General features: G+C 43.7%; 1 protein-coding gene across 1 annotated transcript; it reads left to right on the top strand.

Moving 5' to 3' along the window:
- The first annotated feature begins 307 nt into the window (after positions 1-307).
- On the top strand, positions 308-50,101 carry tmem45b (transmembrane protein 45B). The gene is made up of 6 exons (XM_043676945.2): positions 308-458; positions 19,469-19,664; positions 36,220-36,432; positions 41,906-42,090; positions 48,364-48,509; positions 49,075-50,101. The coding sequence occupies exons 2-6, from the start codon at positions 19,490-19,492 to the stop codon at positions 49,181-49,183; spliced, it is 828 nt and encodes a 275-aa protein (XP_043532880.1). The 5' UTR covers positions 308-458; positions 19,469-19,489; the 3' UTR covers positions 49,184-50,101.
- The last annotated feature ends 6,273 nt before the right edge of the window (positions 50,102-56,374 follow it).

The following is a 56,374-nucleotide window of genomic DNA, read 5'->3' on the forward strand; positions in this document are numbered from 1 at the left end:
TAATGGGCCGAATGGTCTCTCCTTCTCTGCTTCAATGATTCTATAAATGAATAATTTACAGGAGGCACTGAGAAGAATTTCCTGACAGAGTGTTGTTAAAGTATTTCATGGGTCCTGGATACAATTGTGGAGGAATTCTTTTGTTGATTGTTTTTGAAGAACCAGTTTGATATGATGAAGGAAGCCATTATGGATGTGTGAGTGTGCATGTACTGGGTGGAGTTCCACTGTCAGACAAATGTTTTGTCATGCCAGCCTGGTCCAAGTGGTGGCAGTCTTCTATCAGGCTAGCTTCAGGGAGTGGCAATGTAACACACAGCTCCTTCCTGGGAAGCAGGTGTACCCTGCACCTGTTATTGTGAAACTCAGGAAGATCTGGAGACGTGTGAGCAAGTTAACAGGTCAAAAGAAACGAGGATTTCATTTCACAGCACTTCAATAAACTCTATCAAACATTGGTAAGTTTGCATATGTGTGTGGACTGTGTGTGTCTGCTCTGTTTGTCTATCAGTAGCTGCCCAGGTTCTGACACGAAAATGTGAGCCAGAGGTTATTGAACTGGACAGAACAAGGAACTAAAAGTATTCAAGGTTCAGATTCTGTACTAAGTTCATCAACTCCATCAGTGTTTTGATTTATAAAGGAATCAATAATTAATTTTGAAGTCATTTAGAAACTTCTGAAATGGAAGCGCGTTTTTAGAATGGAACAAGTTCAAATCTTTTGAGTTTTGGCAGTGGGACAACAACACAGCAAAGAGCCTGCAGTAGGGAGGGTGGCGTGTGTGAGTACGCACACATTTTTACATCATTATAATTGAAGATAAAGTAAAATGCATTAAAAGTGACTAATTATATGATGAAGATAACTTTAATTAACAAATTTTAAAAATAGCTCTTGCAACTAGTTTATGTAGTACGACTGAGACAGACCATTTTGGGGTGGGGGATGTTTCAAACTTCAGTCTGTGCCGTTTCCATACAGTGAGGTAATAGGAGGAGCCTTGCTGGTGAGGAAAGGCTGATGAGAGGTCAATCCCAAGAGCTCAGTGCATGGCAGAGTAAGTCATAACAAAGGATCCACTCAGGTTCTTAAGTGTCTTTTCAGATTAAGTTTGAGAAAGGTGTGAAAAATCTGAAACTGGGATCTTAAATTAAATATCTAATAGAGGTATGAGGGCAACATTTACTGAGGATGATTAAGAAACTAGGTGAATACATAGTTAAGCAATGGCTAACATTTAAAGAAATAACTCAATGTTTCAAGAAAGTATCTTGGGGATTAAAAACTTCTCTGAGAAGGTGGTCCAGCCGTGGCCAAGTAGCAGGGTGGTATTAAATTAACAGAGTGTTACCATGTTGTTAAAAGATTAGTAAACACAAGAACTGAAAGGGTTTTTAAAATCAGAAAAGTGCAAAAGAAGTTGCTGAAGAGGGGGTAAGTAAAATGCGAGGAAAATAACCAAAACAAAAGAATAGATTTGAAGAGCTTCTCCAAGAATGCAAAAAGGGAAAGACTAGCTAAAATAACTGGGCACTTCATAGGCTGAGACAGAAGAAATTACAATCACAAAAGAGTTACAGCATGTTAGGAGGCCATATCGTGCCTGAAACAGATGGGGAACGGTAGCGAGAGCATTAAATAAATCTTTAGTTTGGAATAGTTGGGACCAATTCTAATAAGAGTGAGGGATCTAATGTAATCACTGTTATTGAAGTGAAAATAATGGAAAATGAACAAATTCTTTGTTTTGGCCAACCATCATCCTAATGTTTTTGTTTTAAATAGGCAGCTGCAGAGAAAGTGCAAAAGTGGATCTCTAAGTCTTGTTCTTCTAGAATTCCCAAAATTTTGCAATGTTTCCATGGATTAAAAGGCAGTAAACCTAACCCTGCAGTTCAGGGAAGGAGCAGTTATGGACCAGTTAGCCTGACCTCAGTTGGAGGGAAAATGCTAGGATTTGTCGTTTAGGAATTTGTAACAGGTAATTTGGAAAATCAAAATATGGTAGTCAACATAGTCAAATGAAAGGGAAATCATATTGATGAATCTCATATTGTTTGTTGAATGTGTGACCAGCAGACTTAGAAAAGGATTGGCCGACAGATGTAGCATATTTAAATTGTCAGAAAGGAAATCAGGTTCCATACAACAGTTTGCTCAACAAGATTAGGGCTCATGCATGAGAAACAATATATTAGTATGGCTTAAGGATTGGTCAACGGACTGAAAACCGAGAGTAGGAATAACCAGGACCTTTTTGCAACAACTGTGCCACAAGAATTAATATTGGGGCTTTGGCAATTTACAATCAGCATCAATAACTTCACGGAAGGAACTTAGAGTGATCGTTTTCTAGCCCTGCTGATGATTTCATTGAAATATCCAGTTCTTAGCAACTTGACAATGTAAAATAGAATGTAATCATCATTTATTGTCACTTGTATTATTTTACAAAGAAAAAGTGACAAGTGCTTCAGGTGGGAGGTAAAAGGGGTGGAGGAGTTGCAGTACTGGTCAGTGAGAATATCACAGCTGTGCTGAAGGAGGGCGCTATGGAAGCCTCAAGCAGTGAGGCAATATGGACAGAGCTCAGAAATAGGAAGGGTGCGGTAACAATGTTGGGACTGTACTACAGGCCTCCCAACAGTGAACATGAGATAGAGGTTCAAATAGGTAGACAGAACATAAACATTACAGTGCAGTACAGGCCTTCAACGTTGCACTGACCTGTGGAACCAATCTGAAGCCCATCTATCCTACACTATTCGATTCCATTCATACGTTTATCCAATAACCATTTAAATGCTCTTAAAGTTGACGAGTCTACTACTGTTGCAAGCAGTGCGTTCCACACCCCTACAGATTATGGAAAGATTAGGAGCAACAGGGTGTTGGTGATGGGGAATTTTAATTTTCCCAACATTGAATGGGATTTACTTTGTGTTAGAGGTCTAGATGGAGCAGAATTTGTAAAGAGCATCCAGGAGAGTTTTCTAGAGCAGTATGTAAATAGTCCAACTTGGGAAGGGGGTGAAGTTTCAGTCAAGGATTACTTTGGGAAAAGTGATCACAATTCCATAAGTTTTAGAATACTCATGGACAAAGACGAGAGTGGTTCTAAAGGAAGAGTGCTAAACTGGGGAAAGCTAACTATAGCAAAATTCAGCAGGAGCTGGGGAATGTGGATTGGGAGCAGCTGTTTGAGGGCAAATCCACATTTGATATATGGGAGGCTTTTAGAGGTTGATTAGAGAGCAGGACAGACATGTCCCTGTGAAAATGAGGTATGGAAATAGCAAGATTAGGGAACCATGGATGACAGATGAAATTGTGAGACTAGCTAAGAGAAAGAAGGAAGCATACAAAAAGTCTAGGCAACTGAAAACAGACAAAGCTTTGGAAGAATATCGGAAAGTAGGACCAATCTGAAACGAGGAATTAAGAGGGCTAAAAGGGGTCATGAAATATCTTTAGCAAACAGGGATAAGGAAAATCCCAAAGCCTTTTATTCTTATATAAGGAGCAAGAGGGTAACTAGAGAAAGGGTTGGCCCACTCAAGGACAAAGGAGGGAAGTTATGCGTAGAGTCAGAAAAAATGGGTGAGATTATACTTGAGTACTTTGCATTGGTATTCACTGAGGAGAAAGACATGATGGATGTTGAAGTTAGGAATAGATGTTTGATTACTCTAGGTCAAGTCAGCATAAGAAGGGAGGAAGTGTTGAGTATTCTAAAATGCATTAAGGTGGCTAAGTCCCCAGGTCCAGATGGGATCTATCCCAGGTTTCTGAGGGAAGTGAGAGAGGAAATATTGTCACCTTAACAGATATCTTGGCAGCATCCTTGAACACAGGTGAGGTTGCAGAGGACTGGAGAATGACTAATGTTGTCCCTTGTTTAAGAAGGGTAGCGGGGATAATCCTGGTAATTACAGCCTAGTGAGCCTGATGGCAGTGGTAGGGAGGCTGCTGGAGAAGATACTGAGGGATGGGATTTATTCCTATTTGGAAGAAAATCGGTTTATCAATGATAGGCAGCATGCTTTTGTGCAGGAAAGGTCATGTCTTACTGACTTAATAGAATTCTTTGAGGAAGTAACAAAGTTGATTGATGAGAGAAGGGCTGTAGATGTCATATACATATACTTCAGTAAAGCATTTGATAAGGTTCCCCATGGTAGGCTGATGGAGAAAGTGAAATTGCATAAAGTCCAGGGTGTACCAGATAGATGGACAGAGAACTGGCTGATCAACAGTAGTAGTGGAAAGGAGTTTTTCAAAATGGAGAACTCTGACCAGTGGTGTTCCACAGGGATCCGCGTTGGACCACTGTTGCTTGTGATATACATAAATGATTTGGAGGAATAATTTGGTGGTTCATTAACCAGTTTGCAGATGACACTAAGATTGGTGGAGTAGCAGATAGTGAAGGGAACTCTCAGAGAGTGCAACAGAATATAGATAGATTGGAGAGTTGGGCAGAGAAATGGTAGATGAAGTTCAATCCGGACAAATGTGAGGTGATGTATTTTGGAAGATCCAGTTCAAGAGCCAACTATACAGTAAATGGAAAAGCCCTGAGGAGTATTGATGTACAGATAGATCAGGTCCATTGTTCCCTGAAGGTGGCAACGCAGGGTGGTGGAGTGGTCAAGAAGGCATACGGTACGATTTCCATCATTGGACAGGGTGTTGAGTATAAGAGTTGGCAGGTCATGTTACAGTTGTATCGGACTTTAGTTAGGCCCCATTTGGAATACTGTGTACAGTTTTGGTTACCACATTACCGAAAGGATGTGGATGCTTTGGAGAGGGTGCAGAGGAGGTTCACCAAGATTTTGCCTGACATGGAGGGTACTAGCTATGAAGAGGGGTTGAGTAGATTAGGACTATTTTCATTAGAAAGACAAAGGTTGAGGGGGGACCTGATTGAGGTTTACAAAATCATGAGAGGTATAGATAGGGTGGATAGCAAGAAGCTTTTTCCCAGAGTAGGGGACTCAATTACTAGGATCACGCGTTCAAAGTGAGAGGGGAAAAATTTAACGGAGATATGCGTGGAAAGTTCTTTATGCAGAAGGTGGTGGTGCCTCGAATGTGTTGCCAGTGGAGGTGGTAGAGGCGGGCACGATAGCATCATTTAAGATGTATCTAGACAGACACATGAATGGACAAGGGGCAGAGGGATACAGATCCTTCGAAAATAGGTGACAGGTTTAGATAGAGGATCTGGATCGGCGCAGGCTTAGAGGCCAAAGTGCCTGTTCCTGTGCTGTAACTTTCTTTGTTCTTTGTTTAATTTGCCATACCCATGGTGCCTATATTAATAACAGAAGGCGAAGATAAAAAAAACTTATGAAGAATAAAGACAAAGTCGATCTTAATTCAATTCCCGGCTCTTGGATTTGGGAAACTCAGTACCACTGCAACACCTCTATGCCAGACTGCTGGAATATTGGGCCGGAAATCGCCACCAAAGCAGGCCATCCACACCACGCTGCTGGAATCCCAGGCCACAAGTCTCTGCAGAAGTTGGCCCAAAGGCCAAACTTGTTGCCCATCCCGGGAAAGAAGGCACTGCAAAAGCCACTCAAAGGAATTCCCAGGCTACTGGATGCTGGGTCAAAACCACGCAATGCCGAAGCCCCCAACAGGCTCTGCTGATGTAGCAGCCGATACTGGGTCCCCATGCTCAACCCTCTGCCAGCAGCCTCCTCCACACTAATTCCAGAGTTCCTCTCTGGACTCACTGACTCTCTCACTATCGTCCTCGAGGTCACAGACTCCAGACTCACCAGCTGCCTTGGTGCTGTCTGTCAGAGTCCTCCTGCAGGCTCACCAGCTGTCTCCATGCTCCACACTGCAAAGAAGACACCTTCATTCCGCTTTCTGCCAAAGAGAGATAAAAAAAGAAAAGGAAAGACAACAAAAAAGCAGATTGAGTAGATTAGCCCTGGGCACAGGAACCTGGATGTTGCCTCCTCCTTCACTACCATCTTAGAAAGGACCTGGGTCTAGGTCTGAGAAAATAGTTCCCTTGGCTGGGACCCAAAAACGTGAAGTCAGGGTCTCGGAGTAGGGCGTCAGCCATTGAAAGGAATGATCTCAGGGAATCAAAAGATATATCATCCAGTCAGGAACAACAAGTTGAAGATCAAGATTAATCATGATTGTATTGGATAGTAGACCAGACTGAATGGGCCAAATGGTCCAATACTGCTCCTACTTCTTGTGTTTTAGTATTTGGTGAGCCCCAATATCTGAAGTCCCAGTGAGAGTTTTCACTGGATAATAAATATGAAAATATGTCTGTTACTATTATACTTGCTGGAAATTGTATTATAATTTTAACAAATTTGGAATAGCACATCAGGTGTTCCACAAAGCTGGAGCCCATTACCTGACATTCTTAAATAAACAATAAACACATGAACGTAGGAAGAAACTGTATCCACTGAAGTGGACTCCACCCAATCAACATGATCAAAGTTTACACAGGAAGGATAAATATGTGGAAAGGACTTTAAATCAACAGAGAAGGAGGAGATTAGACAAAGCAATAGTTAAACCTAACAACCTAAAGATAAGATTTAAAACAGTGATTGAGATAGTATCCACATTCAGAGCAATGTATAGAAAGTGATAACAAACAAAGCTGTTAAAAACAAAATAGAAATGATGAAATTGAGGGAGCATATGGTTACAGCTGAGTTAGATGGAGAACCAACTCATTTCTCTTTCTCTTTGTTCATTGATTTGCCTATTGTGAGTTGTGTGGTATGTGGAACATCCTTTCCAGTCCTATTCAGGTCCCTCCCAACAACTCTTTCTCTATTACATTGATGACATTATCAGTGCTCTTTCCTCGTTCATTCTTTAGAAAAAAAAATATCAATTTCCTTTCTAATTTCCACCCTGGCTTCACCTTCATCTGGTCCATCTCTAATTCTTCTCTTCCCTTCCTGGACATCTCAGGGGTGACATGGTGGCTCAGTGGTTAGCACTGCTGCCTCACAGTACCAGGGACCCAGGTTCAATTCCAACATTGGGTAACTGCGTGTAGTTTGCATATTCTCCCCGTGACTGCGTGGGTTTCCTCCCACAGTCCAAAGTTGTGCAGGTTAGGTGAATTGGCCATGCTAAATTGCCCATAGTGTTCAGGGATATGTAGGTGAGGGGTAAATGTAGGGAAATGGGTCTGGGTGGGTTACTGTTTAGAGGATCGGTGTGGACTTTTTGGGCCAAATGGCTAGTTTCCACCCTGTAGGGATTCTACAATCTCTGTTTTCATTTCTGGAGAGAGGTTCATCACCTGATACAAACTCACCAACTCCCACAGTTACCATGTCTATACATCTTTACACCCTGCTTCGTGAATGGGCTCTATTCCATACTCCCAGCTCCTCCATCTCCATTGTACCTGTTCTGATGATACCACCTTCCACAGGAGAGACCTCAGAAATGTCCACCTTTTTCCTCAACCAAGGTGCAGTGGAGGCATTCAAAAAGGAGCTGAGGAGAGTACAGGTCCAACATGTACTGTTTAGAGATATATTTAGGAGCAACAGGTTCACAGAATCCTGGATGTCGAGAACAATTCAGAACTGGATGAGGAAGAAGAGAAGGGCTTTTAGTGAGTCTAAAGGGAGAAATTCAGCTGCAGCCCATGGAGGCAAACAAGAAGTGCAGGAGGGAACTTGAGAAAGCAATGAGAAGAGCAAAAAGGGGGCATGAGAAAAGACCTGCAAATAGGATCAGGGAGAATCATAAGATATTCAATAAATACATTAAAGGGAAGAGGTTAACCAGGGAAAAGGTAGGGCCCACTGGGGACCATGGAGGCAACCTATGTGTGAAGCTGCATGATATTAGAAAAGTATCAAATGAATATTTCTCATCAGTCTTCTCATTGGAAGAGGAGAATGTAGGTACAGAATTCAGGAAAAGAGATTGTGAGGACTTGCACAGTTTGAAATAGGAAATGGGGAGGTATTACAGGCTCTGCCAGACTTAGAAATGGTCAAATCCCTTGGCTTGGATGAAATGCATCCCAAGCTGCCGTGGGAGGTGAGACAGGGGCTCTGACACAATTTTTTAATTCCCCTCCTGTCATGGGGGAAGTGCCAAAGGACTGGAGGACAGCTGATGTGATTCAGTTTTTTAAGAGAAGTGGTAGAGATTGTTACGAACCAGGCTAGACCCCCTCAAAGCTTTTCAAGAAGGTAGCCCAGGCCCTAACTTTTCTAGTTGTCTTAAGAAAGGGTAAAGTGGATATTCCAGGAATGATGCAGCTGGCCCAACCACTCGGCTTTAAACAAAACAGATTTTATTTACAGACTACTGAATTAAACACGAACAAAAGGGAGCCAATTTTAGAATAACATAACCTATCTGAAAAGTTAATTGACTCTAGCACAACTTAATGATGCTGTTCCAAATACTTGCAACATCCCCATAAACACTCCGTTGGCAAATGAGGGTAAAATCAGACACAGGTTCTTACAGGAGAGATGTCAGAGAGAGAGAAGTACCATTAAGCTGTTTCTTTGGGTCCAGCACCATCTCTGGGCTCCCAACTAAAACCTGACTGGCAGCTACCGACAGACTGCTTCCTAAAACCAAACCAAACAAAACCAAACCCTGACCTAGGACTCCCCTTTTTTCAAGTATTTTCAGACATATCCGAACCTCAGCCTTTATGACCCCTCTGAATAAAAGAAAAAAACACAGAATAACCTTGTTAAAGGAGCATCGTCATCACAACATGAACAGAAAATTACAGACTGATGAGTCTCATGTCAATGATAGGGAAACTATTGGAGAAAATTCTGAAGGAGCAAATTAATACCCATTCAGAAGCACATGGGTTAATTAGGGCTATTCAGCATGGCTTTGTCAGAGGGAGATCATGCCTAACAAATTTGTTAGAATATTTTGAAAATGTTATCAAGTGTGTGGATGAGGGAAGTTCAGTTTATGTAGTTATATGGATTTTAGCAAAGCTTTCGACAAGGTGCCACATGGACACTGATTGAGAAGGTTAAAGCACATGGAATTGAGGGAAACATGGCAAGATGGATCCGAAACTGGCTAAGTACTAGGACACAAAGGTTAGTGGTAGAAGGCTGTGCAAGTGACTGGAGGTTGATGTCTAACAGTGTACCACAAGGGTCAGTACTGGGACCCTTATTGTTTGTTATATACATAATGATATAGATAAAAATGTGGGGGATAATGTTCAGCAAAATTGCAGATGACACCAAGGTTGGTAGAGTGGCTAATAGTGAAGAAGATGGTTGTAGGTTACAGGAAGATATAGATGGGTTGGACAAATGGGCAGACCAGTTGCAGTTGGTATTTAAAACTGATAAATGCAAAGTGATGTATTTTGGAAGAAGAAACAAGATGGGGGAATATTTAATCAATAGCAGGACACTGGGTAGCTTAGAGGAACAGAGGGATTTTGAGGTAATTAGTCACAGATCGCTGAAGTCAGCAGAGCACAAGAATAGGATAGTTAAGAAGGCATATGGGACATTCGCATTCATCAGTCATGGCATAGAATAAATGAGCAAGAAGGTAATGTTGGAGTTGTACAGAACTTTGATTAGGCCATAGCTGGAGAACTGTGTGCAGTTTTGGTCACTTCACCACAGGAAGGTGATAGCACTGTAGGAGGAACAGAAGAGGTTCACCAGGATGGTACCTGGGATGGAGAAAGTGAGTTATAAGGAGAGACTAAATAGGCTTGAATTGTTTTCTTTAGAGCAGAGAAGGCTGAGGAGGACATGGGTGAGGGGTAAGTCCAGGGTGGATAGAGAGCAAGAGTTCCCCTTAGTTGAGGGATCAATCATAAAAGCGTATAGGTTTAGGGTAAGGGGCAGAAGATTCAGGGGGTGTTTGGGAAATATCTTTTTCACTCAGCGGGTGATGGGAATCTGGAATGCACTGCCTAGGAAGGTAGTGGAGGTCAGAAACCTTACAATATTTAAAAAATGTTTGGATGAGTACTTGAAGTATCATGATTCGGAGATGCCGGTGTTGGACTGGGGTGTACAAAGTTAAAAATCACACTACACCAGGTTATAGTCCAACAGGTTTAATTGGAAGCACACTAGCTTTCGGAGCGACGCTCCTTCATCAGGCGATTTTGGAGCGTAGCTCCAAAAGCTAGTGTGCTTCCAATTAAACCTGTTGGGCTATAACCTGGTGTTGTGTGATTTTTAACCTTGAAGTATCATAACATCCAAGGATATGGGACAAGTGTAGGAAATTGGGAGTAGCACGCCTTTAGTGGCCGAGGCCATTCTGTTATAACGTGACAGTTGTGTTCCTCTGCAACCTTGTGCTTATAGAAAATCGCACTATGGAAAACCTCTGTGGAAACTCGCTCTGTAGAAGATCGCTAATAGAAACTCGCTGTACCCATACAGTACAAAGTTTGCGTTATCCAACTAATATCCACAATTCGTCAGTCGCCACATCGTGCTGACAAAATGCAAGTTATAGCAGACTTAATGGGCTGAAGGGCCTTTTCTGCCCTGGATGAATCTATGAATCCGTGAGGATTCCCCACCATTATGATTGACAGGGCCATCAGCCATGTCTGACCCATCTCCTGCCCTTCAACACTGAGCCCTTCTCTTCAAGCGATAGGTCCCCCTGGTCCTCACTTTCCACCCCACCAAGCATTCAAAGGATCATAAGCCACCATTTCTGTTACCTCCAGCAGGGTACCACCACTAGACACACAGACCCAGGTGGCACAGTGGCTCAGTGGTTAGCACTGCAGCCTCACAGCACCGGGACCCGGGTTCAATTCCAACCTCAGGCGACTGTCTGTGTGCAGTTTGCACATTCTCCCTGTGTCTCACAATTTGCCCCATGGGTTTCCTCTGATGCTCTGGTTTCGTGTGCAGGTCAAGTGAATTGGCCATGCTAAATTGCCCATAGTATTAGGTGCATTAGTTAGAGGGAAATGGGTCTGGGTGGGTTACTCTTTGGAAGGTCAATGTGGACTTGTTGAGCTAAATGGCCTGTTTCCACACTGCAGGGAAATGAATCTAGATCCTGTCCCATCTTGACAACATTCCATAAGGACCATTCCCTCCAGGACAGTCGAGTTCATTTGTCCTCAATCCCAATATCTCCTCATACCCCATGCAGTTACAGAAGATATTATTTACTTCCCATTTACTGCCTCCCTCTTTACCATCCAAGGCCTCAGATGCACCTTTCAAGTCAAGCAGTCTTTCTATTCTACCGTATTTGCTGCTATCAATGTGGTTTTCTCTACACCGGGCAGACAAAATGCAGACTGAGTTACTGCTTTGTAGAACACCCACACTCTGTATATAAAAGTGACCCTGAGCTTCCTGTTGCCTGCTACTTCAACATACCACCATCATGTTCCCACGCCAACATTTCTGTCTCAGGAAGGAAATACTTTTAAGTATATATAAACCACGGTAGTGGCATGGTGGCCCAGTGGTTAGCACTGTTGCTTTGCAACACCAAGAACCTGGGTTTGATTCCAGCCTTGGGCGATTGTCTGCATAGAATTTGCACATTCTCCCTGCGTCTGTGTGGGTTTCCTCTGTAAGCTCTGGTTTCCTCCCACAATCCAAAAAATGTGCAGGTTAGGTGGATTAGCCATGCTAAATTGCCCATAGTGCTCAGGGATATGTAGGTTAGGTGCATGAGTCGGGGTAAATGTAGAGGAATAGGTTTGGGTGGGATACTCTTCAGAGGTTAGGTTCAACTTGTTGGGCCAGAGGGCCTGTTTCCACACAGAAAGAATTCTAATTCTGAAACACAGAACTAGTTTATTGTAAATAAAATCTACTTAAGTAAAGTTGTAAAGATTATTAATAAAAATTTTAAACTGGAAATATGTATAATGACCCTTCTTGAAACCTAATATATAACCTCAAGTCTGGGGAATTAATAGAAAATTCTGCAAAAGTGTTACCTTAAGAATGCTTTGATAATTACCAGGTAAATTAAAAAAAAACAACCGATTATCACAAATGCTGCTGTATAGGCAACGTTTCTTTACACACAAGGTGGTGGTTCTGGGTCTCTTTTGGGATCAGTTAAAGCTGCTCATTTTGCATTTCTGTAGGAACCCACCTTTTATGGTGATGAGGTCTTCCAGTGGGTTTCACCTGTCAAACCTTGGGGCTTTTCACTGAAAGACTAAGGTAAAAGGCTACTCCTTTGAAGGGAAGTTAACTCAGACTTTGACAGTGTTCAACAATTAAATAGCTTCATTACACCCACCATAGGTGACATCTATGGAGACATATCATAGACTCTGTGACTCCTGTCAAACAGCTTGTCTTCTTTGCAAATGCAACATTTTCTTTGTTTCAGCCTGTCTCCTTTGCTTTGTGAAGTTTTAATTCCAAAAAAATCCATAACATATTGATACACTCAGTCAATGAAATCTTTAATTAATATATCAGACATTCTCATAATACTAGGAAACATCACCCTCTGGGTAAAATCATTTTTCTTCATATTTCCTCAAAACCTTCTGCCCCTTATCTTGAACATATGACCCCTGGTCATTGATCCCTCCATCAAGGGGAATATTTTTCTTTCTGCCTACACTGTCTATGCCCCTCATAATTCTATACATCTCAACTGCATTCCCTCTCAATCTCCCCTACTCTAAGGAAAACAATCACAGTTTGTCCAATCTCTCTTCATAAGTGATAATCTCTAACCCAGGCAACATCCTGGTACATCTCTTCTGCACCCTCTCCAGTGCTATCAATACTGTTCTATAAAGTGCACAATACTCTAGCTATGACTTAACCAACATTTATATAGTTCCAGTATAATCTCCATGTCCTTAAACTCTATGCCTCAACTAATATACCATATGCCTTTTTAACCATTTTTTCCATCTGTCCTGATACCTTAAAGGACTGGTGTACATGCACACCAAGGTCCCTCTGATCCTTCCCAGAGTCCTATCATTCATCATGTATTCCTTTGCCTTGTTTGTCCTGCCCAAGTGCATCACCTCACATTTATCAAGAAGGAATTCCACTTGCCACTGATCAGTCCATCTGACTAGCCTATAAATATCCTCCTGTAATCTAAGACTATCCTCACCACTATTTACAACCCCACCAATTTTTGTATCATCTGGGAACTTACTGATCAGCCCTTCAACATTCTTGTTTCAGATGACAAACAACAAGGGCCCCGACACTGATTCCTGTGGGACCTCACTGCACACAGACCTCCAGTCAGAAAAACATCCCTCAACCATCACCCTCTGCTTCCTGTCACTCAGCCATTTGTGGATGCAATTTGCCTAATTTCCTTGGACATCATGGGCTCTTACCTTACCTTAACAAAAGCCTTGCTGAAGTCCAAGTAGACTACATCTAAAGCATTACCCTCATTGACACACCTGGTCACCTCTTCGAAAAATTCAATCAAGTTGGTCAGATATGAGTTCCCTTCAACAAAACTATACTGACTACTCTTAATTAATCACTGTGTTTCCAAATGCAGATTAAATCTGCCCCTCAGAATTGCTTCCAATAGTTCACCTACCACCGAGGTTAGGCTAAATGGGCCTGTTGTTTCCTGGTTTATCCCTTGCCTCGTTCTTGAATAACAGTATCACATTGGCTGTCCTCCAGCACCTCCCCTGTGGCCGGATGATAAGGGAATATTTTGGAAATTGAAAATTTTTGAAAGCATCTTGCTATTTCCTCCTTTGCCTCACTCAAATAACCTGGGATAGATTTCATCCAGCCCTAGAGATTAATCTGATTTTAAATCTGCCAGAGCACTCAGAACCTCCTCTCTATCTGTGCTAATCTCTTTAATTGTTTTACAGACCATCTCCCTGATTTCTATCAAGTAGAAAGATAAGCAGCAGTTAGCATGTGTGCAGGGTTTAAGTTTGAGGCAGATGAGGAATGAAGCAAAAGGAAAGATAACTGAGGACATATTACTAAATGTGATGGAAATCAAGACTATAAGAAAATTAGCATTAAGGTGCTTTGAATGCTCATAGTATTCGTAACAAAGTAGATGAATTAACAGTTGAAACTTTATTGCTGGAACAGCACAGCAGGTCAGGCAGCATCCAGGGAACAGGAGATTCGACGTTTCGGGCACAGGCCCTTCTTCAGGAATGAGCAGAGAGTGTTCAGCAGGAGAAGATAAAAGGTAGGGAGGAGGGACTTGGAGGAGGGGAGTTGGAAATGTGATAGGTGGAAAGAGGTCAAGGTGAGGGTGATAGGTCGGAGTAGGATGGAGGCGGAGAGGTCAAGAAGAAGACTGCAGGTCAGGAAGGCGGTGCCGGGCTGGAGGGATCCGGCTGAGACAAGGTGGGGGGAGGGGGGATGAAGAAACTGGTGAAGTCCAAGTTCATCCCCTGCGGTTGGAGGGTTCCCAGTCGGAAGATAAGACGCTCCTCCTCCGACCGTCGGGTTGTTGTGGTTTGGCGGTGGATGAGTCCAATGACCTGCATATCCTCGGTGGAGTGGGAGGGGGAGTTGAAATGCTGTGCCACAGGTTGGTTGGGTTTAACAGCACAAATCATTGTAAATGATTATGATGTGGTAGGCATCACAGAGACATGGTTGCAGGGGGTTGAGGACTAGCAGTTAAACATCCAAGGATTTACAACTTATGAAAAAGACAGAGAGATGGGCAGAGGGGGTGGGGTCGCCTTGTTAGTTAAGAATGAAATTAAATCTATGGCACTGAATGACATAGGGTCAGATGATGTGGAGTCTATGTGGATGGAATTGAGGAACCACAAAGGCAAAAAAAAACATAATAGGAGTTATGTACTGACCTCCCAGCAAGATGTACCAGGAAATAAATAGAGCATGTCAAAAAGGCAAGGTCACGATGATCATGAGGGACTTCAATATGCAAATGGACTGGGTGAATAATGTTGCCGGTCGATCCAAAAAAGGGAATTTATGGAATGTTTACAAGATGGCTTTTTGGAACAGCTAGTCATGGAGCCCACAAGGGAACAGGTTATTTTGGACTTAGTTCTATGTAATGAGTCAGACTTTATAAAAGATCTAAGGGAACACTTAGGAAGCAACAATCACAATATGGCAGAGTTCAGTCTGCAGTTTGAAAGAGAGAATGCAAAATTGGCTGTAATGGTGGTACAGTTAAATAAAGGTAATCACAGGGGCATGAGAGAGGAACTGACAAAAATCGATTGGAAGCAGAGCCTAATGAGCAACAATGGCAGGAGTTTCTGGGTGTAATTGAGAACACAGTACAGAGATTAATTCCAATGAAAAGAAAGATTACCACAGAGTGGGGTGGGGAGGTGGGGTGGAGGGGTTGGGGGGGTGTGTGGGATTAGACAACCATGGCTGACAAAGGAACTCAGGAAATGTATCATAGAAAAAAAGAGAGCCTATAAAGTTGCCAAGATCACTGGGAAATCAGAAGATTGGGTAGACTACAAAAATAAACAGAGGATAATAAAGAGAGAAATAAGGAAGGAGAGGATCAAATATGAGGGTAAGCTAGCCAGTAATATTAGAAATGATAGTAAAAGTTTCTTTCAATACATAAGAAACAAACGAGAGGCAAAAGTAGAGATAGGACTACTCCAAACTGATGCAGGTAAGCTCATGCTGGGAGATAAGGAAATAGCTGAAGAACTTAATAAATACAATTAAGGAGAGTCAAGGGGCAGAGTTGAGTATGGTAGCCATTAAAAAAAGAAAGAACTCGAAAAGCTAAAAGATCTAAAAATGGATAAATCCTCTGGCCCAGATGGACTACATCCTAGAGTTCTGAGGGAGGTGGCTGAGGAAATAGCGGAGGCACTGACTATGATCTTTCAAAACTCACGGAGTCAGGGAAAGTCCCAGCTGATTGGAAAATCGCTATTATAACCCCCCTGTTCAAGAAAGGATCAAGACAAAAGATGGAAAACTATAGGCAGATTAGCCTAACCTTGATTGTAGGTAAAATTCTAGAATCCATCATTAAGGATGAGATTTCTAAATTCTTGGAAGTGCAGGGTCACATTAGAACAGGTCAGCATGGATTTAGTAAGAAGAGGTCACGTTTGTGAGAATTCTTTAAAGAGGTAGCAAGTAGGTTAGACCAAGGAAACCCAGTGGATGTTATCTACCTAGACTTTCAAAAGGCCTTTGATAAGGTGCCTCACGAGAGCCTGCTGAGTAAGTTGAGGGCCCATGGGTTCAAGGTGAGCTATTGACATAGATTGAGGATTGGCTGTCGGACAGAAGGCAGAGAGATCAGATAAAAGGTTCTTTTTCGGAATGGCAGCCGGTGAAAAGTGATGTCCCACAGGGTTCATTGCTGGGGCCGCAGCTGTTCACTTCATATATTAATGATCTGGACAAAGGGACTGGGGCATTCCGGCAAAGTTTTCGGATGATCCGAGGTTAGGTGGACAGGCAGGTAGTACTGAGGAGGTGGGGAGGCTGTGGAAAGATTTAGACGTTTAGGAGAATGGTCCAAGAAATGGCTGATGAAATGCAATGTGAGCAAATGCGAGGTCTTGCAATTTGGGAAAAAGAGCACAGGCATGGACTACTTTACAAACGGTGAGAACATTCATAAGGCCAAAGTACAAAGGGATCTGGGAGTGCTAGTGCAGGATTCTCTAAAGGTTGACTTGCAGGTTGAGTCCATTGTCAAGAAAGCAAATGTAATGTTGTCATTTATTTCAATAGGGTTAGAAAGTAAAAGCAGTGATCTGCTTCTGAGACTTTATAAAGCTCTGGTTAGGCCCCATTTAGAATACTGTGTCCAGTTTTGGGCCCCAAACCCCAGGAAGGATATACTGGCACTGGAGTTTGTCCAGCAAAGATTCACACAGATAAACTCTGGAATGGTAGGCCTAACATACGATGACTGGCTGAGGATCCTGGGATTATATTCATTACTGTTTAGAAGATTCAGGGGAAATCTAAAGAAATTTACAATATAATTCATGGCTTAGAAAGAGTGGATGCTAGGAAATTGTTTCCAAAAGGCAGGGAGACTAGGATCCGTGAGCACAGCCTTAGAATTAGAGGAGGTCGATTTAGAATGGAAATGAGGAGACATTTCTTCAGCCAGAGTGTGGTGGGCCTGTGGAATTCATTGCCACAGAGCGCAGTGGAGGCCAGGACATTAAATGTCTTCAAGGCAGAGATTGATAAATTCTTAATCTCGCGAGGAATTAAGGGATACGAGGAGAGTGCAAGTAAGTGGTGTTGAAATGCCCATCAGCCATGGGCCGAATGGCCTTACTTCCACTCCTATTTCTTATGGTCTTAGGTCTTATCCACATATTGTCCCTCTCACTAGTGAAAACCAACCCAAAGTATTCATTTAGAATCCTACCTACATTCTCTGGACCCACACACAATTTAGCACACTGGTCCTTAACGGACCTTACATTTTTCCTTGTTATCCTTTTACCCTTAATGTACATGTAAAAACAATCTCGGATTTGCCTTCATTTTACCTGCCAGTATCCTTTCACATCCCCTTTTAGCTCTCCGAATCTCCCTTTTAAATTCCCTCTTGCACACTGTATATTCCTCTAGGGCTTCTGCTGTTTTGAGCCCTCTGTTCGTGCCATAAGCCTCCCTTTATTTCTCTCAGTCCAATGAAATGTGTCTCTTGATATCCAGGATTCACAGGATTTGATAGTTCCAACCTTTTTTTTATTGGAATATGTTGGCTTTGTACTCTCCATATTTCCTTCTTAAATGCACAACTCCAAGGTGGATCATACTCCACCTGTTACAATTACCTCCCACCCTGCATCTACCTATCACCATCCCACTTACCTTTCCCCAAGATCCACCCTCACCCCCCCACTTATCTCTCAGCACCCGTCCCCTCCACATTTCTGATGAAGTAAGGATGTGGTGCTTTTCCAGCACCACACTCTTCCAACTCTGACTCTCAGCATCTGCAGTCCTCACTTTCTCCCAGATATCTCAATGAAGTCAGGAGAAGTCAATAATTAGGGAGATCAGGAAAACATTGAGCAAAAAACAAAGAAAATACAATGGAAATCTTTAATTTTCACATAAATTGAAAGAAACAAAACTAATGAAGGCAATTAATTTCTTGGATATATTTGGGATTGCTTCCAACTTAAAATGATATACAACATATTAAATCTAATTTTGAGTAACAAACTAGAATTAGCTAATGACCGGATGATGAGGAAACATTTTGTGAATAGTGACTATGATACAATTAAAGTTGATTTTAGATTTGAGAGGGAAAATGTGAGTGATAAAACAAGGCTTTAAAGTTAAGTGAGGCTAATTTTAAAAGCATGAGATGTTAACTGAATGGAGTAATCAAACTGAACAATTAGTGGACAAGTGTATAGTCAAATGTATACAGAAAACATTCACAAGAGTTATTTGGTATAATCCAAGAGCAGATTATATTTCTAAAAGCAGAAAATAATTAAATATTTTATTTAATTTAACTTGAAGGGTATTGGAGAAAATAGTTAAAAATCACACAATACCAGGTTATAGTACAACTGGTTTATTTGGAAGCACTAGCTTTGTTGTGGGATTTTTAACTTAGTCCGCCACAGCCCCAACACCGGCATCACCAAGTCCTGAAGCAAATAATGAGACTTAATCTTGACAGTCTGTTATTTCTTTTAAGACCTACTGGTTAAAAACTAAGTGGTAAATTTGAAGAGGTATTAATTAAACTTACCAAAGTTTTCTTGACTTGGAATTTGTGCCATTGAATTGCAACGTTTCAAATGAGCCTCCATTGTCTAAAAAGGACAATGGGAAAAAGCAACTCTTGTCAGCTTAACATCCATCTACCAATACTAACTGAGTATTTTGAAAAATTTGAATTGACAGAAGAATAGACCTGTGAAGGTGAGGTCACGTCTGTCTAAAGCTGGTGGAATATATAACGCAGAAAATGCAAGAGAAAATGATTAGATCTGGCAGTATCTGTTGAACAAGAAACAGAGTTTTCACTGATAATTAAAATTCACATATTCTTTTCAAAACCCTTCACAATCTGAACCACCTGGATCTCTATGATTTCCACCAGCTACAGTCACCTCCAAAATCTCCTTTAATTCTGCTGGAATGAACACCCCAGATATTAATTATTCCCCCATTGGTGGCTGTGCCTTCAGCTCCCTATGTCCTAAAATTCGGAATTCCCTCCCAAACCTCTTTTCCTCTCTCTGTTCCTTTAAGATATTCCTTGAAGTCCACTTTGTTGATCACTTATCCCAGTACCTCGCTCAAAGCCAATCTCTGCTCAGTGATGTTCCTGGGAGGTGCATTATTATTATGTCAGTACACTAAAGATGCTATATAAATGGAAGTTGTTGTTATCAATGGTTAATCCCACGGCTGCACATGATGAAAGATTAATGTGTGCCTGGACTCTCACAGCCAGCAATCTAATGGAAAATCTGTCTCTACAGGGTTTGAGTCCAAATCAGCTCATGGCAAATTTCAAAGGACACGCACTGCCAGGCAGTTTCTTCCTTCTCTTCGGACTCTGGTGGTCTATGAAGTATCCACTCAAATTCTTCCTGAAGAAGAAGAAAACATCCCGACTATGCTTCGAGCGGGTGGAATTTGCTGAGGGGATAGCCAAAGCTGTTTTCTCACTTGTGGGTGAGTATTCTCAGTCTCTGAGGGATTGTTGCCAAAGAATGAACTGATCAGTTGGTGAGGAAGCTGGCATTTATCCTCAGAGTGGCTGTTCACACACACACACACACACACACACACACTCTCACTCTCACATACTCACACACCTCCCTCACACACCCTCACACCCTCCCTCACACACACACACACTCACACCCTCTCTCATGCTCACTCTCACACACTCACACACCCTCCCTCACACACTCTCACACACCCTCTCTCACACACTCTCACACACCCTCTCTCACACCCTCTCTCACACCTTCCTGCACACACACTAACACACTGTCACAGTGACCTCGCACAGACACACTAACACACTGTCATAGACTCGTATAATACCTACAGTGTGGAAACAGGCCTTTTGGCCCAACAAGTCCACACTGACCCTCCAAAGAGTAACCCACCCAGACTATTATCCTATATTTAACTCTGACTAATGTACCTAACGTACACATTCCTGGACACTATGGGTAATTTAGCATGGCCAGTTCACCTTACCTGCACATCTTTGGACTGTGCGAGGAAACGGGAGCACCCAGAGGAAACCCACGCAGACATAGGGAGAATGTGCAAACTCCACACAGACAGTCATTCAAGGCAGGAATGGAACCCAGGTCCCTGGTGCTATGAGGCAGCAGTGCTAACCACTGAGCCACCATGCCACCCTGTCACTGATTCTGCACACACACTAACACACTGTCACAATAGACTAAGGGAGTCCCTGGAGGCATACAAGGAATACAGGAATTTATTGAAGGAGGAAATCAGGAGGGCGAAAAGGGGGCACGAGATAGCCTTGGCTGAGAAGTTTAGGGTGAATCCAAAGAGGTTCTTTAAGTGTATTAAAGGCAAAAGAATAACTCGAGAGAGAATAGGGCCCCTCAAGGACCAAAGTGGACATGTGTATGTCAAACCAAAGAAGTTGGGTAAGATTCTCAACAAGTATTTCTCCTCAGTGTTTACCATGGAGAAAGACATGAAGACTTGCAAACTTGGGGAAGGTAGTGGTGATATCTTGGGGACAGTCCATATCACAGTCGAGGAAATGTTGGATATATTAGAATGTATGAAGGTGGATAAATCTCCTGGTCCAAGAGCACTGCGAGAAGCTAGAGAAAAGATTGTGGGCACCCTGGCTGATATTTCTGCATCATCATTAGCCACAGGTGAGGTCCCAGAAGATTGAAGCCTAGTGAATGTTGTGCCATTATTCAAGAAAGGTTACAAAGAAAAGCCTGGGAACTACAGACCAGTGAGCCTAACATCTGTGGTGGATAAGTGACTTGAGAAGATTCTGAGGAATAAGTTATACATGCATTTGGAAAGACAGGGTTTGATTCAGAGTTGTCAGCATGGCTTTGTGAGTGGGAGATCATGCCTCACAAATTTGTTAAGAGTTCTTTGATGAAGTGACCAGAAGGTTGACGAGGGCAAGCAGTAGATGTAGTCTGTATGTTTCAGTAAGGTTTTAGATAAGGTTCTACATGATAGGCTGCTCTGGAACATTAGATCACATGGAATCCAGGGGGTGCTGGCAAATTGGATACAAAATTGGCTTAATGGTAGGAAGCAGAGGGTAACAGTGGAAGGATGCTTGTCGACTGGAGGCTTGTGACCCTTGGAGTACCTCAGGGATTGGTGCTGGGTCCATTGGTGTTTGTTATCTATATCAATGATTTGCATGAGCATGTACAAAGGCATGATTGGCAGGTTTCCTGATGACACTAAATAGGCGGTATCATGGACAGCGAGGAAGTTTTTCAGAAATTGCAGCAGGACCTTGATCAGCTGAGGAAGTGGGCTGAGAAATGGCAAATGGAGTTTAATATCGATAAGTGTGAAGTCTTGCATTTTGGAAAGTCAAATCAAGATAGGAGTGTAATGGTGAATGATAGGGCCTTAAGGAGTGTAGTGGAACAGAGGGATCTTGGAGTTCAGGTTCACAGTTCTCTGAAAGTGGAGTCACAGGTAGACAGGGCAGCGAAGAAGGCTTTTGGCACACCGGTCTTCATCAGTCAGGGTATTGAGTATAGAAGTTGGGAAGTTATGTTGCAGTTTTACAGAACATTGGTGAGGTTGCACTTGGAGTATTGTGTTCAGTTTTGGTCACCTTGCTATAGGAAGGATATTATTAAACTGGAAAGAGTACAGAAGAAATTTACAAGAATGGTCTGACTTATCGGGGGAAGTTACTCAAGCTAGGGCCTTTCTCTTTAAAGCATCAGAGACTGAGGGGAGACCTTCTAGAGGTGTATCAGATCATGAGAGATATGCTTAGGGTGAATGCACTCAGTCTTTTTTCCAGGGTTAGAGAATCGTGGACTAGAGGGCATCAGTTTAAGTTCAGAGGAGAAAGAATGAAAGGGAGCCTTTTTATACAGAGGGTGGTACGCATATGGAATGAGCTGCCAGAGGAACTGGTTGAGGCGAGTACATTAACAACATTTAAAAGGCATTTCCACAAATATAGGGATAGGAAATGTTTAGAAGGGTATGGGCCAAGTGCAGGGAAATGGGGTTAGTGTTGATGGACATTTTGGTAAGCATGGACTATTTGGGACAAAGGGCCTGTCTCCATGCTGTAGGACTCCATGACTCAATGACTCTATAAGCCTATAGTATATCCAACCACACCCACTGTCACATTCAGAATGATACACGCCGAAGAATAGATTGAATTAGTAAAGTTTGTTTGTGCAATAATGTTGTGAGCTCTCTGTTGTACTTGTTTTCCCCAAAAACACATGAATTGGTCCAAAGAAAGAAAGCTCCTGCCTTTCTAGACATTTAGTTTATGTTCAGTCAGATGGTAAACATTGAAAAGTCACAGGTTTGGATCCGTGATCCCAAGTGTGTTGCATGACCAGAGTCTAGACAGTGATCATCGAAGGTGGGTCATGTGTTGACATCTCCTGGAACATATCCAGATTAATTGGGAACACTGTTCTTTACTGTCATATCATTGGGAAGTGCTCAATCAATTGAAATGAAACTCAATTTCTCTTCAAGTCTTCAGGAATCCATTTCAATCCTGCTGTAATACTACATATTGAATACTACTCCATCTTTGTGCAAATACTGATGTGAGTTTAACAATAGGGAGAATGAGTGGGCAACTCAGAACAATTGTCATCACCTGGTCAATGCCAGCAATGCATTGTTAGCATTCATTTCAAGATTGCTAGATGACAAGGGAAGGAATGCTGAGGCTGTATAAGGCTCTGGTCAGACAACAATTGAAATACTGTGAGCAGTTTTGTATCTAAGGAAGGATGTGCTGGCATTGGAGGGGATTCAGAGGAGGTTCACAAGAATGATCCCAGGGATGAAGGACTAGTCATTTGAGGGTCTGTACTCAATGAAGTTTAGAAGGATGGGAGGGATCTGATTGAAACCGAGAGACCTGGATAGGGTGGTCATAGTGAAGATGTCTGGCTAATTGGAGAGAATATGATCTGAAGACACAAAGTGAAAGGATGACACTTTGGAATGGAGATGAGGAGGAATTTATTCAGCTAAAGGCTAGTTAATTGATATAACTCATTGCCGCAGACAGCTGTGGAGGTCGTCATTGAGCGTAGTTAAAACAGAGACAGATATGTTCTTGATTAGTAAGCGGATCAAGGGTTAGAGGGAGAATGTAGGGGAATGAGCTGACAAACATATCAGCTATGGTGGAATGGAAGAGCAGACCTGATGGGCCAAATGGCCTAGTTCTGCTCCCATATCTTAGAGTCTATGTTATGGTTTTAGGAACCAGGCATATTGCCCTGAGGATGACTCTTATTCAGAATGTCTATCAGTTCCCTCAGTCTCACTGGCAGCAATTCACATTCACCACTAGCCACACCCCAGGCCCAGGCCCAGACTGCAAATGGCCCCAAAACAGTGGGGGAGGGGTCAAATGGGGACCCTCCCCATTGAGAAAAGTAATTCTCTATGAATAATATGTTTGGTTGGTAAAATGTTAATTATTGCTGGTTTTGTGTCTTCCCTGAGCACATTTCTGATTTCCTGAAGTCTCTAGTCACTCTCTCAATCACAGTCAGAGTGGCTGCTGTTAGTCTAATTGCTGAGTGGGAACAGAACCCAACAGAGAGGAGGATTATCCAGAATGGGAAATGAAGGTCTTCTGCACACTAAGGTGGTGATCAGAACGTTCATAATCCAGGGGTATAACTTCTAATCCAAGAGTGGCAGATGGTGAAATTTGAATTCAATAACATTTGGGCATTAAAATCTTAAATGAATGTTAATTCATATAAAAACACATCTGGTTCACATTAATGTCCTTCAGCAAAGGAAACTTTGTCCTTACCTATAAGTTAGGCGCATTATAGATAGTGTAGATGATAGCATGAAATTACAAAAGGATAGATGAAGTGAATGGACAAAACTGTGGCTAATGGAGTTCAATTTAAGGAAGTGTGATGTTTTCGATTTTGGAATGACAAAGGATAGATCATACCATTCTTTCGTGATGGTATGAAGTAAAGTCCAGCGGAAGATGCTGAAAAAGGTTAGAAGAGATAGGATTCATAATCATCTGGAAAGGAATAATTTGATTAGGGATAGTCAACACAGTTTTGTGAAGGGTAGATCGTGCCTCACTAACCTTATTGAGTTCTTCAAGAAGGTGACTAAATGGGTGCATAAAGGTAAAGCAGTTGATGTGGTGTATATGGACTTCAGTAAAGCGTTTGATAAGGTTCCACGCCGTAGGCTATTGCACAAAATACAGAGTTTCGGGATTGAAGGTGATTTCGTGATTTGGATCAGAAATTGACTAGCTGAAAAAAGACAGAGGGCAGTGATTGATAGGAAATGTTAATCCTGGAGCTCAGTTACCAGTAATGTGCCACAAGGGTCTGTTTTGGGGTCACTGCTGTTTTGTCATTTTTATAAATGATCTGGAGGTGGGCATAGCAGGATGGGTTAGTAAATTTGCGGATGACACTAAGGTAGGCAGAGTTGTGAACAGTGACAAAGGATGTTGTGGGTTACAGAGGGACATAGATAAGCTGTAGGGCTGGGCTGAGAAGTGGTTAATGGAGTTTAATGCGGAAAAGTGTGAGGTAGTTCACTTCAGAAGAAGAAACAGGAATGCAGAGTACTGGGCTAATGGTAAAATTCTTGGCAGTGTAGATGAACAGAGAGATCGCAGTGTCCAGGTGCATAAATCCCTGAAAGTTGCCACCCAGATTGATAGGGTTGTTAGGAAGGCATATGGTATGTTGGCGTTTATTGGTAGGGGGATTGAGTGTACAAGACACTGATAAGGCTGCACCTGGAGTACTGTGTGTAGTTCTGGTCACCACATTATAGGAAGGATGTGGAAGCTTTAGAAAGGGTTCAGAGGACATTTACTGCAATTTTGCCTGGTATGGAAGAAGGTATTACGAGGAAAGATTGAGGGAACTGAGGCTGTTTTTGTCAGAGAGAAGATGGTTAAGAAGTGAGTTAATCAAGACGTATAAGATAATTAGAGGGTTAGATAGGGTGGACAGTGAGAGCCTTTTTCCTCAGCTGGTGATGGCTAACACAAGGAGATATGATTCGGAGATGCCGGTGTTGGACTGGGGTGTACAAAGTTAAAAATCATACAACACCAGGTTATAGTCCAACAGGTTTAATTGGAAGCACACTAGCTTTCGGAGCGATGCTCCTTCATGAAGGAACGTCGCTCCGAAAGCTAGTGTGCTTCCAATTAAACCTGTTGGACTATAACCTGGTGTTGTGTGATTTTTAACTTTGTACAAGGAAATATAGTTTTAAAGTGAGAGATAACAGATTTAGGACAGAAATTGGGGTAGTTTCTTTACTCAGAGAGTAGTAGGGATGTGGAATGGCTTGCCTGCAACAGGAGTAGACTTGCTGACGTTAAGGGCGTTTAAATGGGCATTGGGCATACATATGGATAATAATGAATTGGTGTAGGTTAGATGAGCATCAGATTAATTTCAAAGGTCGGTGCAACATTGAGGGCCAAAGGGCCTGTGCTGTGCTGTAATGTTCTATGTTCTATGTTCTATGCAGTGGATGTCCAAGGAGACCTGGGGACTCGGGTGCATAGATCTTTACAATGTCCCAAATATGTGTATAAAATAGTCTGGAAAGCTAATAGAATGCTGGCTTTTATATCTACAGCACTGGAATATAAGGATGCAGACGTTATTCTACAGTTATACAAAACTCTGGGTAGACCAACTTGGAGTACTGTGAACAGATCTGGGTATCACACCTGAGGAAGCAAATATTGGCCTCAGAGAGAGTATAATACAAGTTTACCTTGATTATGCTCTGGTTATGTTATGAGGAGAGATAATACAAATTAGGACATTTTTCTCTAGAATTTAGAAGATTAAGGTGTGATCTGATCAAACTCTTCAAGATACTAACAGGAAAAAACAGGGTAATTAAAGATAAAGTACTTCCAGTGGTTAGAGATTCTAGAACTGGGGTGTACAGTCTAAGAATTGCTTAGCTTGTTCTGGAAAGATGTTAGTAAGCACTTCCACACAAATGACAGTTAATGTTTGGAAGGACCTTCCACAAATAACCGTGGATTCTGGATCAGTTGTTAATTTTAAGTCCGAGATAGATAAACATTTGTTAAGCAAAGGTATTAAGATATGTGGGCCAAAGACAGGTTTATGGAGTTAGATGCCACAGATCAGCCATGGGCTTATTAAATGGTTGAACATGCTTGAGGACCTGAATGGTCTACTCCTGTGTAATCATGGAATTGGACCTCAGAACAAAAACAGAAATAACTGGAAAAACTCAACAGATCTAGCAACATCTGTGGAAAGAAAACAGAGTTAACATTTCGAGTCAAGTGACACTGCTTCAGAAGAATACACCTTTTCCCACTAGCAGGCCAGACCCAGCATATGTGACAGCATAATGGTATACAAATCACAACGGGGTTTCCCTGGGACTCCTCAACATTGACTCTGGACCCCATGAAGTCTTGTGGCTTCAGGTTAAACATGGACATAGAGGAGAGAGTGAGGTCTGCAGATGCTGGAGATCAGAGCTGAAAATGTGTTGCTGGAAAAGCGCAGCAGGTCAGGCCGCATCCAGGGAACAGGAGAGTCGACGTTTCGGGCATAAGCCCTTCTTCAGGAATGAGGCTGGTGAGCCAAGCGGGCTGAGATAAAAGGTAGGGGGGAGGGAATTTGGGGGAGGGGCGCTGGGAATACGATAGGTGGAAGGAGGTGAGGGTAAGGATGATAGGCCGGAGAGGAGGTGGGGGCGAAGAGGTCAGGAAGAAGATTGCAGGTCAAGAGGACGGTGCTGAATCTGAGGGTTGGGACTGAGATAAGGTGGGGGAAGGGGAAATGAGGAAGCTGGAGAAATCTACATTCAGTATTGATAAGAGAAATCAAGCACAGTCCTGCCTTCACATTGAGGATATACTCCGTGTTGTGTGACACTATCACCGTTCTAAATGGGATAGATCTAGCTACTCAAGGCTTGCCATCCATGTGGTGCTATGGACCGTCAACAGAAGCAAAATTGTACACCAGTACAGTCTGTAACCTCACAGCCCAGCATATCTCGCACTCAACCATTATCATCAAGCCAGGGGATCAATGGACCGTGCAGGAGGACATGCCAGGAGCAGTACCAGACATACTTAAATATGAGGTATCAACCTGGTGAAGCTACCAGACAGGACTACATGTGAGCCAAACAGTATAAGCAGCAAGTGATAGACAGAGCGAAACGAGCCCACAACCAACAGATCAGATCAAAGCTATGCAGTTCTGCCACATCCAATTGTGAATGGTGGTGGAAAATCCAACAACTCCCTGGAGGCCTTGGCTCTACAAATGTCTCCACTCTCAATGATGGAAGAGCCCAGCACATCACAAGATAAGGCTGAAGCCTTCGCAGCAATTCTCAGCCAGAAGTGCCAGATGGATGATCCACTTTGGCCTCCTCCAGTGGTCCTCAGCATCACAGACACCAGTCTTCCGCCAATTTGATTCACTCCACTTGATAGCAAGAAACAGTTACTGATATGAAGGCATTGGTTACTGCAAAGGTCCTGATATCATTCTGACAATAGTACTGAAGACTTGTGCTCCAAGACTTGCCACTCTCCTAGCCAAGCTGTTCCAGGATAGCTACAACATTGGTATATACCTGAAAATGCAGAAAATTGCCCAGTTATGTCCTGCACACAAAAAGCAGGACAACTCCAACCTCGCCAATTATTGCCCAATCAGCATTTTCTCAGTGCTGTCAAGCAGCACTTGCTCACAATAATCTGCTTACAGACGCCCAGTTTGGGTTCTGCTGGGCTACTCAGCTCCTGACCTCATGACAGCCTTTGTTCAAACAAGAACAAAAGAGCTGAATTCCAGAGGTGAGGTGAGAATCTGTCAATTTTTGACTTCCCAAAGCCTATCCACCATTTACAAGCCAGAGATGTGATGGAATATTTCCCACTTGCCTGGATGGGTTCAGCTTGAATAACACTCAAGAAGCTTGGCACCATCTAGAACAAAGCAGCCCACTTGATTGGCACAACATGCACTCCCTCCAATACAGATGGTCAGTAGCAGCAGTGTGTACTATCTACAAGATGCACTGCAGAAACTCACCAAAGTTCCTTTGACAGCACTTTTCAAACTCACGAACACTACCAGCCAGAAAGACAAGGGCAGCAGATACATGAGAAGTCCTTCACCTGCAAGTTCCCCTCCAAGCCACTCATCAGCGTGACTTGGAAATATACTGCTGTTCCTTCAATATTGCTGGATCAAAATCCTGGAATTCCCTCCCTATGGATGTTATGGTTACAGCATGTGGACTGCAGCAGTTCAAGAAAGGAGCTCACCATCACCTTCTGAAGGCCAACCAGGAAGGGGCAATATATTCACATCCTATTTGTGAATAGAAACACATTAGTTTTGAAAACAATGCCCAGGGGTTCTCCCAAAACAATGCAGATTCTGAGTGTTCCCATGGTGCAGGGCAGGATGAGGGTTTAGAGCATAGAATATAGTACATTACAGGACAATACCGGCCCTTCAGCCTTCAACGTTGCACCGCCCTGTGAAACCAATCTGAAGCCTACACTATTCCATTTTCATCCACATGTCTATCCAATGACCATTTAAATACCCTTAAAGTTGGCGAGTCTACGACTGTTGCAGGCAATGTATTCCACACCCCTACTACTCTCTGAGTAAAGAAACCACCTCTGACATCTGTCCTATATCTATCACCCCTCAATTTAAAGCTATGCCCCTCGTGCTAGCCATCACCATCCAAACCTCTGATTATCTTATATGTCTCAATTGAGTCACCTCTCAACCTTCTTCTCTCGAACAAAACAGCCTCAAGTCCCTCAGCCTTCTCTCATAAGACTCCCCTCCATACCAGGCACCATCCTAGTAAATCTCCTCTGAACCCTTTCCAAAGCTTCCACATCCTTCCTATAATGTGGTGACCAGAACCGTACACAATACTCCAAGTGTGGCCGCACCAGAGTTTTGTACAACTGCAGCATGACCTCATGGTTCCAAAACTCAATCCTTCTACTAATAAAACTTAACACACTGTAAGCCTTCTTAACAACCCTATCAAGCTGGGTGGCAACTTTCAGTGATCTATGTACATGGACACCGAGATCTCTCTGCTCATCTACACTACCAAGAATCTTGCCATTCGTCCAGTACTCTGCTTTCCTGTTACTCTTTCCAAACTGAATCACCTCACACATTTCCGCATTAAACTCCAGTTGCCACCTCTCAGCCCAGCTCTGCAGCTTTTGTAACCTACAAATCCTTCAGCACTATCCACAACTCCACTGACCTTAGTGTCATCTGCAAATTTGCTAACTCATTCTTCTATGCCCTCATCCAGGTTGTTTATAAAAATGACAAACGACAGTGGACCCAAAACAGATCCTTGCAGCACACCACTAGTAACTGAACTCAAGAATGAACATTTCCCATCAACCATCTGTCTTCTTTCAGCTAGCCAATTTCTGATCCAAACTGCTAAATCACCCGCAATCCCATGCCTCTGTATTTTGTGCAATAGCCTACTGTGGGGAACCTTACTGAAATCCACATACACCACATCAACTGCTTTACCCTCATCCACCTGTTCGGTTACCTGCTCAAAGAACTCAGTAAGATTTGTGAGGCATGACCTACCCTTCATAAAACCATGTTGACTATCCCTAATCAACTTATTCCTTTCTAGATGATTATAAATCCTATCTCTAATAACCCTTTCCAACACTTTACCCACAACTGAAGTGAGGTTCACAGGTCTATAATTACCAGGGTTGTCTCTACTCCCCTTGTTGAACAAGGGAACAACATTTGCTAGGCAAAAATGAGAACTGCAGATGCTGGAAATCAGAGTTGAGATGAGAGTGGTGCTGGAAAAGCACAGCAGGTCAGGCAGCATCCGAGGAGCAGGAAAATCGACGTTTCGGGCAAAAGTCTTTCATCAGGAATGAAGGCAGGAAGCCTCCGGGGTGGAGAGATAAATGGGAGGGGGTTGGGGCTGGGGAGAAGATAGCAAAGAGTATAATAGGTTGGTGGGGGTGGGATGAAGGTGATAGATCAGAGAGAAGGGTGGAGCAGATAGGTGGGAAGGATGATTGGCAGGTAGGACAGTCCATGAGGATGGTGCAAACAACATTTGCTATCCTCCAGTCTTCTGGCACTATTCCTGTAGACAATGATGATATAAAGATCAAAGCTAAAGGCTTGGCAATATCCTCCCTGGCTTCCCAGAGAATCCTAGGATAAACCCCATCTAGCTTGAGGGACTTATCTATTTTTACACTTTCCAGAATGCTAACACCTCCTCCTTGTCAGCCTCAATCCCATCTAGCTTGTATCTCAGTTTTCTCTTCGCCAACATTGTCTTTTTCCAGTGTGGATATTGACAAAACATATTCATTTAGTGCTTCCCCTATCTCCTCTGACTTCACACACAACTTCCCACTACTGTCCTTGATTGGTCCTAATCTTACTCTCGTCATTCTTTTATTCCTGCTATACCTATAGAAAGCCTTAGTGTTTTCCTTGATCCTATCTGCCAACAACTTCTCATGTCTCCTCCTGGCTCTACTTAACTCTTTTCTTAGGTCGTTCCTGGCTAACCTGTCACTCTCAAGCGCCCTAACCTGAGCCTTTACATCTCATCCTAACATAAACCTTCTTCTTCCTCTGGACAAGAGATTCAACTTTCTTCATAAATCATGGCTCCCCTGCTCAACAACTTCCTCTCTGCCTGACAAGTACATACTTATTAAGGACCCACAGTAGCTATTCCTTGAATAAGCTCCACATTTCAATTGTGCCCATCCCCTACAGTTTCCTTCCCAACTCTATGCTTCCTAAATCTTGGTTTAATTCAAGGGTAATCAGCTGTAATTTTGGGAAGGGTTAAAGAAACATGTTAAGAAGGTGCCTGGGGAGTTCAGTCAGTAAAACACCAGACTTTCACTCGTAGGTTCCAGGGTTCACGTCCCTGTCTGGGTATTGTTGGAGTCAGGTGGCTCAGTTGGCTGGGCAGCTGGTTTGCGACACCAACAGCACAGATTCATGGTGAGGTCACCATTGAAGTACTTCCTTTCTCAACCCCTCCCCTTATCTGTGACATGGTGACACTCAGGTTAAACCACCACGGCTCTCTCTCTCTCTCTCTCTGATATTAGATTAGATTAGATTACATTACATTACAGTGTGGAAACAGGCCCTTCGGCCCAACAAGTCCTCACCGACCCGCCGAAGCGAAACCTACCCATACCCCTACATTTACCCCTTACCTAACACTACAGGCAATTTAGTGTGGCCAATTCACCTGACCCTGCACATCTTTGGACTGTGGGAGGAAACCGGAGCATCCGGAGGAAACCCACGCAGACACGGGGAGAACGTGCAAACTCCACACAGTCAGTCGCCTGAGGCGGGAATTGAACCCGGGTCTCTGGCGCTGTGAGGCAGCAGTGCTAACCACTGTGCCACCGTACCGCCCATATATATCAGAGACAATCATGACTTTACCATTTAAAGAAATGTGAACTCAGCACAAATGAATCTGTGGACATTGTAACAATCTCCAGGAAATTATTGGGATCCAGGACAATTATTGAAAACCCAGAAGCTGTGGTCTGGCTCCTCAGGTACAGAGTTTAAGACCAAGTTGAGTCTCTGCCTCCAGCAGATTCTTTCCCTTTTTCGTAACCTTGGTTCTGGTTCATTTAGGATATGTTCTTCCTGAACTTCTGGAATGGAAATCTGGCCTCGGTCAGGTGATCACAGTACTGTTTCCATCAGTTTTTTTTTCTGATGGTTTGGCCATTTGGCCCAGGAAACGGAGTTCAGGTCTTGCTGATCCACCTACCGTCTTTGATAAACTAAAGCTTTTCCATCCAGTCTCTGCGTTTCAAATCAAGAGTAAAAGAGTCAGAAACAGTACTGTGAGAGCAGTCTTTCAAATTTGGCATTAGTTACAGGAAGGATAATTTCCACATTAATTATTTTCATCACTGTCATGAAAGAAATGGTCACCTGACCTGATTACTCCATTTTGTTTGATTGGGAAGTGTCCATTTCAAACTGAGACTTCAATAATACATTCTTCTGGCTCATGGTGTATTGTGTGAGCATAACAATGAGCACAGGCTGTCCATCACCATGTACCACACCCACAAGGGCAAGGAAACACTTCAGTTTCTTCCTCCATCAGTGAGAAACTCAGAGCAATCAGTTTTCGGTAGCATTTTTTACTTCCAAATATAGTTTATTCATCAAATATCATCACAAGTACATATAACAATGAGTTCTGTACAGTGTCTGCAGAGACAAAAAATAACGAAAATGTTGAAATTTTTCAAATTTCTCAAAGGTTCTCTCCAGTTGCAAAAACAAAGTAATTATGCAGGAAACTATTTATGTTCATTTCGAGGCATCAAGAGGGTCTGACAACTGAATGGACCCTGGTTACACTTTGGCAGTAAGACCCTGGTGGTGATCTTTCCCCACTGCACCTTGGTGCCAGCTGCCCCGTGTTTTAGTGCATCCCTCAGCACTTGGCCTGGACCTTGGAATGTGCCAGTCTGCAATACTTGGTCAAGGTCAACCCTTTGCTCTGGAAGACCAACATGTTTTGGGCAGATCAAAGAGCTTCTTTCACTGAGTTGATGCCCCACCAGGTGCAGTCGATGTTTGTCTTGGTGTGTGTCACAGGGAGCAGCCTGTAGAGCACAGCACCCTGCATCATGGAGCTGCTTGGGATTAACCTCAACAGAAACCGCTGCATCTTTCTCCACACTTTCTTTGCAAAGGCACAGAAATGTGTGACAGTATCTAACAACCCACCCCCACAGCTGCTTCAAGGGCAGTGCGCAGTGGTGCACAGAAACTGGGCATGAGGATCTGATGGGTAAAGCCCTTCTCACAACCAGCAAAGCTACATCTTGGTGCTTTCGGGAGAGTTCTGGTGATGAGGCATTCTGCCAAATGGCTTTGAGATTCTGCTCAGGGAACAACCCAACAGGGTTCACCCTCTCCTTTTCCCACAGGATCTCAAAGATACTAAGTGCTGACCACTTTCTGATGGACTTGTGATCAAAGATGTTTATTTTACCATGAAGGACTGATGATACTGAATGCTCGAACTACTTGGAGTGTTCCACACTAACAAGGACAGACCTATCCTTCGTAACACTGGGGACACATAGAACATCAATACGTAGTGAAAGTTAGTATTTACATAGCAAAGGAGGCCGTCAGGGTGAGGGCAACATTGGGTATATTCTTACCCCCCCCCCTTACACAGTCCATCTTTGACCTCCAGATGATGTAGAAGATGGCTCAGGTGACTGCAGGAGTGCAGGCTCCTGGAATAGGCAAGACCTACACCCAAGGCACGGTGGCACAGTGGTTAGCACTGTTGCCTCACAGCGCCAGAGACCTGGGTTCAATTCCCGCCTCAGGCGACTCTCTGTGTGGAGTTTGTGCATTCTCCCAATGTCTGCGTGGGTTTCCTCCCACAGTCCAAAAAATGTGCAGGTTAGGTGAATTGGCCATGCTAAATTGCCTGTAGTGTTAGGTGAAAGGGTAAATGTAAAGGAATGGGTCTGGGTGGATTGACCTTCGGTGGGTTGGTGTGGCCGTGTTGGGCTGAAGGGCCTGTTTCCACACTGTAAGTAATCTACGTCACGTACAAGAATACTGAGAGTACCCCACTCCTGATGACCAAGTTTGCACCTGCAATAGGGAGGGAGTGATACTCCCATTCTCTTAGTTTCTGCCCCATCTTGGCAGTAGGCTCCTCCCAGGTTTTTGCACACGCCCCAGCCTCTCTGAACCACATTCCCAGCACCTTCACGTCATCTGTCCTGATAGTGAAGGGGACAAAGAATTGATCAGCCTAGTTCCCAAACAACTAAATCATGTCTCATTAAATTTATTGAAGTTTTTGAAGAAGTAACAAAGAGGATTGATGAGGGTGGAGTGGTGGACGTAATCTATATGGACTTCAGTAAGGTGTTTGACAAGGTTCCTCATGGTAAACTGGTTAGCAATGTTAGATCGCATGGAATACAGGGAAAACTAACCATTTGGAAACAGAACTGGCTTGAAGGTAGAAGACAGAGGGTGATGGAGGCCTGTGACCAGTGGAGTACCACAAGGATTGGTACAGGGTCCACTGCTTTTCATCACTTATATAAATGATTTGGATGTGAACATAGGAGATGTGGTTAGTAAATTTGCAGATACACCGAAATTGAAGGTGTAGTGGACAACAAAGAAGGTTATCTCAAAGTACAATAGGATATTGACCAGATGGGCCAATGGGCTGAGAAGTGACAGATGGAGTTCAATTTAGATAAATGTGAGGTGCTGCAGTTTGGAAAGGCAAATCAGGGCAGGACATATACACTTAATGATAAGATCCTGGGGAGTGTTGCTGAACAAAGAGACCTTGGAGTACAGGTTCATAGCTCCTTGAAAGTGGAGTCGCAGGTAGATATGATAGTGAAGAAGGCATTTGGTATGCTTTCCTTTATTGGTCAGAATATTGAGTACATGAGTTGGGAGGTCATATTGCGGCTGTACAGGACATTGGTTAGTCTATTTCTGGAATATTGTGCGCAATTCTGGTCGCCTTCCGATTGGAAGGATGTAGTGAAACTTGAAAGGGTTCAGAAAAGATTTACAAGGATGTTTCCAGAGCTGGAGGGTTTAAGCTATCAGGAAAGGCTGAATAGGCTGGGGCTGTTTTCCCTGGAGCGTCGGAGACTGAGGGGTGACCTTATAAAGGTTTATAAAATCATGAGGGGCATGGATAGGATAAATAGGCAAAGTCTTTTCACTGGATGGGGGAGTTCAGAACTAGAGGGCATAGGTTTTGGATGAGGGGAAAGACATAAAAGAGACATAAGGGGTAACTTTTTTCACGCAAAGGGTTGTGTGTGTATGGAATGAGCTGCCAAAGGAAATGGTGAAGGCTGGTACAATTACAACATTTAAAAGGCATCTGGATGGGTATATGAATACGAAGGGTTTAGAGGGATACAGGGAAGTGCTGGCAAATGGGACTAGATTAATTTAGGATATCTGGTCGGCATGGATGAGTTGGACTGAGGGGTCTGTTGCCGTGCAGTACATCTCTATGACTGCATAACATGGCTTCACTCTTGCTTTGGTTTATCTCAGCTGCTGAGGCCAGTTCGAACTGGTTGCAGATACTCATGGGTCTGCCCACTGGCAGCGGATCCGAGCAGAAAATCAACAAATACAGGGATGAAGGAGCAGCGCTCCGAAAGCTAGTGCTTCCAATTAAACCTGTTGGACTATAATCTGGTGTTGTGTGATTTTTAACTTTGTACACCTCAGTCCAACACCGGCATCTCCAAATCATGATGTACAGGGAGGCTTTGACCTGCAGGCCTCCGCTGCCCGGATTAGTCACCCTTTTCAGGATCACGTCCTTCCTCTTGGACATGGCAAAAGGTCCTACACAGCACAAAAATAAGGCAGCAGGCAGGGGGCAGCCTCACCGGACTCCAGATCTGATCGGGAAACTTCCCGATTCACACCGTGGATTGAGACTGCATTAACACGATTGGTTAGAGCAGTCTGATCCAATTGAGGATTCCTTCTCCACAGCCCATGTTGCAGAGTACATCCCACATGTACGTGTGCCATATCCTGTCAAAAGCCTTCTTCTGGTTGAGACTGATGACAGGCATCCACCTCCCTGTCCTACACAGAGACTCTCAGAAATCATCCTGCTCGGTAAAGCACAGGTTTGGTCAGGGTAAATCTTCAATCCCAGAACAGATCTGATTCAATTGATTATGATCTTAGACAGGAAATTATAATCCACATTCAACAGTGAGACTGGTCACCAATACTGGTCACAGTTCAGATGGTGCCCTGTTCTACTGGTTGCTCTAACTGATCAGCAATGGACAGATGTCAGAGATTTCCGTTCTCCTCTTTGTGCACATATCTATCTCTAGGAATTCTGGCTGAACAGTTTGTGCCTGATGGGCCTCACCTACACTTACTGAGTGTAGACAGAGAATCCTGGGTCAAGCTGATGAACTGGCAGCACAGCACCATGTACCTGTTCTTTGGCATTTCTGGGATTGTGGACATGCTGACGTATTCCTCACTCCAGCTCCCTGTTGGCCTAGATCGTCTTGTTCTTTCGCTGGCCGTGTTTAATGAAGGTGAGTGACTCTGTGCTCGTCTCCATGACCCACCAACACAACACCTAGTACCATTACTTCAACAACATGGTGTGTACTAGCTCACAAGGTCAGCACTTGTCCTGGATATAATGTTGCTTACATTGTACTGATGCTTCCCCCACAACCCCACTGACCCCAAACCTTCAATGCAACAACCCTCAATGACTCACCCTGCATGGACTCCTGACCCTGGCCCTCATTGACATCATCTTTACCCACACTAACCTCTCACCACACTGTCCCCTCCCCACAATGATTCACATCACACTGACCCCTCACCAAATTGACTTGCTTGACACTAACCCTTGGTCCTCATTGATTTGCCCCATTCTGGACCCCCAACCCACACTGACTCACTCCATACTGACCCCTGACCTTCACTATTTGGCCACACTGACTCCTGACCTTCACTGACTTCCTTCACACTGACCCCTGACCCTTATTAACTCGCTCCACACTGATCCCTCCCCAATTGACTTACTCCATACTGACCCTTGACCCTCATTGACTTTACTCCATGATAACCTGTGACCCTCATTGATTCTACTCCAAACTGACCCCTGCCCTCAGTGACTTACCTTATACTAATCCCTGACCCTCACTGACTTGCTCCACACTGACCCCGACCCTCACTGACTTGCTCCACACTGACCCCTGACCCTCAGTTGAACTTATCCAGTGACCTGGGGGTTCCCTAGCTATTTGATGAGTTTAAACTCTCCTGAGTTGAAGTAACCAATTACTATCAAACTTTAGGAGGCCTATTGGAACTGCTGAGCCAGGTAATTTTGGTTCTCCTGATGTTAAAATCATTTTTATCTCAATCACAATATAACTCTCTCCTCAAATAATTACTTGGGAGATTATGCTACACCCAATTCACACATTGATTTTTCTTGGCCATGTTTCACCTCCTCATTCATCCTGATGCTGCACTTGCCTCTTATAAAATTCATTTGCCAATTTCACACCAGTGTGTAAGACTCTTAGCATTTTTTTTCCAAGCCCTCTCAGTATTAACAACACAGGAGTAGTGGCAACATCATTGAATTTGGAATCCAGAAGTCAGGCTAGTGTTTTGGGGACATGGGTTTGCATCTGACCATGACAAATGGTATAATTTTTATTCAGTAAACATCTGGGATAAAAGTTGACCTAATGGCAACCATGTAATTGTTGGTTGTTGTAAAGCTATCTTGTTTGTAATGCCCGTTCAGGGAGGAAATCTTCAATCCTTCCCAGTCTGGTCTCCATGTCCCTCCAGACATCCAGCAATGTGGGTGACTTTTAGTTGTCCTCTGAATTGGTTCTAGCAATCTGAGTTCAAGGGCAATTAGGGATGGTAACAGATGCTGGCCCAGCCACATCCAATGAAAGAAATTTTAAAAATCATCTGGATTCATCTGCAAAATTTAAAATTGTACTCCAATTAAAGAGCCAAAACAATCCTCATAACCAACCTAATCAGAAATACAAGTCTTTGGAGAGCTGCTCCGGGGCAGGGTCACAAGACACAAAATTTAAAGCAAAAGATTAAAGTGTTATACAACTGATGCGAAGTATTGAACACATTTAGATTGCTGTTAAATCTTTAATTAGAATGGGAATACAGGTTTTGAGAGAATAATATGTAAATCCCAGATCTTCTTTCAAGTCACATTCCTGAGGTAACTTAAGGTTTTTTAAACAAAAGGCGACATCTCAGCTCAGACAATGCATTAAAGGTGTGAGGTTAGAGTCTGTCTGTATCCCAATCTTGAGTCAGACTGGTCCTATTTCCAAAGTAGGAATTAATAAAATGTCACATGGGCTGGCTGCCTATAGATTGTGGGCATTTTGAACAGAATGGAATGTATGTGTGTGTATATGTGTGTGTGTGTGTTTGGGGGGGGTGTCAGGAGAGAGAGAGAGAGAGAGAGTGTGGGAGAGAGTATGCTTCCACTTCTCTTCTTTAAACAATGGCCAAACCTCAAACAGACCATTGTTCACAGCAAACTGCCCAGCCTTCAGGACATCGACCACAACACTGTACAACGCTATCACAGTAACCACTGCAAGACGTGTCAGAGTGCCAACATGGATACTACCATATACGTGGGGACACCACCCACCATGTACGCGGCAAGTATTCATGTGACCCAGTCAATGTTGTCTATCTCATACACGGCAGGCAGGAATGTCCTGACACATGGTGCATTGGTGAGACCAAGCAGACGTTAAGACAATGGATGAATGGACATTGCACAGCAATCGCCAGACAGGGATATTCCCTCCCAGTCAGGGAACATTTTAGCGGCCAAGGACATTTGGCCTCAGATCTTTGGGTGACCATCCTCCAAGGGGGACTTTGGGATATGCAACAAATGCAGAGTCACCGAATAGAGGCTGATAGCCAAGAGAACAACCTCAACCGGGATCTTGGATTCATGTCACACTACAGGCAACCCCACTACACTATACACACTTACACACATACTCACACACAAGCACATATACACACACTCTTACACACAATCACACTCATACAGACCCTCTCTCAGACACATACACATACCCTCCCAACTCACGCTCACGTGCACACCCTCTCACGAGCACACACTCTGTCAAACTCATACACACTCTATCAAGCATGCACGCACACACACTCCCTCTCTCTCCCACTTTCACACACACACTCCCTCTCTCTCTCCTACTGTCTCACACACACACATACATAAATAAGTCTATTCGGTGAATTTGCATTTGCAGATTTGAATTTGCATTTTGTTCAAAAAGCCCACAATCTGTACGCAATCAGCCCATGTGACATTTTATAAATTCCTACTTTGGAAGCAGGACCAGTCTGGCTCAAAATTGGGATATAGACAGATTCTAACCTCACACCTTTAATGCACTGCCTGAGCTGAGATGTCATTTCTTTTTATGAAACCTTAAATTATCTCGGGACTGTGACTTGAAAGGAGTTCTGGGATTTACATATTAATCTCTCGAAAGCTTCGCTTCCATTCTAAATGATTGAAGACTAAACAGCAATCTAGGTTTGTTCAATACTTTGCATCAGTTGTATGACACTTAATCTATTCTGTGTCCTATGATCCTGCTGTACTAGCTACCTGATGAAATAGCAGCGCTCCGATAGCTGGTACTTCCAAAGAAACTAGTTGGACTATAACCTGGTGATGTGTGATTTTTAACTTTCTCTTGAACATTTGACATTTTTAGACCTCAGGCACACAAAACTGAAGGGAAATCCTCTCCCCTGCTCTATTAAAGCCCCTGGGACACCAGTAGCATTCCATCATTGGAGCAGGAGGTTCCCTGATCCCACAGAGAGTCAGCTAGCATCTACCGACTCAGAGAAATTTGGCTGGGAGCGTGGAAGGAAGCTTTTGCCCCACCCTATTCCACCCCGTCACCCCCCCCACCCCCAATTCACCTACTGTGTAGATGCAAAAAGAAACAGAAATTGCTCAAGAACCTCTGGAGGTCTGGCAGCAACTGTGGAGAGTAAACAGTTAATGTTTCGAGTCCAGTGACCCTTCTCCAGAACTTATTTTTGAAAACGTAAGAAACTGTTTTTTTACGATTTCCCTAAATCAAAGGCATCCTTTTAAAAATAAGAATCCAATGTCCCCTTTAAAAATGACAAATTCTGCTCAGCTTAAAATCACACAAAATAGCAAATAGAGTCATAGACATATACAACTCGTCCATGCCGACCAGATATCCCAACCTAATCTAGTCCCATTTGCCAGCACTTGGCCCATAACCCCCTAAACTCTGCCTATCCATATAACCATCCAGATGCCTTTTAAATACTGTAATTGTACCAGCCTCCACCACTTCTTTAGATTAGATTAGATCAGATTCCCTACAGTGTGGAAACAGGCCCTTCAGCCCAAACTGACCCTCCAAAGAGTAACCCACCCAGACCCGTTCCCCCTAATTAATGCACCTAACACTATGGGCAGTTTAGCATGACCAATTTACCTAACCTGCACATCTTTGGCCTGTGGGAGGAAACCGGAGCACCCAGAGGAAACCCACGCAGACACAGGGAGAATGTGCAGGGAGAATGGGCCTCACAGCGCCAGAGACCCGGGTTCAATTCCCGGCTCAGGCGACTGACTGTGTGGAGTTTGCACGTTCTCCCCGTGTCTGTGTGGGTTTCCTCCGGGTGCTCCGGTTTCCTCCCACAGTCCAAAGATGTGCAGGTCAGGTGAATTGGCTGTGCTAAATTGTCCGTAGTGTTAGGTAAGGGGTAAATGTAGGGGTATGGGTGGGTTGCGCTTCGGCGGGTCGGTGTGGACTTGTTGGACCGAAGGGCCTGTTTCCACACTGTAATCTAATCTAATCTAATCTAATCTAATCTAATCTAATCTAACCTAATCTAATCCATACAAACAGTCGCCCGAAGCTGGAATTGAACCTGGGTCCCTGGTGCTGTGAGGCAGCAATGCTAACCACTGAGCCACCATGCTGCTGCCTTCTGGCAGCTCATTCCATATATGCACCACCCTCTGCATGGAAAAATTGCCCCTTAGGTCCCTTTTAAATCTCTCCGGTCTCACCTTAAACGTATGCCCTCTAGTTCTGGACTCCTCCAGTTCAAGGAAAAGGACTTGTCTATTTATCCTATCCATGCCCCTCATGATTTTATAAACCTCTATAAGGTCACCCCTCAGCCTCTGATGCTCCAGGAAAAACAGCCCCAGTCTATTCAGCCTCTCGCTGTAGCTCAAATCCTCCAACCCTGGCAACATCCTTGTTAATCTTTTCTGAACCCTTTCAAGTTTCACAACATCCTTCCAATAGGAAGGAGACCAGAATTGCACACAACATGCCAAAAATGGCCTAATCAACATCTTGTACAGCTGCATCATGACCTCCCAACTCCTATACTCAATGCTCTGACCAGTAAAGAAAAGCATACCAAATGCCTTCTTCACTAGCCTATTTAACTGAGACTCCACTTTCAAGGAGCTATGAACCTGCACTCCAAAGTCTCTTTGTTCAGCAACACTCCCCAGGACCTTACCATTAAGTATGTATGTCCTGCCCTGATTTGTCTTTCCAAAACGCAGCACCTCGTATTTATCTAAATTAAATTCCATCTGCCACTCCTCAGCCCATTGGCCCATTTGCTCAAGATCCCGTTGTACTCTGAGGTAACCTTCTTCGCTGTTCTCGACCCCCTCAAATGAGTTCTCCTCAGAGGCAAAACTATAATTTCTGCCATGGTCATATTCTATGAGAAATAAATGCAGCAGATTTCAAAACAGAAACCTAAAATCTATCAGAGCTAATGAACTGGAAGGAAAATATTGACTCTTTATCCAAAGCATTCCAGCTCCTGGAGCATCATGTTTTGGAAATCAGCATTGGTGTGATTCGCAGCGTGAACATCGGGCTCCATGTGATTGCTTGTTGATGTTTACCTTACTTTCTGCAGGTTTTTTATTTTATTTTCATGTCCAACACCGACCCCCTCTCGATCTGCACATCCACTCCTTGCTGCTCACCGCGGTATTCGGAGGCTCCATCATCATTATGTTAGAGGCTTTCCTGAGGGATAACATCATCTTGGAGTTATTCCGAACCAGTCTGGCAATTCTACAGGGCACCTGGTTCTGGCAGGTGAGTTGCACACAACATCCCCACCCCACTTGCCAACTCCAACTCCACGGACAGGGTTTAGCCATTGGGCTCAGCAATCCAAGGTGAGAGGAGTACAACACCCCAAGATGGGGAGGTACAGAGCCACAAGGTAGGGTGGGTACTCTCAAATCTCACATCATCCAACTCCGCAGTGATTTTATCTGAATAGGTCATTGAAAGGCTATGTGATGGAGAAGGCCAGATGGCTGGTGGGGATGGGGAGGATCTGATGGGATGTGGGGGAAGGGGCTGGTCGGGATGGGAAGGGGCTGATGTGATATGGGGGAAGGGGCTGATGGGATGTGGGGGAAGGAGCTGGTGGGATGTGGGGGAGAGAAGCGCTGATGGGATGTGGGGGAAGTGGCTGATGGCATGTGGGGGAAGGGGCTGGTGGGATGTGGGGGAGGGAGGGGCTGATGGGATGTGGGAGACATGGCTGTTGGGATGTGGGGAAAGGGATGGTGGGTTGAGGGGGAAGGGTCTGGTGGGATGTGGGGGAAGGGATGGTGGGTTGAGGGGGAAGGGGCTGGTGGGATAAGGGAGAAGGGGCTGGTGGAATGTGGGGGACGGGGATGGTGGGATATGGGGGAAGGGGATGGTGGGATGTGGGGGAAGGGGATGGTGGGATGTGGGGGAAGGGGATGGTGGGATGTGGGGAAATGGGCTGGTGGGATGTGGGGGAGGGAAGGGATGGTGGGATGTGGGGGAAGGGGCTGGTGCAGAAAACAAAAAATGCTCGAGATCTCAGCCATTGAGGGTGGGGTGGGGGTCAGGCAGCATCTATGGTGAGAAAGCAAGCTAATGTTTCGAGTCTAGATGAAGTGTGGAGGGGGCAGGGGAGAGTTGGAGGGCTGGGGAAGAAAGGATGTTGACAGTGCAGATTAAGTGATTGGAATGTGAGAATGGCAGAACAATGGTGTATCTAACTGCCAGACTGGGAAGAACTGGATTAAACAAATTTGTCAAGGTCCTGGCGGGAGCATGAAGTGGCACTGAAACAGTCATTGATATACCGAGAAAGAGAAATGGGGGAGGGGGCTAGTGTACCACTGGAATAAGGATTGTTCCACATACCTTAAAGAGGCAGGCAGAACTGGGACCATGCAGGTACCCACAGCCACCCTTTAACTTGGCAGAAGTGAGATGAATTAAAGGAGAAATTGTTCAGTCAAGTTCAGCCAAGTGAAGGAGAACAGTGGTGGATGGAAATTGTTCAGGCCTCTGGTCGAAGAAGAAGCCAAGAGCTCTCAGACCATCCTGGTGGGGAATGGAGGTGTAAAGGGATTGGAGAGCCATGGTGCACAGCAGGCAGTTAGGGCCAGGAACTACAAATTGTCAACATGGCAGAGTTCATCAGAGGAATCGCAGATGTAGGTGGGCAAGGTCTGGACAAGTGGAGGGAGAATGGAGTCAAGGTAGGAGGCAATGAGCTCGGTGGGAAGGAACAGGTTGATACAATGGGCCTCCTGGAGCAGTCTGGTTTGTCAGTTTTGGGCAGGAAGAAAGAGCAGGCTACCTGGGGTTGGGAGACTATAAGGTTGGAGGCAGTCGGGGAAAAGGTCTCTGCAGATAATGAGGTGGGTGACAGTCCTAGCAACAATGGCTTGCTGTTCGGATGTGGGGTCACGATCCAGGGAAGGGAGGAAGAAGTGTCCAAGTGTTGGTGTTCAGTCTCGACAAGGTAAAGGTCAGTGCAGCAGACTATAATGGCACCACCTTTGTCAAGGGACAGGTGTGTGTGTGTGTGTGTGTGTGTGTGTGTGTGTGTGTGTGTGTGTGTGTTGGGAAGCTAACAAAGTTAGGTTGGACATGAGAGAACGAAGTGCAGCAATTTCAGAAGGAGACAGGTTATAGTGGGTGTGGGGAGCAGAGAAATTAAGACATTGTCACATTGGCAGTTTTCAGTGAAGAGATCGAGGATAGGTAAAAGGCCAGAGGAAAGGATCCAAGTGGAGGATGAATACTGAAGGTGGGTGAAGGGATGAGTGGAATGGGGTGTGTGTGGGAGGGGTCCTGGCTGTGGAAGTGAGTATGGAAACGGAGGCGGTGGAAAAAAAGATCAATATCATGACAAACCTCAAATTCAGTGAAGATGGCGGCCTAGGACAGTATGTTTAACCTCAGACAGGGAAAGGTCAGGAGGTATGGTGAAAATACAGCAAGTGCTGGGGTTGGGGGGAGTAACCTCTGGGGAACAGAAAGGCTGGATGCTAAGGGACATTAAAGGGTCAGTTCTGAGTGACGGGAGGGGATGGGGTCTGAGAGTGTGGGAGGATGGCGCAGGAGTCTATAAGTTGCCAGGGCTTGCACGCCTTGTTGCCTGAAAGAAACAGCCTTTTGTTGAGACAATGATGAAGTAAAACTGGGGAACGGCACAGCTTTGAGAGAAGGTGAGTCGATGTTGCTGCAGAGTGGAGTCGAGTGTGCGCATACGATGGTGCATGGCTTTGATTGTGGATCACATGATATGGCAGGAATGGCAGTTTGAGGAACGTCATCTCTCATGGAGACACTTGTAATTCTGGGTGGATTTAAAACATGAGGAGTGAAATTTGAGTTGAAATCCATATGGGAAAAGTCTGAGATAAGTTTTGGCAAACACCTTGTCCAACCCCAGCTGTGAAATGGAAAGCAACAAAGAAGTGCACGGTGAAAGAGACAGCCAGAATTCCTGTCAGAGGGAAGATCAAAACTCCTTCAGGTTAGTCTTGATTTGGAGATGCCGGTGTTGGACTGGGGTGTACAAAGTTAAAAATCACACAATACTATAGGTATGTCAGGAATAAAAGAATGACTAGGGTAGGAATAGGTCCAGTCAAGGATAGTAGTGGGAAGTTGCGTGTGGAGGCTGAAGAGATTGGGGAGACACTGAATGAATACTTTTTGTCAGTATTCACTCAGGAACAGGACATTGTTGCCGATGTGAATACTGAGTCACAATTAAGTAGAATGAATGGCTTTGAGGTATGTAGGGAAGAGGTGTTGGAAATTCTGGAAAGGGTGAAAATAGATAAGTCCCCTGGGCCTGATGGCATTTATCCTAGGATTCTCTGGGAAGCAAGGGAGGAGTTTGCAGAGCCATTGGCCTTGATTTTTATGTCCTCGTTGTCTACAGGAGTAGTGCCAGAAGACTGGAGGCTAGCAAATGTGGTTCCCTTGTTCAAGAAGGGGAGTAGGGATAACCCTAGTAACTATAGGCCAGTGAGTCTCACTTCTGTTGTGGGCAAAGTCTTAGAGAGAATTGTAAGGGATAGGATTTATGAACATCTGGATAAGAATAATGTGATCAAGGATAGTCAGCATGGTTTTGTGAAGGGCAGGTCGTGCCTCACAAACCTTATTGAATTCTTTCAGAAGGTGACTAAGGAGGTGGACGAGGGGAATGCAGTAGATTAGATTAGATTACATTTTTTTAGATTAGATTAGATTAGATTACATTACAGTGTGGAAACACTCAGTGGTGTATTTGGTGTATTTGGATTTTAGTAAGGCATTTGATAAGGTTCCCCATGGTAGGCTACTTCAAAAAATATGGAGGTATGGCATTGAGGGTGAGTTGGAGGTTTGGATTAGGAATTGGCTGGCTGGAAGAAGACAGAGGATAGTAGTTGATGGTAAAGGTTCATCTTGGAGTGCCGTTACTAGCGGTGTTCCACAGGATCTGTTTTGGGACCATTGCTGTTTGTCATTTTTATAAATGACCTGGAGGAGGGGCTAGAAGGTTGGGTGAGCAAGTTTGCGGATGATACGAAAGTCGGAGGAGTTGTTGACAGTGAGGAAGGATGTGGCAGGTTACAGCGGGATGTAGATAAGCTGTAGAACTGGGCAGAAAGGTGGCAAATGGAGTTCAATGTAGCTAAGTGTGAGGTGATTCACTTTGGTAAGAGTAACAAAAAGATGGGGTACTGGGCTAATGGTCGGATACTTGGTAGTGTGGATGAGCAGAGGGATCTTGGTGTCCATGTACACAGATCTTTGAAAGTTGCCACCCAGGTAAATAGTGCGGTGCAGAAGGCATATGGCGTACTGGCTTTTATTGGTAGACGAATTGAATTCCGGAGTCCTGAGATCATGTTGCAGTTGTATAAGACTCTGGTGTGGCTGCACCTGGAGTATTGTGTGCAGTTTTGGTCGCCATACTATAGGAAGGATGTGGAGGCACTGGAACGGGTGCAGAGGAGGTTTACCAGGATGTTGCCTGGTATGGTAGGAAGATCGTATGAGGAAAGGCTGAGGCACTTGGGGTTGTTTTCTTTGGAGAAAAGAAGGTTTAGGGGTGACTTGATAGAGGTTTACAAGATGATTAGGGGTTTAGATAGGGTTGACCATGAGAACCTTTTTCCACGTATGGAGTCAGCTATTACGAGGGGGCATAGCTTTAAATTAAGGGGTGGTAGGTATAGGACAGATGTTAGGGGTAGATTCTTTACTCAGCGAGTCGTGAGTTCATGGAATGCACTGCCAGTACCAGTGGTGGACTCTCCCTCTTTATGGGCATTTAAGCGGGCATTGGATAGGCATATGGAGGATAGTTGGCTAGTGTAGGTTAGGTGGGCTTGGATCGGCGCAACATCGAGGGCCAAAGGGCCTGTACTGCGCTGTATTCTTCTATGTTCTATGTTCTATGTTCTAATACCAGGTTATAGTCCAACAGGTTTAATTGGAAGAACTAGCTTTTGGAGCGCCGCTCCTTCACCAGCTGGTTGTTCAGTGTCCTTGAAGAGACATGGTAGTCGATTAAGCACAATGTAGGAGCAAATTCCTGCAGATGCTGGAATCTGTACTGAAGATAACAAATGCTGGAGATCACAGCGGGTCAGGCAGCATCCATGGAGAGATGACTCTTCAAGTTTAGGTGACTCTTCATCAGAGCTGAAATGAAGTGTGGAGGGGACAGCATTTATGCAATAGTTTGGGGTTGGGGGGGTGGGGGGTGGGGTTGGAGTGCTGGGGAAGAAAGGTTGTTGATAGCTCATTTCTTCCTTTCTTTTAGCTTCGCTTTTTCCATTCTCTGTCAGTATGTCCTCTTTCAAATTCCCCCACCCCAGTGGTGGTACTGTCTGTTCTTCCCAATCTGACAGTCCAAACACACCGTTGTTCTGCTGTTCTCACATTCCAATCACTTAATCTGAACTGTTGGCATCCTTTCTCCCCAGCACTCCAATCCTGCCCCCTCCACACTTCATTTCAGCTTTGATGAAGAGTCATCTAAACTCAAAACATTAGCTTGCTCTCTCTCTTTCTCTCTCTATAAATGCTGCCTGACCTGCTATGATCTCCAGCATTTGTTGTTTTCAGTACAGATTCCAGCATCTGCAGTAATTTGCTCCTCAGGGCTGGTGCAGTGTGGGACAGGAGGTAGCAGGTGTGGAGGAGGAGAGTGGCAGATTGTGGGCAAGGGACTAACTGGATGAGGGAGAGGGGATTGGCGGGGTGTAGAGATATGTTGGGGAGTGGCAGGGGAACCAGGGAGGCTCCTGTTTAAGCTTTAGCTGGAGTCTTCTCTGAAGCAGCTGCAGGCTGCAGGTGAGGCAAGGGGCGGGGGAGCATATCCATTCAGAGGCACCCTCCCACGAATTTGCAAAACCTTTTGGGTTCAGAAAATTCCAGTCAGCCCCCAAATGGGAGCTGAGCTGCAGCTGAGACTTAGAAGGCAGGGTAGGCCTCAAAGCCTGCCTAGAATGTTAGCTAAACCAGGAAAATTGAAAATGTGTTGAGGAACCTAGGAATAAAACATATGGGAAAACCGTAATATCTATTGCACTTCCTGTCCATTCTAATTTGAAATGTTTTGGCCTCAGTCTGAAACTGATATCAAACATATAAAAATTTATAATCATAATTATTAAGAGTATATGTTAACTTGAGACACATTGCATTTTCTTGCAAATGCTGGAATATTCAAATTGAAATGTTTTTGCAATGTTTTGTTTACAAACCTTTGGGGAATAAAGATAACCGTGCCTCCACTCTGCCAAGGCGAGACTGCTTCCAGGCAGCTGTCCCTCGGTCCCATGTCTCAGGGGTTAGCAGACCAAGGGGAAACTTTCAGCCCTTCCATTCTCTGCGTGCCCACCATTCTGCCCATTGTCCACACTTCTAGAAAACTGGCTCATGGTAGAAAGGGGTGCTGACCTGTAGCATAAACATTCAGAGCCAACCACTCCTTACTCAGTCCCCTATTAAGGTGCCTCCATTGGGGCAGGGTGGAGTTTAACAATATTTGCTAATGGATGTATCTGCTCTTTTCAGATTGGCTTTGTGCTGTATCCACCCAGCGGTGGACCCAAGTGGAACGAAACTGACCATGGAAATATCATGTTCATTACACTGTGTTTCTGTTGGCATTTCGTAGTGGCACTTACTATCATGGCTATCAGTTACACACTGATGTACTGGTGAGTTCATACTGACAATGGGTGTGAAACAGGGTTGGAACAGATCAGCACACACTGTGTTTCGTCGAACTAACAGAAAAATGCTAAACACAATGGTTGTCATTTCAAAATCGTCATAATGTCTGCTGAATGTGTCAGTGACAGGAAACATTAGTCAAGAGACAGTCGTCACTAACAACCCCACTTCACCCTCTCGAACACTCTCACAATATCCAACATGACCTCAACACTGGGTCCAAATCATGGAACGCACTCCCCAACAACACCTTCATCACACGGACTGTAGCAATTGAAGAGAAACTTTATCACCATAACACCATAGACATAAGAGCAGAAATAGATCATTCAGCCCATTGAGTATGCTCTGACAACTCTGGCAACTAGAGATGGCTAATTAATGCCACAAGGGTCTTAGTACCCATGGTACAGGTACTGACACTGACTCCGAGACTGAAGATGTCTGTGACTAGGAGTTCTGTCAATGCATATCTGCAACCTTGGGAGGGTGGAATGTGGCACAGGTCGTCTTACTCTTGAAGTTGCTAATCTCCTGGTTTCTTTGTAGGTTTGTAAAGATAAAATCCCGCAAGTCTGGTGCAATGGAGCTGGGGGAGCTAAAGAGCTCAGAGAGGAACTCTCATATCAATCTGCTGAATGGTTCTGATGAGGAATGAACACTCTGATCGAGAAGTAGCCCGTAGATATTCCTCAATCAACATTGAGAAGCTAATCAATTTTATCCAATTATTTTGAACTGTGAACTTTAAAAAAAACTGCTTCCTTCTGCTGATTTGCTGATTGCTGTGGGGAGAGGGAGAGGGAGAGGGGGAGGGGATGGGAGTGGGAGTAAGAATGAGCAGAAGGGGCATGCAGCAGCAGCTTGGGACTGATGATGACCCCTGGCTAGCAGCATAGGAGCTCAGACAGGGATTGGTCTGGAAATGTCAGTCTTGCCTTTGCCAGCAGAGTAGATTTCACAGGGGCATTAAGGTTTTCAGCAATCAGACAGGAGCAGGGTTTGAGTTAGAATTCCTTCCTCGATGATGGAATCTTTGAGAGAATATTAGAATTTACAGGAACAGGAAAAAAACGTGCAGACATCCAACACCCTATAATCGCATCTCCTGGGTTAAATGTGAAGAGTTTACAGGTGACTGAATCACTGAATTTAAAACATTAGGTTAGACTGTGTGTCGGTCTTTGCTCCCCCCAACCTCCTCCTCCACCCTCACCCCCATGGATTCGCCTTATGTCCTCATACCATTTTTTCTCAATAAGCAATGTAATATTTTCATTAAAGATTTGCATGAACTGTAAACCTCACTGCCCTGGGACAAGTGCAGATTCAAGGAAAGGATCCTCCACTGATAGAATTCTGATCACGCTCTTGTTTTAATTAATACTTCTCTACTTTTGTCTCTAACTTATTTCAATAGTTTTATTACTTGTCCAGTTTATATACGGTGTTATGTAAATTGAAGTACCTCGGATTTCTTCAATATTTTCTTTTAGGATGTGGCTGCAAATTGCTGGCATTCTCATTGTCTCCAAAACAATGCAACCTTAACTTTAAATAAATGAGTGAATTGTAATGACTGTGTGAACTAACTTGATTCTAAATTTTTCCACTCAGTCCTCTCCATGCACCCCAGCCATTTTGGTCTGAAAATGAAACTACTGCAATTGGTACATTTTTTCCAGAATTATAATGTTGTCAGTGGCAATTACAAAAGAGACAGGATCTGCCCAAAAGCTTCCTTTTGGGACATTCAAATAGGCTAAGTTCTCATGAGGTCAGGCTATAGGAACAGGAATAAGCAATTCAGCCCATCAGGCCTGCTCATTTTAATGTGATTATGGCTGATAGAACACTTCAGTGCCTTTTGTCTGCATTATCCCATAACCATTTACAGTATTGCTAGTTAAAATGCATTAACCTCTACTTTAACGATTCTCAAAAACTGAGCATCCCCAATTTGCCCAATCTGTCTTCACAGTAGAGTCCCACCATCGCAGGAACAAGCCTGGTGAATATTCATTTCACTCACCCCATTGGCAATCAGATTTGCCCCGAGATAAGGAGACCGAAATTGCACACAGTTCTACAGGTATGGTCTAACCAAGCTCCAATCCAGCTTTTACTTTCATTAGTGAACGTAACAAGATACAGTTCAGTTGGTGCTGTAGAATATTGTTGGCTCGTAAGGCCCAGCATCAAAACTTGCCTCACTATTTAAAACACTTTTCTTGTGATATTTTTAGTTGCTATTTGTCCCTGCACTAAGCCTACACTTATACAATTAAATTCCTTTTCTCCATACACATTTCCATGTTCTACTGATTGATCGAAAGGATTCTGATCTTCCTGACAAAGCTGGTCATTCAAGTAAAAAAAATTAAATTGAATTGAATTGAATTTATTGTCAGGTGTACAAGTGAGAAGGGTAGAGTGAAAAGCTTTGTCTTGCAAGCAATATAAGCAGATCACAGAGTTAAGTAGCATAGAAAGTAAATAATAGTCAACAGCAGCAAAAACAAAAATACAGGTACAGATGAATGTTAAGAGTTTGTGAGCTCATTCAGTATTCTAACAACAGTAGAGTAGAAACTATTTTAAGACTGGCTGGTGCATGTGTTCAGGCTTCTGTACCTTCTCCCAGTGGTAGATGTTGTAGAAAAACATTGCCAGGGTGGGATGGATCTTTGAGAATGCTGGCAGCCTTTCCTTGACAGCGGTGCTGGTAGATGGATTCTATAGACGGGAGGTTGGCCTTTGTGATTGTCCGGGCCGAGTTCACCATTCTGGGTAACCGTCTCTGATCTTGAATGGTGCATACCAGGTAGTTATACATCCAGACAGAATGCTCCCGTTGGCGCACCTGTAAACGTTGGCAAGGGTATTCGCCGTCATGCCAAATTTCCTCAGCTGCCTGAGGAAGAGGAGACGTTGTTGGGCCTTTGTAACCAGTGCGTCCACATGAAGAGTCCAAGAAAGCTTGTAGTTGATGACCACTCCCAGGAGCTTGACATTCTCCACTTGCTCCCCCTCTGTGCTGTTAATGTGTAAGGGGGCATGAGTAACATCCCGCCAAAAGTCAATAATGAGTTCCTCGGTTTTGTTGGCATTGAGAGGTAGGTTGTTCTCAGTGCACCATTCCTGGAGACATCCGGTTGAGGTGGAATCAATAGCTCATATTTCAGATTGATGAGATTTTGATTTCTTCCCCTGCTCTATCGATCCATAAGATTTCTCTGATATAAATTGATGCAATCATTTTTAAAGAAATATTAGAAAAGATGTTTCTGAATATTAATGTGGTGGATATTACTAAGGTGAAGTTTAATATTTTTTGTTGCTGGATTAGTAGGGAACAAAATTTCCCTTTCTTTGACTCAAAATAGTTAATTGGCCCTCTAATTCTGACTAAATTCATAGATTCATAGAGATGTATAGCATAGAAGTAGACCCTTCGGTCCAACTTGTCCTTGCCGACCGATATCCTAAATTAATCTAATCTCATTTGCCAGCATATTTGGCCCATATCCTTCTAAACCCTTCCTATCCATATATCCATCCAGATAGCATGACAATTTAATTGAAGAGTGGTAGAGCTATGCATTAAGAATAAGCTTTAATATTTTTGTTGTGACCAAGAGGTGAGAAAGAGTGGAGTGACTTGCCCCTCCTCAGTTGGTCAGGACACTCACTAACTTTGGACATAGGAACCTCTCCACCATTGGACACATTGGACCTCTCCATCGCATCCATTAGTTTTACACACCAATCCAAACAATGTTCTATTCAACCTTACGTCCCTCATACACTCCATGCAACCCATGCCCCCATTGTCCCTATGCCATCGATAGTCACAGGTGAGGTGCCGGAAGACTGGTGGTTGGCTAACATGGTGCCACTGTTTAAAAAAGGTGGTAAGGACAAGCCAGGGAACTATAGACCAGTGAGCCTGACGTTGGCGATGGGCAAAGGTTGTTGGAGGGAATCCTGAGGGACAGGATGTACATGTATTTGGAAAGGCAAGGACTGATTAGGGATAGTCAACATGGCTTCAGGCGTGGGAAATCATGTTGCACAAACTTGACTAAGTTTTTTGAGGAAGTAATAAAGAGGATTGATGAGGGCAGAGCTGTAGATGTGATCTATATGGACTTCAGTAAGGCATTCGACAAGGTTCCCCATGGGAAACTGGTGAGTAAGATTAGATCTCATGGAATACAGGGAGAACTTGCCATTTGGATACAGAACTGGCTCAAAGGTAGAAGACAGAGGGTAGTGGTGGAGGGTTGTTTTACAGACTGGAAGCCTGTGACCAGTGGAGAGCCACAAAGATCGGTGCTGGGTCTACTACTTTTCATCATTTATATAAATGATTTGGATGTGAGCATAAGAGGTACAGTTAGTATGTTTGCAGATGACACCAAAATTAGAGGTCTAGTGGACTGCGAAGAAGGTCACCTCAGATTACAACAGGATCTTGATCAGATGGGCCAATGGGCTGAGGAGTGACAGATGGAGTTTAATCTTAGCAGGACTTATACACTTAATGGTAAGGTCCTAGGCAGTGTTGCTGACCAAAGAGACTTTGGAGTGCAGATTCATAGCTCCTTGAAAGTGGAGTCGCAGGTAGATATGATAGTGAAGAAGGTGTTTGATATGCTTTCTTTATTGATCAGAATATTGAGTACAAAGTTGGGAGGTCATGTTGTGGCTGTACAGGACATTGGTTAGGCCACTGTTGGAATATTGCATGCAGTTCTGGTCTCCTTCCTATTGGAAAGATGTTGTGAAACTTGAAAAGGTTCAGAAAGGATTTACAAGGATGTTGCCAGGGTTGGAGGATTTGAGCTATAGGGAGAGGTTGAATAGGCTAGGGCTGTTTTCCATGGAGCATTGGAGGCTGAGGGGTGACCTTATAGAAATTTATAAAATCATGAGGGGCATGGATAGGATAAATAGACAAGGTCTTTTCCCTGGGGTGGGGGAGTCCAGAACTAGAGGGCATAAGTTTAGGGTGAGAAGGGAATGATATAAAAGATACCTAACGGGCAATGTTTTCACTCAGAGGATGGTATGTATACGGAATGAGCTGCCAGAGGAAGTGGAGGAGGCTAGTACATTTGCAACATTTAAAAGGCATTTGGATGGGCATTTGAGTCGGAATGGTTTGGAGGGATATGGGCCAGGTGTTGACAGGAGGGACTAGATTGGATTGGGATATCTGGTCTGCATGGACGAGTTGGACCGAAGGGTCTGATTCCGTGCTGTTGTAAACCTCTATGACTATGCCAATTTATTGCCAACTCCCAGCACATTGCCCCACTCTCTCTAACCTCTCCCCCTCGTGATCTCATGGTCACATAACACACTGTCAACCACCCAGACCCATGCAAGGGAATGGCTGTCACTTCTTGACTTCTTAATGGAAATATTTACCAAGGCGAGAAATGGTTTACAGGAGATGTAAGAAAAACCATTTTTACCCAGAGGGTGGTAGAAATATGGAATACGCTGCATGTGAGAGTGTTGGAGCCAAAACTAGGATTGGTGTAGTTTGGTGTTTGCTGGTGGACATAAACTTGGTGGGCTGAAGGACCTGTTTCTACGCTGTGTGACTCCATGGCTCAAACATAAAACTGTGGCTTGCAACCATCTCATGAATTGTAAAACGACATATCACATATAAAACAAAACTGTTGATCAAGGCATGTAAAGAAATCAGAGCTGGAGAGCAGGTTTCCTGGCATTAACCAATGTGAAGTAATTGTTTCCTGATCTCAAGGAGTGATATTTATCTTAAAATGTTAAATTAGACTTTCATGGATAATTTACTGATAATTGTTATACTAATTCATTTGATGATATAAATTCACAGCTCAGAAAAGACCTTTCATCCCATTGAGTCTGCATCAACATAACTGTTGCTAAAAGTGTACTAATCCCAATTTCCTGCATTTATCCCACGTTCTTGAATGTTATGATATTTGATGTACTCATCCAAATAATTTTAAAATGGTTTTAAGGTTCCCAGCCTCCACTACCTTCCCAGATAGTACATTCTAGATTCCCACCACCCACCGAATGAAAACATTTTTCACCATATCCCTTCGGAATCGCCTGCTCCTTATCCTAAAACTATGCCCTCTCATGATTCACCCCTCAACCAAGGGGAACAGCTGCTCTCTATTCACCCTGTCCATCCCCCTCATAATCTTCTACACCTCAACCATGTCCTTCCTCAGTCTACCCTGCTCTAAGGAAAACAATACAAGCCTATCTAGTCTCTTCTTATAGCTCAATTTCTCCATCTCAGGCAACATCCTGGTGAACGTCCTCTGTACCCACTCTAGTGCTATTCCATCCTTCTTGTTGTGAGGTGACCAAAATTGTACGCGATACTTCAGTTGTGGCCTGACCAACTCTGCATTACCTCCTTGCTCTTATATTCAATGCCATGACAGATGAAAGTAAGTGTCCCATATGCCTTCTTAACTCTACTATTCATGTGCTTTGCTGACTTCAGGGAATTGTGAATAATTACTGCAAGATCCCATTGTTTGTCGAAAGCTACCCAATGCCCTGCATTCATTAGATACTGCCTCATCTTGTTTCTTCTTCCAAAGTGCATTACCTCGCACTTATCAGGATTAAATACCATCTACCACTGGTCTGCCCATCTGACCAACCCATCGACATCTTCCTGGAACCTACAACCGTCCCCTTAACTATGTTAGGTTATAATTGCTATAATACTAATCCAAGTAAAGTTTAAAGGTGCCTCACTTAAAAATGTTTTTAAAATATAGTACTTTCATTAATTCTAAATTTAAAGCTGCATATTGTCAGCAGATCCCTCCTGTCAAAACAGGATGGCTCTTAAGGGATCTGTGTTCGATAACTGAAGCTTATCAAGAACATCAGCAATTGCTATTGTTTGTAAAAGATTAAGAATAAATGCAATAATGGGTGCTCAGAGATGCTGAAGAAAACACGGAATGCCCTCACAAGATGTTAGGAAATACAAGTACAAAGTTGACCACAAGACGTTTAAATTTACCGAGTAATAAAGAACAGCAGCATTTGAGCTTGTGTGGACAGAAATGATTGGCCTTATTGAGTCAGATGATCAGTACTTCTGGGGATTATGAGAGGATTTGGACAATTAAACGCAAACTACAAAACAAGAAGGCAACACTTAATCATATGTCAACAGATGTTAATGCTGGATGGAGCCTAACATCTCATTAAAGAAGCTGAATATGAAGGAATTCATATGACACTTAGCAGTTATGTCACAGATGAACCATGGTATGTTTGGAGCTATAAACTATTGCCTAGATATTATAATCTCTGGTAACTGTAAGGAGACCTGAATTGAACATAAATACCTAGAGACCAGCATGGCTAAATCGCCTGTTTCTGTGTTCAGTCTCTCATTTTTCTATGATTTGAGCTCCCCTTCCTTTGTCCTTTTGGTTTCTCCTGATATTGAGAATTTGACTCTCAAACAGCTTTGTACTGAAATTCCTTTGCAGGTTAAATGGATTGTGCCTGATGCACGTATGAAAGTTGTTGTTTGACCGGTTAGACCAGTTTAGCTCCTGCACTGTGGGTGGTTATGTTAGTGATAATTAGGATTCTATTCCATACTCACTCGAGAAACAGCAGCTCCTACTAACGTATATATCCTCCACTGGCCATGACCTCAGCTTGTACCAAATCCTACTGTTCCTGCAGTACCTGGGGGAAAAATGACATAGAAATCAGAGACAGCAATAAGAAACTAAATATGAGGAAATATACAAGACAACAGCAAACAGAAACCTCACAGCAACCAGCACCATCTCAG

The sequence above is a fragment of the Chiloscyllium plagiosum genome, unplaced genomic scaffold (genome assembly GCF_037043375.1).
Source record: "Chiloscyllium plagiosum isolate Xiang-an unplaced genomic scaffold, Cpla_swu_hap1 HiC_scaffold_29, whole genome shotgun sequence".
Classification (NCBI taxonomy): domain Eukaryota; kingdom Metazoa; phylum Chordata; class Chondrichthyes; order Orectolobiformes; family Hemiscylliidae; genus Chiloscyllium; species Chiloscyllium plagiosum.

Bases quoted from the DNA above. Each gene is read 5' to 3' on its own strand.
- tmem45b (XM_043676945.2), top strand. From the start codon at position 19,490: ATGGCAAATTTCAAAGGACACGCACTGCCAGGCAGTTTCTTCCTTCTC. The intron at 19,665-36,219 runs GTGAGTATTCTC...ATCTATCTCTAG, and splicing joins AGCTGTTTTCTCACTTGTGG to GAATTCTGGCTGAACAGTTT. The intron at 42,091-48,363 runs GTGAGTTGCACA...TGCTCTTTTCAG, and splicing joins AGGGCACCTGGTTCTGGCAG to ATTGGCTTTGTGCTGTATCC.